The sequence below is a fragment of the Saccostrea cucullata genome, unplaced genomic scaffold, assembly GCF_032062105.1.
Source record: "Saccostrea cucullata isolate Sc308-1 unplaced genomic scaffold, CSIRO_AGI_Scuc_v1 ctg3596, whole genome shotgun sequence".
NCBI lineage: Eukaryota > Metazoa > Mollusca > Bivalvia > Ostreida > Ostreidae > Saccostrea > Saccostrea cuccullata.
Window position 1 is genome coordinate 1 of NW_026933137.1, and position 53,791 is coordinate 53,791.

At 33.6% G+C, this 53,791-nt stretch overlaps 1 protein-coding gene and 1 long non-coding RNA gene across 2 annotated transcripts; both read left to right on the top strand.

Annotated features, from left to right (window-relative positions):
• Nucleotides 1–22,521: 22,521 nt before the first annotated feature.
• LOC134237378 (uncharacterized) lies at nt 22,522–29,486 on the top strand. The gene is made up of 3 exons (XR_009985815.1): nt 22,522–22,553; nt 24,839–24,925; nt 29,295–29,486. It is a non-coding gene; the product is annotated as an uncharacterized LOC134237378 (long non-coding RNA).
• Nucleotides 29,487–33,175: 3,689 nt separating this feature from the next.
• Nucleotides 33,176–38,598, top strand: LOC134237379 (uncharacterized). Its single transcript, XM_062719488.1, has 3 exons — nt 33,176–33,768; nt 36,667–37,017; nt 38,159–38,598. Exons 1-3 carry the CDS (start codon nt 33,408–33,410, stop codon nt 38,596–38,598), a joined length of 1,152 nt encoding a protein of 383 aa, XP_062575472.1. The 5' UTR covers nt 33,176–33,407.
• The last annotated feature ends 15,193 nt before the right edge of the window (nt 38,599–53,791 follow it).

Below are 53,791 nucleotides of genomic sequence, written 5' to 3' on the forward strand. Positions count from 1 at the left end.
GTGATTTAGTTTAATATAAAAGTTAAACCTACGTTTTCGTCTAATTTCTTAAACACTTTAAAAATTAATTTTACGATCATTTTAGTAGGTTGTAACTGCCTGTGTACTGGGCTGCACTGAGGTTATACATGCTGTGTTACAGGAACTCAGGGGACCTCTCTGGTGACGGATTAGATAAACATTAGTTTGTTTCTTCTTTTACATACGGTCATAAGACCTGAATAAGGCAGACGGTTGTAGGGGATAAACAGCTAAGTGTTTCACAGTACACCAAAGCACGTAAGACCTGAAAAAGGCAGTCACTTGGTTGTAGGAGGATAGCATACCACAATTAGAGGTGGAACCGGGAAGTGCCAAAATGCAGCAGTACGGGAGACACCCGTTGACCACAGTTAGTGGTTGTCCAATCAAGAAGAAACCCGTTGATTTATTGTATTTGTATATATATATTTTTGGGGCAACAAAAACCTGAGTTAACAGGTTAAAGAAACCTAAGTGTAACGCCTCGGTGATACAAGACATATCACCAAACACCAAACTCGGCCGCGTTGCAATACAAATATTTGGCTGTACAAAGCTTATAGTGTTACAGTAAGGCTGTTAAGGTATCGAAAGGACAAGGATATCTCCCTTGTCTAAACACATTAGCATGAGTCATTCAATCCCGGCATGACAAACTCTAAAAGGGGTGAAGTGAAGCTAATGGGGTCATTTTGGTGACCGTGGCATTCTTAAAACTGCCATTATGTCTATGTTCCTGTTAGATCTGATAATGACATTGGTTTATAATTTCATAGAATTATGTTATCGTAAATTTGAATTTAAATTATTCTATACTTTGTGTTCTTTTGATTAAGAGACAAAAAAAAAAATGCAGGAATCTGCACGCTCTTTTCTACTCCAGCATGCTAGATGTTCACAGCTAGATTCTTGACTCCGGGGTATATAGGGAACGTAGGGACGTTAACGGAGGCTCTTATTTTGTAGGAATAGCTTCTTTTCCTGTGCTGAAAAAAATCTGTTTAGATGAGGTTTTAAGAGTCATTCTCTGTAAGCATCAAAATGGGCTGGAAATTGAAAATCACGGATTTTGCTGAAACTTGGTGAAATAATTACATTATAAGCCCTATTTACAAAAATATTATTAAAAGTGATCAATTGGTCTTGTTTCCATGGCAACCAGGTTACCTGTTTTTGAACATAGGTGGTAAATACCTAAAATGATATTTCTTCCCATTAATGTACATTTAGTTAAATAAATGTGATTATTTTTTTTTTCCTTTGAAATAAATTGTAATTTGTATTTTCTACACTAAAAACTTCAAAAAAATTTTTTGGACCTGCCGTTAAATGCGAAATAACATAAAAAAAATTGCCCTAAAAAGGGGGGGTTGAACATAACAATGTACACGAAAAACGCAGGCATTAGTGGAATATTCTGATGCTTTGAATTTCACCTTATACATCTGTGAAGAACATATGAAAAAACTGGAGTGGTAATATTTACTTTAAGAAAATAAATTGATTGTAAAGTTTTTAAAAATCTCTAAATTTACACACATTTTTGTCAAGAGTTATTTCCCTTTTCGGAAATCTTTTGCTTTAATCGATGAAAATGAATTCAAAGTAAAAGTACACAGCAGAAAGCAACTTTGAGGAGTAAATACTGTGTGTTTTGGATTTTTTCAAGGGTTTTAATGCAACTTGTAAAGCATTTAACATTATCCATAGTTAATTGATTGTTCAGGCTTTACTGCAGTACTGTGTCTGAGAGATGTACATGTTTGTGTATAGATGTGATAGATAAACTTAAAAATGGATTGCATCCTATGAAATTCCTGCCTATATGACAACAAGTGCAGCATCATTGAAAAAATGTTTTTAAAAAAAGTAGGTATCGTCAGTTAAATGGACTTCAGCACTAAGGTTGGGATAATAAGGTTGTGATGAAGAAATATACACGGCAATAAGAAGCACTGGGCAAGTATCAATGAAATATTTACTAGGTACATTGAAAGTTGCACATATTTTTGTATGAGTTTATTAATAATAGGACATGCCTATTTATTATAAAAAGAACTTTAAAGTACCAAAAGCATAAATAATGACATAATTCTAATTATATCATTAACAGTAATCACTTATCAGTATAGGCATATTATCAATCTTATTAGAATCAGGTGTTGATGAAAACTATATTTATAAACCATCTGTCAGGCCATCCTTTAAAAATTGTTTGTTTGGAATTGCTGCCTGATGGGTTTCAGACACAGGAGGGAGGGAAATCATTTTTTTATTATTATTGAAGGTAAATTTTAAATTTTTGATAATAATCTCAGTAAACAGTCAATACATTTTCTTATTTTTAAAAAAAAAGTACAATCAACTAAAAAAACCTTATTTTACATAGATCTGACACAATATTTCAGTGTTTGGTATGGTGTATGTATGTGATACATGTAATGCCCCCCCCCCCAATAAATGATTTAATAAAAAAAAACTTCCTACTTTTGGTCAATAAAATGTTTTCAGGAGGGGGCATTTCAATGAGACGGGAGTCAATTCCAAACAAACTTTAATTTTATTTTGGTCTCAATAAAAATCATGTGTTATTTTAAAAACTGAATTAAACTAAAGCAATTCTGTATATGATATAAGCTAAATACCTTCCAACAGCTTTTTAATTGTGTGTTTGAAAAAGGAGAGGGAGTTGGGGTTAAAAAGTTATTGCCATGCAAGGTATTTCATCAATTTTTAAAAGAATTAATTTCATTTATTTATCTTTTTTTTATAATTACCGGTATTTTTTTTTTTACATGTTGAGCTTATGAAATCACATCGCTTAACTGAACACGGGACAAATCTGCAATTTTCTTTTAGATTTCAATTTGTGCAGGGCTGAAATTTGTTGATGCAATTTTTTTGGTTGGGGATCAATGATCGTTGGCGTATGTGCCCTTTCATTTGACTTGAAATTATTGCAAAAATTAAATTAATATTAGATTATTTTATTGCATCAAAGAAAAAATAAATTAGATTTTTAGTCATACCAAACACTGTCACTTTTGAATTATGGAAGGGAATTACCGCCAAATGTCTATGTATCTTGCTTTTATTCTTATTCTGCCTACTTCTTGATGCTTTGTTATTATTGTAATTATATGTCACTTTATTGTTTCCATATTCGTCTTTATTACATTTCACTTTGACTTTTATCATTCTTCATTTTGTCCTTACTTCTATTTTGCTTTATTCTTGTAAATTCATTCTACTTTCTTTTAAATTGATACAGTTTCTAAAATGATTATAACTATTACGAACGCTAACTCAATTACGCAAACAATGAAGCATATTCAATGAAGACGAATACAAGTTGTCCGAATTTAGTGCCGCATTATAACGCTAGGTGGCAGGGATGTTCGCTAAGAGTGTTGGTAAAATAAGGTAAGGCAAACCCGTGCCGGGGTTATTCGAGTTTTTTCAATTTTCTGCCTTAATACTTTATTAATCAAACTTAAATTTTTATAAGACTGATGTTTGTTATAAGTCCAGGTATGTACCCGATACATGCCAGTTCCTCGGAAGTCTCGCTAGATGGTAGATTTCTCCTGGAAGACTGACTACATAGTGATGCTTCCTTCGGAAGACTATACAGTGGGACATCCCGCCGGGGAAGTTTCAATATATAGCAAGTCTTCCGTGGGAAATCTCGCTATATATAGCAATTCGCCCCCATTCCTAGCAACCCCTCCCGTAATCGTAAAACAATGTTTATTTATACTAAAGTTTTCAGTTTTTGAAGGAAATTTATCCGTTCTATCCGTTCTATCAGGGACCTATATATACTAGTATATAGGTCCCTGGTTCTATATGAATAAATATTTAAATAATATTATTTTAATAGTGTTTTATAATTAAATCATTTTAACCATTTAGTTTAACATAGATAATCTTCACGAGTACATATGGATAATGACTCTTTCTCCCCCCCTCCCCCCTGGATGCAGTCGCCCGCGTGGCACTGTGGCTACGGCGTCTGCTCTACATAGAGTCACGAAGTACAGTAGTAAGGAGTCGACCAATACGTCGTGGGTTCGAATCCCACTAAAGGATGTGGAGTTCGGTCCTTCGGATGAGATCTAGACCGTATAATCCGAGTTCCCGTGTCGCAGTAGGTGCTGGCACGAAACAAGATCCCTCACTGCTCAATGGATATAAGTGCCGAGTACTGTTAACCAACTTTTATTCGCGACGACTTTATCTCGCGATTTATTAAGGGTTTTCTAGTTCGTAGTCTAATTCCATGCGCGGATCTAGAGGGGGGGGGGGGGAGGACCCCTGGAATTAACAAGGTTACTAAAACAAGGGAAAAAGTTACCCACCCCCACAAAATAGAATTTTGACGTTTGAGCGAGCTTAGGTTTTTAGCTCTACTGGTCAGAGACCAGAAGAGCTTATGCAATAGTAAGGTGTCCGTCGTCCGTCCGTCCGTCTGTCTGTCTGTCTGTCTGTCCGTCTGTCTGTAAACAATTTTTCAAAATGCTACTCCTCCTACAGTTTTAGTCTGATTTCAATATTACTTGGCACACAAGTAGACTACACTAAGATACATAAAATAGTGCATCGGTTTTTGATTTCGATGAACGGTGTTGCCATGGTTACTAAAAATAGAATTTTCTTTGAAATTCCTTTAAAACGCTACTCCTCCTACAGTTTTGGTCTGATTTCAATATTACTTGGCACACAAGTAGACTACACTAAGATACATAAAATAGTGCATCGGTTTTTGATTTCGATGAACGGTGTTGCCATGGTTACTAAAAATAGAATTTTCTTTGAAATTCCTTTAAAACGCTACTCCTCCTACAGTTTTGGTCTGATTTCAGTATTACTTGGCACACAAGTAGACTACACTAAGATACATAATATAGTGCATCGGTTTTTGATGTCGATGAACGGTGTTGCCATGGTTACTAAAAATAGAATTTTCTTTGAAATTCCTTTAAAACGCTACTCCTCCTACAGTTTTGATTTGATTTCAATATTACTTGGCACACGAGTAAACTACACTAAGATACATAAAATAGTGCATCGGTTTTTGATTTCGATAAACAGTGTTGCCATGGTTACTACAAATAGAATTTTCTTTGAAATTCCTTTAAAACGCTGCTCCTCCTACAGTTTTGGTCTGATTTCAATATTACTTGGCACACAGTAGACTACACTAAGATACATAAAATAGTGCATTGGTTTTTGATTTTGATGAACTGTGTTACCATGGTTACTAAAAATAGAATTTTCTGTGAAATTCCTTAAAAATGCTACTCGTTCTACAGTTTTAGTTTGATTTCAAAATAAGTTGACACACAAGTAGTCTACACAAAGATACATGAAATGGAGCAATGGTTTTAGATAAGAACAAACCAGTAGAGCTACAAGTCTCAACAGAGACTTCTGGTTTTTCTTCTTTTTATGCTTGTCAAGAAATTTCTGGGAATGGATTTTTTTTTACTTGGTCCCCCCCCCCCCTGGAAAAAAATTCTGGATCCGCGCCTGCCTACCCATAACGCTCCACACTCCTTTGCAAAGTCCTGTCCCTAGAATCACGCGCATCAGCATATACGTACAGTTATTATCTGTCGTGAAATAAAGTTGAGTTTAATTGAAGGTTCTGAAAAAAAACCCAATTTATAAGGGTTAACTAGTATCAAAATATTTTACATTTTTATAACAATAAAACTGTAATTCAAATATCCAACACATAACTTTAGTAGAGATATATTTTTTCAGGCGAGAGAACAGTGACGTAGCATCGTTTTTAGCTCACCTGAGCCGAAGGCTCAAGTGAGCTTTTCTGATCACATTGTGTCCGTCGTCCGTCCGTCCGTCCGTCCGTCCGTCTGTCCGTCCGTAAACTTTTCACATTTTCGACTTCTTCTCAAGAACCACTGGGCCAATTTTGACCAAACTTGGTACAAAGCATCCTTGGGTGAAGACAAATTCAAATTGTTTAAATGAAGGGACATATCCCCTCGCAAGGGGAGATAATCAAGAAAAGAGAAAAATAGGGTTGGGTCATTAAAAAATCTTCTTCTCAAGAACCACTGGGCCAGTAAAGCTGAAACTTATGTGGAAGCATCCTGGGATAGTGTAGATTTTAAATTGTTCAAATCATGACCCCCGGGGGAAGGGCGGGGCCACACTGAGGAATCAAAGTTTTATATAGAAATATATAGGAAAAATCTTTGAAAATCTTCTTCTCAAGAACCACTGGGCCAGAAAAGCTGAAAAATATGTGGAAGCGTCATGGGGTAGTGTAGATTCCAAATTGTTCAAATCATGATCCCCGGGGAAGGAGCGGGGCCACAATGGGGAATCCAAGTTTTACATAGAAATATATAGGAAAAATCTTTGAAAATCTTCTTCTCAAGAACCACTGGGCCAGAAAAGCTGAAACTTATGTGGAAGTATCCTGGTATAATGTAGATTCTAAATTGTTCAAATCATGACCCCCGGGGGAAGGGTGGGGCCACAATGGGGAATCAAAGTTTTATATAGAAATATATAGGAAAAATCTTTGAAAATCTTCTTCTCAAGAACCACTGTGCCAGAAAAGCTGAAACTTATGTGGAAGCATCCTGGTGTAGTGTAGATTATAAATTGTTCAAATCATGACCCCCGGGGGAAGGACGGGGCCACAATGGGGTATCAAAGTTTTATATAGAAATATATAGGAAAAATCTTTGAAAATCTTCTTCTCAAGAACCACTGGGCCAGAAAAGCTGAAACTTATGTGGAAGCATCCTGGTATAATGTAGATTCTAAATTGTTCAAATAATGACCCCCGGGGGAAGGGCGGGGCCACAATGGGGAATCAAAGTTTTATATAGAAATATATAGGAAAAATCCTTAAAAATCTTCTTCTCAAGAACATCTGGACCAGAAAAGCTGAAACTTATGTGGAAGCATCCTGGAGTAGTGTAGATTTTAAATTGTTAAAATCATGACCCCCGGGGGGTTGGGCGGGACCACAATGGGGAATCAAAGTTTGACATAGAGATATATAGGAAAAATCTTTAAAAATCTTCTACTCAAGAACTCGGCCAGAAAAGCTTAAACTTATGTGGAAGCATCCTGGGGAAGTGGAGATTTTAAATTGTACAAATCATGACCCCGGGGGTAGGGCGGGGCCACAATGGAGAATCCAAGTTTAACATAGAAATATATAGAAAAAACCCTTTAAAAATCTTCTTCTCAAGAACCAACTGGGTCAGAAAAGCTGAAGCTTATGTGGAAGCATCCTGGGGGTAGTGTAGATTCTGAATTGTTCAAATCATTACCGGGGGGGGGGGGGGGGTAGGGCAAGGCCTCAATGGGGAATCAAAGTTTTACATAGAAATATATTGGACAATCTTTGAAATGCTGAAACTTATGTGGAAGCATCCTTGGTCAGAGTTGATTTCAAATTGTCTAAATTGTGATCAGTTGGGTAGGGTGGGGTCACAATATGTACAGTAAAATTTGTCTAATCCGGACTCTGAGTACTCCGGACTTTTGTCCATTCCGTCCGTAAATTTTAGTCCCATGCACTTCTTTAACAAATTCATTGTAAAAAATTCTGTGTAGTCCGGATACTGTCTATTCTGTATTCCGAACGGCCATACTGGTCCCTACTGCTCATAATCAACGGTAATTATTCCCTCCAATCCGGCCACACCTGAGTTACTTCAAAGCAATTAACACCTTTTGTGGGGGATGTCATAATCTGTGTTTACATTAGCATGATTATTAGTGCCATGAGACGAACTCGGTGAAATGCGGCGGTGACACAGTCCACTTGAAAAATATATTATATGATTAAATTACAATTTAAAAAAAAATAACTTTGTTTTAACTCCTTTTACCACATAATAACATAAACACAAAAATATATGTACGCGATTTACAAATCAAAATATAAATCGGGATCGAAAATCGAACGCATTCAAAATGGCGCCCTGACACTGTGGGGGAAGACGTAAATTTTTACATAAAATTAAAAGTTCAATATAATAATTAGCAAATCGTAAATAATTGTGCATTACTGTCAATACATTGAATGAGGTCTTTGACAAGCGAAACCCGGTCCGATTGATACTTAATAGGCCTATATTATGCGTGCCTGTATATTTTGATTGAGGAAACATTTCACCCGACTTTCAAACTTCGTGAACAAATAAGAAAATATAGTCAGTCATGTGAGACTATTTTATAATTTCTAGACTCCAAAATAGTAATTGATTTCATCATTTGATTTTATTTATGATATGTATATGATGTACTTGTAAATAAACAACGAAAATTTTCGAAATTGATATTTTCCTGCATTTTTCCTGCACTCCGGATTCTGTCTAATCCGGCCAAATTTTATGGAACCGGCGGTAGCCGGATTGGACAAATTATACTGTATTACAAGGGTGAAGTCTGGTAAAGAACAGAATGGTTAAAGCTTCTCAGGTGAGCGATGTAGCCCATGGGCCTCTTGTTAAGCGTTGGGAGGGGGCAACAAGAGAATAAATGTTCAAGCTACCCAGCTGAAAACAAAAACGCAAAATAAACCCCAGGAAATTGTTCAAACTTGAAAATACATAGCGTGGAACCGGGGAGGGGGAGGGGGCTTAGCCCCCACTTTTTTTCCAAAGATAGACTTAGTAAAGACATTGAACATTCCTGCGTAGGTTTAGCGCCCCCTCCTCCCCCCACTTTCCATGGATACGATGCAGTAAAGGTTTAAAATTGGGAAAGTGGTGCATGTTTTTAAAAAAAAAACTTTGGCACTGGAGTTCGAACCTCAACCCACCCCCACCCCACCCCTCCTCACGAAATAGGATTTTTGTGTTTGGAAAATGGACATTTTTGTACGGAAGCCCGTTGGTGCCACGTATGAAAAATATTTTATCTGGCGGCCGCCACTTATTAATTGGCGGCCGCCACTTATATATCTGGCGGCCGCCACTTATTATTTGGCGGCCGCCACTTATGTATCTGGCGGCCGCCATTTATTATTTGGCGGCCGCCACTTATATATCTGGCGGCCGCCACATAAATTATTTTGCAAAAGGTGAGTGTTATTGGGTTAAGAAGATGGATGTTGACACAACCGCTGCTTATTGATAAAAAAGTAAATGATAAAAAAACGAATTCTGAAATATTGGAACACCATTCTTGGAAATCCAAAATGCAAAACTTCATTTAATTCTCATCCAATCATAGCTTACAGCAAACACCATGATTTATGTCCGTGACCCCTGATGAGGCTTCTTAATAATCGAAACACTCTACACATACTTGCATAATTCAAATGAAATATTAATCTGCTCTATGCAAAAACATATCTATTAGAAGTGTGGGTTGGAGTGTTGGTTCATAATAAATCTCTTACAAGTTTGGTTGATTGATGTTGCTATTATAATTTTTACACTGTATCCACCTCTTAAACCACACATTAAAACATGCGCGCGATTTCAGGAAGCCAGGCGTTATCTGGCGGCCGCCATATAAATTATGTGGCGGTCGCCAAATATTATGTAGCGGCCGCCAGATATATAAGTGGCGTCCGCCAATTAAATAAGTGGCGGCCGCCAGATAAATCATGTGGCGGCCGCCAGATATTATATAGCGGCCGCCAGAAAAATATGTGGCTGCCGCCATAAAAACTATGTGGCGGCCGCCATAAAAATTATATGGCGGCCGCCATATATTAAGTGGCGGCCGCGAGATATATAAGTGGCGGCCGCCAAATAATAAGTGGCGACCGCCACATAATTATGTGGCGGCCGCCAGATATACAAGTGGCGGCCTCCAGATAAAATATTTTTCGTACGTGGCACTAATGGGCTTCCGTATTTTTGTTTTTGCTTGTTAGGTTTTTTTTTAAGTCTTACACTTACCCCCCCCCCCCCAACTTTCAATTAACTTGCGACGCCAATGAAATCCTATTTCGGGGGCGGGGGGGTGTGAGTTTAGATTCAAATTCTTCTATAGAATCAAATTTAAATTTCCTTTCTACTATACGTACTACATTTACTTATTTGACCCTTACTCTTACAAAAAATTGGTCGACCTTTAAATTAGATAGAATGTTCTATCGTTAAAATGATATTGTCCTACGGACCCGGTTTAACGATAGAATTCGTTCCGTGTATTCGTAATGTAGCAGAAAGAAACACAGGCGATAGTGCATTTACTAGGATTGAACAATCTAGAAAGTTCCAAATGTAAACATTTGAATGGAGAGAAAAACGTAGAGAAAATTAATTGGATTTACGTATTAATATGGATTATTTTAAGGGATAAAGGGCATAAGCAATCTCAAGAAGGTTTGTTTTGATTATTTTTGTAGTTATTCCCAGTGCAAATAATTTTATATTCTTCAAAATCGTTTCGGAGCGGATCCGCTCCGATTTGCTACGTTGCAAGTATGTGGGACGTATTGTAACTGTGGTGAGGGCCTGTACCGAGACACAGTTAAATTATTCTAACTACCTTTAAATGAACATATTCAGTATAGTATAAAGTTATGTCTGAAAAAAGAAGCCGCTATTCCTGTGTGCCCAGAGAAAATAAATATGGACTTTCCATCATTGGATCGGGAGATCGGATCCGGCCTTCTGAAGTTCGATTGATAAAGTATTATGGCGTTTTGAAGAATCTCAAATAACCCCACCCCGGGCCCCAAAACCATAAACTGAGAATAGACTTAAGTCAAAATTTAAATTTTTAATATCTTTAGTTCCATTCGATGTATTAGCTTTAAAGTTTGCAACTGTGTAAAATACTTCAATTCAAACATTTGTTGAAAGTTTTATTTTATTATCGAAATTATTTCCAAAGTTATATCAATATGAAATTTTGACTTAAGTCTGTTCTCAGTTTATGGTTTTGGGGCCGGGTTTGCTTACCTAGTTTTACCAACACTCGTAGCGAACAACACGCCACCTAGCGTTATAATGCGGCACTAAATTTTGACGGTATGACAACTTCCATTCGTCTTCATTGAATATGCTTCATTGTTAGTGTGATTGAATTAACATTCGTAGTAGAGATAATGCTAATAATTTAAAGAAACTGTTTAAGTTTAAAAGAAAGTAGAATGAATTTACAAGAATAAAGCAAAATAGAAGTAAAGACAAAATGAAGAATGATAAAAGTCAAAGTGAAATGTAATAAAGACGAATATGGAAACAATAAAGTGACATATAATTACAATAATAACAAAGAATCAAGAAGTAGGCAGAATAAGAATAAAAGCAAGATACATAGACTTTTGGCGGTAATTCCCTTCCATATTGAATATAGCCAAATTTATAATACAATGTGTACACTTTACTGAAACAATGTATAATGAAGCAATATGTAATGAAGGAATACATTAAGGTTTATAGGGAAATATGGCAATTTTCAGCGGAGAGGAGTTCCATTCACGTACCTGAAGAAATTGGGGATTTGTAAAAAATGGTCATTGTTGAAATCTTAGATTTAAGTGCCCAAATTACCGCTAAAACATATTATATTTGATTTTGTCATATTTTATGAAGACATCTCAGTATTCCTTTTATCACAGACTTTATCTTCTGGAAAATATTTTTTAGAAGCTTACCAAAAACTGAGTAGTTTTAGATAAAAAAAAAGTTGTTTAACTTGAAAAAAATATTAATGCAAATAAATCAAGCCCTCCTTTTTTAAATGTTGGAGGAGGATCTGGTAACATTTTATTGCCCACCCCCCTCACTTAACTCCCCCCCCCTGGGTCCCCCCCTCCAGAAAGCTATTTCAGATAATCATATTTTTCTCAATTTGAGTCAAAATGAGGTTCTCTATTGATTGAATTTCAAAAGCTTATAGGGATTTCACTCCCAGGGGCATGGCCCCTATGGACAGTGTTTTGGACCTAACAAGAGCGGTGGTGGTTTGTAATTATATGGTCTCCATCTGCATAATTGCACATTCCCGAATACTTATTTTAACCCTTTGCCTTTATGAAGAAGAGCAAAATCATAAAATCTTTAAAGTACATTCTGAATTTTGAGTGTCATTCTTAATGTATATGAAAGACACCATCTCTGCTGGGAAAACTTCAACGAATTGTTTTAGTCCCCTACCGGTGAAATCAGAGGGAACTATAGGTTTCCTCTGCGTCTGTCCGTCCTTCTGTCTAGCTGTCCGTCCATCTGTCTGTTCCCGTCTGTCTGCCAGTCTGTCCCACTTGGTTTTCCGCACTTTTTTCTAAACGCTTGCAGATATTGACATAATTGGTGGCAGTTTTATGAGTTTTGTATACTGGTACATCAATCATTATTATGTTCCCCAAACGAAGTTGGGGAACATATTGTTTTTACTCTGTTTCTTATTATTATTATTAGGGTCTTCCGTCTCCAGCGGAAGACCCTTCTATTATTCTTATGTTTCTTTTTCAATTTTCTTATTATTATTATTATTCTTTTTCTCTGCACAAATTTTGTGCAGAAGATTTCTCAGAGATGGCTCGATGGATTTGCTTCAAATTTTCAGGGTTGATGCAAGATCATCTGAAGTTTATACATTTTTTGGATTTTTTAAAAATCACTTCCGGTCTAGAGTTATCGCCCTTTTATTAAAATTCAGCGGACCTTCTTGTCCGTCATTGATCTCAGAAACGACTTGAGCTAGAGCGCTGAAATTTTCAGTGATGATAGAGGACATGTCCCCATGTTACTGGGAGTTATGGATAGTTTCCGGAAGTACCTAGTATGGAAGCTCGGTAGGGGTCAAAATTTAGGACACGAATCTCGAGTGATTTTTGGAGACATTTTGCATCATATCTTTTAAAGTATAAATATTTTGTAAAAACATACTGAACAATATTTGTGCAGAATGACAAGATCTTTCATATGATTTCGTAAAAAAAGTGCTGACTCATCAAATTAAGGGCCAAAAGGGGCTAAAAGTATTTTTTCGATAACTATTTTATAGTCAATATTTTGTTATACATTAATGAAGCAAAAATGTTTATCTCAACAATCTACAACTGTATATTATGATTTTAATATAGTATGGTACATAATTAGGGGTCACACGGGGCCAGAATGATAAATCTTTGACGCTTTATATCTCGAAAGTGAGAAATATTTTGACAAGTAATGTTGAACAAAAGATGCTCAAAATCATGTTCTGAACAATATGCAGCCTTTCATTTTTTGCTTAGCGTCCCCATTCGGGAGTTGAAGGGTTGGCCCCTTAATATTTCTTTTGCAAATAACTCGAAAACAAAAAAGAATCTCTGAATAGTTGTTGAACAAAAAGTGTTTAAAATCCTAAGATCTTTAAAATGAATTCCAAGAAAAGGGGCTGGGTACTCAAATTAGGGGCCAGAAGGGGCTAAAAGTCTTTTTCGATAACTCTTTAACAGTCAAGAAGTTGCTATATATTAATGAAGCAAAAATGTTAATTTTAACAATCTACAACTGTATATTATGATTTTAAAGTCGTACATTACATAATAAGGGGCCACAAGGGGCCAGAAGGCTAAATCTTTGATGCTTTATATCTCGAAAGTGAGAAATATTTTGACAAGTAATGTTGAACAAAAAATATTCAAAATCATGTTCTGAACATTATGCAACCTTTCTTTTTTTGCTAAACGTCCCCATTAGGGAATTGAAGGGTGGCCCCTTAATATTTCTTTTGCGAAAAACTCGAAAACAAAAAAGAATCTCTGAATAGTTGTTGAACAAAAAGTGTTTAAAATCCTAAGATCTTTAATATGAATTCCAAGAAAAGGGGCTAGGTACTCAAATTAGGGGCCAAAAGGGGCTAAAAGTCTTTTTTCGATAACTCTTTAACAGTCAAGAATTTGTTATACATTAATGAAGCAAAAATGTTAATTTTAACTATCTACAACTGTATATTATGATTTTAAAGTCGTACATTACATAATAAGGGGCCACAAGGGGCCAGAAGGCTAAATCTTTGATGCTTTATATTTCGAAAGTGAGAAATATTTTGACAAGTAATGTCGAACAAAAGATGTTCAAAATCATGTTCTGAACAATATGCAATCTTTCATTTTTTGCTAAGCGTCCCCATTAGGGAGTTGAAGGGTTGGCCCCTTAATATTTCTTTTGCAAATAACTCGAAAACAAAAAACAATCTCTGAATAGTTGTTGAACAAAAAGTGTTTAAAATCTTTACATCTTTACAATGAAATCCAAGAAAAGGGGCTGGGTACTCAAATTAGGGGCCAAAAGGGGCTAAAAGTCTTTTTTTCGATAACTCTTTAACAGTCAAGAATTTGTTATACATTAATGAAGCAAAATTGTTTATTTTAACTATCTACAACTGTATATTATGATTTTAAAGTCGTACAATACATAATAAGGGGCCACAAGGGGCCAGAAGGCTAAATCTTTGATGCTTTGTATCTCGAAAGTGATAAATATTTTGACAAGTAATGTTGAACAAAAGATGTTCAAAATCATGTTCTGAACAATATGCAATCTTTCATTTTTTGTTAAACGTCCCCATTAGGGAGTTGAAGGGTTGGCCCCTTAATATTTCTTTTGCAAATAACTCGAAAACAAAAAACAATCTCTGAATAGTTGTTGAACAAAAAGTATTCAAAATCTTAAAAGCTTTAAAACGAAATCCAGGAAAAGGGGCTGGGTACTAAAATTAGGGGCCAAAATGGGCTAAAAGTCTTTTTTTCGAAAACTCTTTAACAGTCAAGAATTTGTTATACATCAATGAGGCAAAAATGTTAATTTTAACTATCTACAACTGTATATTATGATTTTAAAGTCGTACATTACATAATAAGGGGCCACAAGGGGCCAGAAGGCTAAATCTTTGATGCTTTGTATCTCGAAAGTGAGAAATATTTTGACAAGTAATGTTGAACAAAAGATGTTCAAAATCATGTTCTGAACAATATGCAACCTTTCATTTTTTGCTTAGCGTCCCAATTAGGGAGTTGAATGGCTGGTTTCTAAATATTTCTTTTGCGAATAACTCGAAAACGAAAAAGAATATCTGAATAGTTGTTGAACAAAAAGTGTTTAAAATCTTTACATCTTTAAAATGAAATCCAAGAAAAGGGGCTGGGTACTCAAATTAGGGGCCAAAAGGGGCTAAAAGTCTTCAATCGATAACTCTTTAACAATCAAGAATTTGATATATATTAATGAAGCAAAAATGTTTATTTTAACTGTCTACAACTGTATATTATGATTTTAAAGTCGTACAATACATAATAAGGGGCCAAAAGGGGTCAAAAGGCTAAATCTTTGTTGCTTTATATTTCGAAATTGAGAAATATTTTGACAAGTAATGTTGAACAAAAGATGTTCAAAATCATGTTCTGAACAATATGCAACCTTGCATTTTTCCCTAAACGTCCCCATTAGGGAGTTGAAGGGTTGGCCCCTTAATATTTCTTTTGCAAATAACTCGAAAACTAAAAAGGATCTCTGAATAGTTGTTGAACAAAAAGTATTCAAAATCTTAAAAGCTTTAAAACGAAATCCAGGAAAAGGGGCTGGGTACTAAAATTAGGGGCCAAAATGGGCTAAAAGTCTTTTTTTCGAAAACTCTTTAACAGTCAAGAATTTGTTATACATCAATGAGGCAAAAATGTTAATTTTAACTATCTACAACTGTATATTATGATTTTAAAGTCGTACATTACATAATAAGGGGCCACAAGGGGCCAGAAGGCTAAATCTTTGATGCTTTATATCTCGAAAGTGAAAAATATTTTGACAAGTAATGTTGAACAAATGGTGTTCAAAATTATGTTCTGAACAATATGCAACCTTTCATTTTTTGCTAAACGTCACCATTAGGGAGTTGAATGGCTGGTTTCTAAATATTTCTTTTGCGAATAACTCGAAAACGAAAAAGAATATCTGAATAGTTGTTGAACAAAAAGTGTTTATAATCCTGAGACCTTTAAAATGTTATGTAGAAAAAAGGGCTGATCCCTAATATTAGGGGCCGTGAGGGGCCAAAAGTCGATTTTAGAAGTCTTTATTGTTCAATGTCTTTTTACAGATTGTGGAAAATCATTACTTTAGAGTGAAAATCTCATTCAAAATCTTATCTCATCTCATCAAGAATCGAACGGAAGACCCACTCGTTGTTCACAACGAGATCGTATCTAGTTCTTATTATTTTTCTTCCTGGGAAAATTTTGTCCGCGAGTGATCTTGTAAACTACACATCCGACTTAGGTGAAACCTTTTTAGGGTAAGTAGGCATGTTATGTAGATTTGCGGAATCAAGGTCATTTTGCGCGCACGTGCTTGCAAGAGCGCGCACGTGCAAAACTTAAAATGACCAATATAAAATGGATATAACCGTAACTTTTCTATTTTGTGACGAAGTGTTTTGAAACTTATAATGTAAGGATATATTAGTAGTAAGCACAAGATGACATGGTCAAAATAGCAAGATCGCACGCGCATGCACGTGCGCTTCGCTCTGATTGGCTGAAACTAAAGTCTCAATATCTTTTTTGTTTTTTGATAAAATCATTTGAAATTTTGAACATAGTCATATATTAGGGAGATCTACAGCCTGTATTATAAGATTTATCATGAAAGCATGTGCGTGCACATGTGCTTGCAAGAGCTCGCACGTGCAACACGAGAAATGTCAAATATCATTGATACATACGTAATTATTTAAATTATTGATGAAATGCTTTGAAACTCATTTTAAAAGTATATATTAGAAGCATAGACAAAATGACATGGTCAAAAAAGTAAGATCTCATGTGCATGCACGTGCGCTTCGCTCTGATTGGCTGAAACTAAAGTCTCAATATCTTTATTGTTTCTTGAAATAATCCTTTGAAATTTTGAACATAGACCTACATTATGAAGATCTACAGCATGATGTATAAGAATTTTCATGAAAGCATGCGCATGCCCGTGTGCTGCAATCTGATTGGCTGAAACTTTTAAATGGCTGTATCTCCTTTGACGAAATGCTTTGAAATTTAAAATATAGTCATGCATTAGGATATCCTACAATATGATATAGAAAAAAATCATGAAATCACGCGCATGCAGATGCGCTGCAATCTGATTGGCTTAAACTTGAAATGGCTAAAACTCCCTTGTTTTTCAACCAAACAGGATGGGATTTAGAACATAGATAGATATAAGGGACTCCTACAAGAAGGTATGGTCATCATGCACGTGCACGCAGCTGCGTGCATTTGGAACGAGTGAAATAAAAATACATTTGAAAGAGTGATGTTTCATACTTTTGGACCGAATGCTTTAATATATTGTATATTTAGATATGTAGATAGTGTAGACAAGATGATATGATTATAACGCACATGCATTAACATGCGCACGGGTGCAATGCTAAAATTTGAATATAATTGGTATCCTTCTGAGAAAACGTTGTTAAAGTCAAAAATGCACAGAGTTTGTCTTATTTAATTAAGCTTACAGGGAATATGGCACAAAAAAGGAGTTGGGGAGCGTTTGGGGAACATCTGTAACGGTTCCCGTTACAATTAGCACTAGTTTGGATTATTCCTGAATTATTTGGTTACCAAAGCAACTGTTTTTTTAATAAAATTATGAATTTCTATTTTTATGTTAGTGAAATGACATTCAAAGGTTTATACATGGTTTGTAGAATTTATTTCATTGAGGAAGCAATATCGGGCAATAAAGCAGTAGATTTTGTATATTAAACAGATCAATGATAAGGATTTTCCTGAAGTATTGGCTGCCATAGCAACCATTTTTAAAATAAATTATGATTTACTTTCTTGATATTTAGTAAAATACAATTAAATTCAATTTATTTTATTGAAAAAGAGAGAAAAAATCACGAATGAAGCTTTTATAATATTGTTGTATACTTGTCAGTATAACAATATTTGTGATAGCAACCATTATGAGGAAGTATTCAAAAACTATTTGGTTACCATAGCAATGTGATTTGGGATGCCTTAATATTTATTTTTTACTTTTTTTAATGTACCTGAGTGAAATAACAAATATGATAAGTATTATCTATTTATAAAAAAAATTAAATAATGCACTGAGGCCACAGAGTCTGCATAATGAAAACCCCAATAGCTACAGTGATTTTTCCTGACTTTTTGGTTGCTATAGTAACACATTATTTTTGTTTAATTTATGAACTTACATTTTCATCATTTTATTTTGAAATTATGATGTCTAGGAGTGTGATTTGTTTTACCTTTAATATTTTTTAAGCTATAATGTACAAAAAGGAGGCAAATGTTGAATCTACAAATTAATCCAAATTCTCCATAGCAACCGTTTTCATTTTCATTTTATTTTATTTTAAGAAATATTACCAATCTAGAAATTTTATATTTTTTTGTGTAAGGAATGACCTTTTCAGTGATGGTAGTTGTTTGTCATTGATTGCCCGCGTTTTCTTGCTACTACACTTAGAAAATGCCAAAAATTGACATTTTTTCAAATTTGTTAAAATTTAATTATTGAATAATTTCATCAGTTGTGATAGTTACTACAACAAATATTCTATCAGAGTAGGCAACAATTTAATCTGTAAATAAAAGGCAGAAAATAGAAATTTATGATGAAGATTGTATACTTTCAGTAGGTTGTTCTGTATTTTTGGCCTCAAAATGGTGGTTTTGGTTACCATGGCAACCGGGACTCAAAATAAAAAAAATAACCTCAAAAATGTTCTATACATGGTGTTTCTACATTGCATGCAAAAAAATCAGCAAAATCTGTGATGTACCATTTCCAACTTTTTTCTAGATTCTTACAGAGAATGACTCTTAAGTAGACAAATCTGGGATATACTTAAACTATTTGAAGCTATTCTTTGAGTTCCCTGTGATTCTTATAACTTTATCACAGAGAAGAAATCTACTTGCTAACTCTCGAAGCTTCTTTAAAGCTGAACTTTTAAGAATTTTATTTTTCACCAAATGGTCCCAAACAGTCCTCTTTGGATTGGAATGTCGGTTTATGAGATTCCCATTTCTACGACCACTTCAACAAACGGGCATTCTTGAACCAATGAAAGGGAAATAAAAATGAAAGAAAAGGAGTTACTGTTAACCAACTTTTATTCGCGACGACTTTATTTCGCGATTTTGTGAGGGTAAACTAGGTCACGACCACCAAATGTCGTGACGAAGCCTTTTTTAATCTGTTGTTAATACGAAAAGAAACTTAAACGATCAGTTCACGGCAAGAAATATTTGCGATAACGAGGCTGTCGCAAAACTCGTGAATATTTCTCTCAAGCGAATAAAAGTTGGTTAACAGTAAATGTATATTTAGCTGTCTGATATCATTTATGAGGATGGTAAAAACATAAAATATAAGAAAATGTACCTGAAGTGAGCAATGAAATATCGGCGGCGTAAATCGAAGGTTTTTACAACGCATGGATCTGTAGCTCTTTGCTTTATCCGTCCGAATTTTCTCAAACAGGGAGCTACAGATATGCAGCTATGATTTAGCGAAAATGAAGAAACGACCATTGCGTGTTGTTTGTTGTAACCGTACACGCTAAATTAACTCCACACATCTGACCTGTAACACTTTTGGAATCTTTAGTAACTTCAAGTGACCTATATACCAGGACTGGGTTTCGCAAAACTATTGTAAGATTTGTCCTAAGATAGATCTTACGATCATCTTAAGATCTAACTTATGACAATTATAAGATTTGTCACTGCTGTTTCACAAAACTATCTTAAGTACATGTGTAAGAAATCTTAAGACAAGTTCCATTCTTCAATATCACAGGAATTTTTTTCAAAATGTTTTTACGAAATTAAGTTTTTTTTTAATAAAAAAAATAATAGAAGGCTTTTTTCTTCAATACTGCTAAGAAAGTAGATGAAGAAAGTATGCATGTGTACGTTCATGCATATGTACAGCATCAACTGTTTCAGCATATTGAATTTTCATACAGATTCCGGTGGCTTAATGAGGAATACCTCGAGTATTAAAAATATTTGATTTCCATCTAATTTTTAGAACTGGATGAAATGATTAATTTCAAATATCTAAAAAAATAAATCATAATGCTTCAAAAGAAATTTTGGAAAAAAAATCTTTTTTTTTACTTTCATGGACTTATCCGATCCATAAAAATGCATCTGTTTCATATTTTAATTTATTCAGAAATTTGAATAAAGTTGTATATGATATCGGTCCGGATCTCACATGATTTTAAGAAGGGTGTGGGTGCAATTTTAGTTTGGAGGGGGCAAAACCAAGGAAAAATGCCTTGAAATGAATTAAGGGGAAAACATAAAGAAGATACACTTAAGGTTTTCTATCACATACATTGTATTTATTGGCAAATAATTGAGGTGTTCGTTATCTCCATATTTCATTCAAAAGAATTTTAAAATCGTACAAATCCATTGGCTTCATTACTTAGCTGTTCCAGATAATTTCAATATATTTGAGTAAAATTTCTTGTGAGAGAGTGACAGAGAGTGTTCTTTAGTTTTCACAATTAAAATAAATCAATAATAAATATTTCGTACATTAATTTTACTAAAAAAAAACAAATAAAGTTATCCATTATGAACTATAATGAATCTATATTCTAATCCATAGGTCTGTTCGAGTGCATAAATGATAAACTGAAAAAGGGACTCCTTCGAGAATATGACTTACGAAGCGGAAAAAAGGTATATGGAATTCCAGTGATGAAACTCAAGCATGGAATATATTATAAAGAAAAAGCCAGGAAAAAAAGAAAACAAAGAAGAAGGTATGGTTTTAGCTTTGTTGCCCTCTAGAAATGTAATGATATCAAAAATTTTGAAACTTGCTTAAGTATTTCTGACGTATATGACTGTGATAAATCAGGAAAGAATATGACATGAATGTTTACCATTCTGCAAATATGACTTTATAAATGTGATGCATTGCTCTGTTTTCAACAGAAAAAGCCTTAAATGGCCCATTTTAAGAAAGATTTTCCATTAGCCGTCGCCCACGTTATTTTTTTTTACATTTTGTGCAAAAGTCAATAACAATTGACATATCTCAAGATCTTTGAGGGCGATGCCTGTGGACAATTTAATCTGAAAGAAAATTCAATTGAAAAATGGTGTTTTCTGCATTTTTTAAGAAAATACGGGGAAATGCACGTTTATGACGTCAAAATTAGCAATTAAAAACATGAAGAATTTGTATTATTTTTACGCATGGAATTTCAATTATTCAGAAAGCTTGAGTTTTTAACTTTTACACCTGCTTCAATTTTAGAAAATCACATGACTTAGAATCTTTGGAAACCATACCTTGTTCTGTAGTGTCAGAAGAGGAAGAGGTTGAACGTTCTGGTAAATCATTTGTTTTTTATTTACATGTATTTATTTAATATTATTTTGCACATTTCAGAATAACGCGAAACCTGAACAAAAAGTAATTTATATACGTATAAAGCCAATATTATTCATTTGTACCGAATAAATTATTAAGCATTCACTTATCTTTTTGGATACTTTTTGTTTGTTTTTTTATGTGTTGTTTAACGTTCCTCTCGATATAAATTTTTTATACTCATATTGAGACGCTTAATTTGTCTTATTCTTATGGCAATTGCGTGGTACGTGAGGGGTCGATTTCATGCAAACACCTACTCGAAAAATAGGACTTCTGTTTATTTAGTCTTATCCGAAGCACGTACCGGTCTCTGTGTCCCATAGTGGGATTCGAACCCGAAACGTAAGAATCAACTCCTCACTTTGTAACTCTAGAGCAGACGCACAGACCAAAGCGACATAATGGGTGGCTTTACGGAAAGAAAACAAAATGTTCAAGACATTTTGATCAGTTAATAAAAGAGAGTATATATTATAATATGATGCCAAAAACATTGCAACGTTTAGTACGATTCTATTTTTTTTATAATGTGCATTTTCTTTATCATCTCGGACACAAAAACGACAAAGGTCAAGTAGTCCAAGGATTTAATGTTACAATAGCTCCAAACCTCTCTGAGGCATAAATTAAAACGTTTACAATTTATAAATATAAATATTGTTGTTTTTTACTATCAAAATAATAAATTACAAAAATTCTGATTTTTAGCTCACCTGAGCCGAAGGCTCAAGTGAGCTTTTCTGATCACATTTTGTCCGGCGTCCGTCTGTCCGTGTTTACGAGAGTGCATTTATTGGGTATTTTTCATGCCAAGATTGTACTTATTGGGTACTTTTTGCTTATTGGGTATACCCAATAAGAAGTGTCGCTGAATATGCTTAAAACACCCTAATTGGGTATTTGCAGGTTAGTACCCAACAAAACTTGGACACGACGATTTGTCCAAAAAAGTGTCCAAAAATGTTGCTTTCACGGACGCACCGTGTTTTGTGTTTCAGTTTTACATTCGGAACTCTATATTCTCGAGAGTTCCGAAAATCAACTTCCGTTGATCCTGATCATAACAGCGTTTGTTTTCATGGGGAAAAAAAATATGGCGACTAAGAAACACTTAATCTCAACAAGATTGTCTGATTGACAAGAGAAAAGGTAAGTTTATTCGATTAATATTTATCTATTGCTGGGTTCTTGTTTAAGAAAAGTTGATTTTAATGTAGTTTTGAAAACAATTGTGCACAAAATTAAAATAGATATATCGGAACAATTAATCCTAGGTTGCACTTGTAGGTATTTTGAATTTTCTCTGTGTTTTTAACTCTCTTGAGGGCGAGAAGTATTTAGTAAATGATCGTATATTGTTAGATAATCTTTAATAAAACGGAAGTGTTAATTATTTAATTTTATATCATAACCAACTTAGTATGTTCTGACAATGTATATTGGAAAGGGAAATGAAAATTTTAACAAACGTGTGTTCATAAATCAGCTGTAAATTATCGGTTCATGTAGACAGTATTACAATCGCAACGTGAGCTGAGATGATGATAAATGGATAATTGACAACAACTAAATAATTGTATGTAAGTTTATCTCATCTGATATGTAAGAGATTCATTGTATTACTGAAAAACGTCCAGTCAAAACAGTGCTTCTTTCTGTCTTTGATTTTGAGTGTCTGCTTTATTTTGATTTTTTAAAAATTATTGTTTTTGGCATTTGTTTTAATTAATTTAAAACAATACTGATATAGGGCTACTATAACTATTTCACATGATGGGTGTGTAATTAGCATCGCGCTACACCCGGGGCTCCAATTTTTGAGGATGGGGCTAGTGGTTTTCTGCACTGAGGAATCCCCTTGGGCTATTAGGAAATCTAAAATACACATGTAATGGATGAAAAGCACCACCAGTATTTTCACTCCTTTTTGCTATTAAATTCCCTATATGGAAATATTCCAGACAGCATGCTCCTATTATCCATAAATCTCCACAACTGCATCCATTTTGCAGTACTACCAGACTGATTTACTTGAAAACGATCTTTTTTTCCTAATTTGAATCCCCCCTTTCCTTTGTTTAATATAGCAATATTTGCATGTACATGTACATATATGCCTCACAGATATCTCATTATTAAATTATATACATTTACTCAATCAGCTCAATGATAAGTGTCATGCAATTATGTTACGCTTTTTTATTTAAAGCCATATATGGCGTAACTGATCAAAAAATATATTTTTGTAAAATACAAAATATATTTAATACATTTAAATTAAAGCTTTTCATACAATTTGGAGCACGGAGAACACCTCGTTTTATCTAATAATATGATTTTATCTTCTCTGTAATGTGTTATTTAAATCTTTTGTATTTTCTTCCAAGTCGGAGAAAATTTCGAGAATCCAAATTAAATTTTGATATCTTTATAACGCAATTGACTTAGATTTTGTAATTAACGGAAAATTTCTATCTTTATCATTTTTATATAAATTAATGATACAACTTAAAAGTTTTTATAATTTCAGTCTAATAATTTTCATTGTACATACGCCATATATGGCTTTAAATGATTCAAGATGAAAACAAAATGATTTTTGCTTCGTTTTAATTAGACGAACTAGTGAATGACCAGAAAAGGAATATTTAAAATCTTTTTTCATTTTTTTAAATCATTAATTAATATATGATTAAATTTTGATAGCGAAAATTAAATTAAACTTTAATTTTTAAAAGAATCATCTGTAGTTAATACTCTGACTTTTTTAACGATGAACTTTTTTTCAATGTTACTTTTTAACTTTTGCCTCTATATTTGGGCTTGCCACTTTTTACTCGGGGATAGTAACTTTATTGCCACCAAGCTGTGGATTAGTACTTGATTTCCTTTATTGCACAGCGATGACTATGATTTAATAGCACAAAAAGCTAATGAGTTTACGTAACTACACTGTAAAAAAATAACTAGTAAAGTCACTAAGAATACTAGTAAATTTACTGTCCATACAATCACTACCTTAAAAGTAGTTTTACTAGGTATTGGATAGATTTACTAGATAAAATTAGTAAATCTAAGAACTTATAAGTAACTTTCACTAGGTATTTAAGTATCTGTACGACCACTACTCCACTTTTCAGTATCTTAGCTAGTAAACAGAGTGATTACTAATCACGTCGAACGCTTTACTAGGCACACTAGTTAAATCAACTAGCTATTTCTTTCAGTGTATGTGAATTTATATGATTAATGCTTCCTTGTGATTTTAGGATACCTGGAGATAATGATTCCCTTTTCCATTGATATTTCATAAATATTTTCCTAAGTATTATGTTACAATAAATTGGTTTAGATTTTTTTATAAAAGTAATCAATAATTGCAATGGAAATTAAAACCATAATCATGTTCATTGAGGATTTTCAATATGTAACAGGTCAAACAGGAACTTCAATTGTGAACATTGCAGAGAACACACTCATCAGAAGATGACCCTCAGAAATAGGACAATTGTAAGTAATCAGTAAAATTGTCAGGAATACTTCATGACAACCATAAGATTTTTAGAGACATTTTCGCTTCTTAAATTAGAAGAAATAGAGGGGAAATTTGTACATACTACATAACTACTAGGCAACCAACCTTTAACGGCAGGAAAGCTTTTGGTATGTGCAATACAGCTACATAAAACCTCTTTAGTATTCATGTTGAGTTTGAGAAAGTACCTTAGTATTTTTTCTAGTGTTTGCCAACATTTTCATGCACACTGTTTGCTTGTTTGTACTATCATTTTATTTTATATTCTTCAGATGCCCTTTACCTTTGCCAGTTTTGAATCATTTGTTTTAAGGGCATCTGAGGGTTGGTTCCAGAACTTATTAATAATTAATTGTAAAGTAAATACCGTGGTACTATTCGGTCATAGGTTATGTTAATACGTGTATAACATTTTGTTCTGATAGAAGTGGCATACAGGAAAAGAAACAATACTAGATATCACTTATTAAGGATCAATACTTCATGTCTGATTTGGTGAAAGTTATTCATATTCTGCTCGACTGTAATTTTTCATATTTTCAACTTTTATCCAGCTTAGTCAATTTTATTTAAAGGAGTTTTCCACTTAGGTATAGTAGCGTGGTCCCTTTTTTGCCCTTATTTTACGGAATATACATGAAGATGCGGTATTATTTTTAGTTTCATTGTGTAAAACAAAGTATTTCTAATTAACATTTTGTACAATCATTATTTATAACTTGGAATATCAAGAAATACAAGCCGATTGACCTACTGAACACACAAATTCCGGAACGTTTTCTTTCGAACAGAGTACGGTTCCTCTATACATACATATGAGCGGAGACATTTAAATTAGGTATATATATAAAGGAAGAAACCAATGAATTGTAGCGTGAGATAAGAAATAATAAACAATATACGATGGGTAATAATAATCTTCAATACGTTTGAATTTTATTTTGCATCATTCGTATTCTTCTTAACTTGGGGTGGGTAGGAGTCTTTTTTAGTTCTTGTGGTATTTTTGTCGGGGTTTTGAAAATCCCTCTAATCGCAATAATTTTTTAAAAATCTATCATTGTTAAATAAAATGTCAAGATATTTTACCCACTACAATAATTTTCTTTTATATGATTGTTTGAAAAGCACAAGCGATTCCATAATAATCAACAGTAAATACAGACAGACATACACTACCATTCTATTGTAAAGGGGGGGGGGCTGAGAAAAAGAAATCAAGAAACATGAATTTGATAAATTTGATAAAACGATTAATTTAGAATTAGGAGTTAAAAAGATGCTCATTTTTTATTTGAAAAATTAAACTTCAACATTAATGTGTGTTTATTCATATTGGAGCAGCGTAAAGGCGTATGAATTTTTTGGGGGGGTGGGTGGGGTGGGTGGGGTTGGGGGTGAAGAACTCAAGATTTATCCCTGAAAAGAATGGGTCACCTGTCCCCCAGATACTACCTGCCTGACATGTATATATATTTCTTAACTTCGCTGTAAATTCTGCAATGAATATTCCGATTTACTTATCGATTATAAATACATTCGAAGTTTTTCCGTGTTTATATAAAATTTTATATGCATGCAGCTAGCATCCAAAAACGTGACAAGAGTATAAAGTTGCTTTGAATATTGAAGTGGTCAGTATGCGAGTTTATTTGTTTAGACAGTGATTAAATGTGAAGAAATTATTACGTCTTTGGTATTTTCTGCTTATAATATTTTGTTTCTTTTTCGCAAGAAATTGATTAAATGTGTATTTATGTACATCTACGCGTGTGCTTTAATTTCCGCAATGAACAGGAATATTGCGATTTAAAACGTGCATGAGAATCACAAAATGTCCCGGAAAATCGTCAAAGTTTAACATATTAGTGATATTTATCGAAGTCTACAGAGACCTTTTTTTTATTTAAAAAAATGAAAGCTGGTGTATGCACTTTTCAAATACGAGCTACCAGATTGTGTCGCTTTCTATAGTAAACACGCTTTCCAAAGGTATTCACCTGTGGCGGAATGGAATCACGTGACATATTATCTATTCTTAGCAGGTCAACAAGAGGTTAATCCTATGTAAATGTACTCACCGAACAGATTCAAAATCATTATACTTTTAAGTAGAAGACATAGAGCGCAATGTTGTTCAACAAAGATATTTTCACACAATCTGCATAATATAATATACACATATTTTGATGCCGACTTTAAACAAATCTGCGCTCGATGTTTACGAAAGCTCTTAAGTGGGTACCTGAGGAGAGGACGTTGTAAGTATTAAGTACTTGTGTCCAATCCTTTTGTTATAACATCTTAACAATAAAATATGTTCAAACCACCTGTCACAAAGGATCACTTCATTATAAATAGGGATTTGACCTATAGGACCGGGCTTGGTTTTTTTCTCTACAAAAACCTTGTCGATTTCCGTTCTGATAAATTACCTTAGGCTAAATACATCTAACAATTTGTTATTCCTAAATCTTTATTTCAGTGAGTAGAGGTAGGAGGAACCCTTACATTGATTTTCTGAGTTTGTTATATCCAAATGTAATAATTGATATTTCTCTTTACTTGCATTGTACATAATGGTAATGTTTACTGCATTCTTTGTGTCTATGCTATTTTATCCATGAATATAATAAAACATGCCATTAATGTGTGCAAATTATATAGGCCTAAATCAAATCTGAGGGAGTACAGTTACTGACATATGTACCCACTATCAATGTTATTAAATTCTAAGGAATATATACAATTGACATTTATCGCAGCTCAATGCTGCCAAAAATATCTGTATTGAGTAACACAGAGTGCGTTATTCTTGTCCTCAGAGAAAGTGTGCTTAAACTGAGGTTTGTTCCGCCTGACTGACAACTGTACATCGGATTTTTACGATTTTATATCTCTTTTTAATGTCTCTTATATCAAGAATGGGCATGCATAAAGGATAGATAATTGAAGGCAAATACACAAGTCTATAAAAAATATTAAAACAGTCTTTGAAAAGTAGAAAATTAAAAACTTTAAAAGTGTGATACCAGGTGGATTCGAACCCCCGACATTAAAATGTTTGTTTGTACGATGTAAAAGTCAGCGCATATATCAACTGAGCTAGTCTGACTATGAAATATGCAGGTATAAATTTAAAGCAGATTATCAAAATCTTGTTTCCTTATTTTTTTGTAGGTTTTTTGTAAATTTCGACCTTAGGGTAGGGGTGCCCCTAAAAAAATCCCATCTTAAATTATTCCTTACATCCAAACCTATCAACATATCAAAATTTTATTTAGGGGCAGGCTTGCCCTAAAGGACTTCTAGCCCAAAATTCATGCAAAAATCAACGCTTTATCGGACAAAAAGGTGTTTAGTCCAACTTTGGAGGTTTGTTGTAAAGTTGTAAATAATAAATATTAGGTATAAAATACAAATTTGAAAAATTCAGACATATATACGGAGGAAAACAACAAATAAAGATTAATTATTCAATGTCACTTTTTCCGGGAAATTGATCTCTCCTATAGGTCAATTCTTTTGTCAAAGCGAATACATCCTTTCTTTTGATATTCATGAAAATCAAAGGACCCCACCTTCAAAACACAGCTTCACATGTTTGTTTTTTTTTTGCAATTATTTGAAATTTTTAAACATTGGAGCATATACTACAGACATAAGAGAACAATGTAATTTACTTCTAAGCTTTTTAATGAAAGTTTAAAATTTGACGAGAAACCGGGGACCACAGATAATGCTTTAATAATATTGAGACTTCTTCTTTTGTGCAAAGCATACCCCAGGAAGGGGGAATGGAGTGTCAAGTGTGTCTCTGTCCCTGTCAATATAATTTCAAAGCAATTAGTAAGGTTTGGGTCAATTTTAAATCCTCTTTAGCAGAACCATTGGGCTAAACACAATACTAATGTGAAAGCTTTATCATTAAGTGTAGAGATGTTTTTGAAGATTATGTACCCCTAATGTACTGATAGTGTTACATTAGAAGTCTTAAATTTGCAAGGAATAGGTGTAAAATCTTTTTAAAATCTCCTTCTTAACAATCAGAAACTAACAAACTGTCTAATCAATATGCAACATCGTTTTGTGTGTTGAATGATGATTCCATTTTGATAAATTTATGGCAGATGGGGGTAGGATGAAGATGCAGTTAGACATAGAAGAAACAAAAAAGAGTTGATAGAATTTAGTTTTTCTTCCATTTTATTTATCAATACATATTTCTGAATAAGAAATATACTTCTTCTTCTTGGTTGGGTTTGATCAACATAAAGGGTGATCTTACTGTAGTCAAGAAAAACATGTTTTATACGGCAAAGAAATTCCTTTATCTAATTGCAGAATGAATAAAGAGGACAGAGGCAGATTTGAAGGAGATGCATGAAATGAGGAATATTTCAAAGATTGCCTGAGCATAACCACTGCTACTGGATAAACATATGGCAATATAAAAGAGCAGGGTCAATGGAGGTATCATACAGTATAGGCCATGAGAGACCCTGAAGAAGAAAGAATGGAAGAGAAACAAAAATAAAACCATTTTGACATTTATTGAGATATAGGATCAAAACCTTACATGTAAAATTTGGGCATGTAATGACTTTTCTCTTGCTCTAAGACTTAACATCTTTATCCCAATTTGTCGAAAAGATTTGGACATAGTGCATCAATTATTTTAAAGTTTTGATACAACGAATTCATTCATTGTACTTGTAACTGAGTTTTCTGGTGCGACACTGTTTAATCGGCTTCAAAACTAAATTTGTGATTTCCAAACCAGATTAATGAGATACGTGTAATATCTTTTAACATCGGTGACTATTAAATCCATTCTTTTACATCTCAGAAGTATTTTTATTATTACAGGGAAAATATGCATTGACATGTATCTGTAATAAACAGGATTATAGAAATTTCCATATAATACAACACAATCTTAGCAACTGAAGGCAAATATTTTATCAAGGATGTGATCTATTTATCAATATGGTTTTCAGCATCTTGCTCTACCTGTAATGACTTGCTCCAAGTTCCAATATTTAAATTTAAATTTTTCAAACATGGTTATACAATTCTTTAAAAGCCAAATAGTTTAGGCACAAAATGCTTATATATTCCCTATCATTTGTAAAGTGTACACTGAATGAGATGTGGAATGTTAGAATTAAAGTATTAAATATGTTTTGGACTTATGTATGCTTATGCAGATAAATTTGAATTCAACTAGGGAAGGTAAATGTCATACTTATTGGGTTTGCAGTCTAATGCAAGAGTATAAATATCAAAGACAAATTTGACAATTTTAATGAAGGGTATAAGTAACCCAAGAAGAATTGGACAAGTAAACATTACCTGTTGGGTTTTATTCTAATGTTGGGATGTAATATCCAAAAGGAGTTGAACCAATGTCCAATACCTATTGGGTTTTCTTTCTTATGAAAAAAATTTTGAGTAACCCAAGAAGAATGCCCAATACCATTTAATTTATATACTATTGAAGGGATGAAGATATCCAAGAGGAATTGGGCAGGTGTCCATTACATGTTGGGTAGCATTCTTATGAGGAGATTCTCAAGAAACCGAAGAATTAGACAAGTGTCCATTGCCTGTTGGGTGGGATGTGGATATCCAAGAGGAGTTGGACGGATGTCCATTACCTGTTGGGTGGTATTCTGATGAAACAATTCAAGAAACCCAAGAAGAATTGGTCAAGTGTCCGTTACCTTTTGGGTGAGATGTAGATATCCAAGAGGAGTTTGACAGGTGTCCATTACCTGTTGGGTTGTATTTTGATGATGCAATTCAAGAAACCGAAGAATTAGACAAGTTTCCATTGCTTGTTGGGTGGGATGTAGATATCCAAGAGGAGTTGGACAGGTGTCCATTACCTTTTGGGTGGTATTCTGATGAAACAGTTCAAGAAACCCAAGAAGAATTGGACAAGTGTCCATTACCTGTTGGGTGGGATGTAGATATCCAAGAGGAGTTGGACAGGTGTCCATTACCTGTTGGGTTGTATTTTGATGAGGAGATTCAAGAAACCCAAATAGAATTGGACAATGTACACATGTTCAATTGTTCTTGGGTAGTTTAATCCCTTCGTCAAAATACAACCCAACAGGTATTCGACACCTGCCCAATGCCTGTTGGATACCTTCATTCTGCCCAACATGTAATGGGCATTTGCTTATTATTAATTGGTCATGACTCAAAAAGGTTTCTCCTTAAATACTTATTTCTGTTATTCAAGAAAGGTTGCACAGAGTCTGAGATGTGTTGAGTTGTGTTTGCACAATTCATTTTTTTTTCTTTTTTGCACTTAGATATTCATATATTTTAATATTAGATATTTTGAAATATACAGGTGTATATCCTTATTGCTAAGAACAAATTAGTTAGGTGTTACAATAAAAGAGCTATATCACAGAAATTGACAAAAATATGGGTTCAAAACCAAAGGTTTTCAGTCTTGTCTGAATTTACCAGCAAATATCAAATATATAATAATAAATTTGGAAAAAACAATAAGAAAAAACCCAATAAAATACGGACACGAGGATTAATATCCAATAAGATTTAAACAGTAACTACCCAAATAATGCTCTCTCGTGTGTACACTTTTTTTGTATCCAATAAGCAGTATCCAATAGGACTTGGACTTGATGTACCCAATATATAACCAAATGTGTGTCCGTCCGTATGTCTGTCTGTCTGTCTGTAAACTTTTCACATTATCGACTTCTTCTCAAGAACCACTGGGCCAATTTCAACCAAACTTGCCACAAAGCATCCTTGGGTGAAGGGGATTCAAGTTTGTTCAAATGAAGGGCCACACCCTCATTCAAGGGGAGATAATTGGCAATTAATGAAAATTTGGTGGCATGTTTCAAAAATCTTCTTCTCAAGAACCACTGTGCCAAGAAAGATGAAACTTATGGGGAATCATCCTCAGGTAGTGTAGATTCAATTTTGTTCAAATCATGACCCCCGGGGGTAGGGCGGGGCCAAAATGGCCGACCAAAGTTTTACATAGAAATATATAGGAAAATTCTTTAAAAATCTTCTTCTCAAGAATGACCAAGCCATAGTTCATCATATTTATATGGAAACATCCTCAGGTAGTGTAGATTCAATTTTGTTCAAATCATGACCCCCGGGGGTAGGGCGGGGCCAAAATGGCCGACCAAAGTTTTACATAGAAATATATAGGAAAATTCTTTAAAAATCTTCTTCTCAAGAATGACCAAGTCATAGTTCATCATATTTATATGGAAACATCCTCAGGGAGTGTAGATTCAAGTTTGTTCAAATCATGACCCCCCGGGGGTAGGGCGGGGCCAAAATGGCCGACCAAAGTTTTTCATAGAAATATATAGGAAAATTCTTAAAAAATTTTCTTCTCAAGAATGACCAAGCCATAATTCATCATATTTACATGGAAGCATCCTCAGGTAGTGTAGATTCAAGTTTGTTCAAATCATCATGACCCCCGGGGGTAGGGCGGGGCCAAAATGGCCGAACAAAGTTTTACATAGAAATATATAGGAAAATTCTTTAAAAATCTTCTTCTCAAGAATAACCAAGCCATAGTTCATCATATTTATATTGAAGCATCCTCAGGTAGTGTAGATTCAAGTTTGTTCAAATCATCATGACCCCCGGGGGTAGGGCGGGGCCAAAAAGGCCGACCAAAGTTTTACATAGAAATATATAGGAAAATTCTTTAAAAATCTTCTTCTCAAGAATGACCAAGCCATAATTCAACATATTTACATGAAAGCATCCTCAGGTAGTGTAGATTCAAATTGTTCAAATCATGACCCCCGGGGGAAGGGCGGGGCCAAAATGGCCGACCAAAGTTTTTCATAGAAATATATAGGAAAATTCTTTAAAAATCTTCTTCTCAAGAATGACCAAGCCATAATTCATCATATTTACATGGAAGCATCCTCAGGTAGTGTAGATTCAAGTTTGTTCAAATCATCATGACCCCCGGGGGTAGGGCGGGGCCAAAATGGCCGAACAAAGTTTTACATAGAAATATATAGGAAAATTCTTCAAAAATCTTCTTCTCAAAGATAGAAAATCCATGATTGTTCATGGGACTACTTTTGAATTTTACTTTTTCAATAATAAACCAATGTGTACTTTTATCTAGCCACAGTGCTCAGGTGAGCGATGTGGCCCATGGGCCTCTTGTTTACCTTTATTTTCTTTCAGGGACGACCCAAGATAGAGATAAGATTATACAAGATCTTTGTAAAAAACACAGTGACAAAAGTATAAAGTGTGCATATTTTGGTACATCATTGAAAGACACAGACAGATTTAAAGCAGGTGACGAGGTAATAGTATTGATAATTGACGATGACAGGCCTATAGACGACCTGACATACATACACTCTTCGAAAACATTTCATATTATATGTAAACTTTGGAAATACCCCCCACTGGAAGGTGCAAAGATGGCAAGCTATGAGCACAAGTATTTAATTGAGAAAAATACACGTGTAGAGATAGAGGAATGTTTAAGGGAATTCTCGTCGAAACTCTTTGCAAACCACTCAAATTTACAAATTGTCAGTGCTTCTGGATTTCGTTCGAAGCAAGGAGAAATCGAAGAAAACTCCGGACCTTGCATCGTACTGTATACTTCTTGTAAAGGAGTTTTGCCTTATAAAGAAAAAGAATTCCCAAAGTGTATTGATGGGATAAAAACTGATGTACGAGAAGGCTTCTTTTATTTGTTTCCAAGAGAGAAAAGAAACGCTAGCTCAAAAGATATCCTCAATCCGTTGAGGATGGGTGCAAGCATAGGAAGAGAAGGTAAGTGTTTAATACTATCTAAACAATGCTGAAAATATGTTTTTGGATCTTGATAAGATTTTTATCACATGAAGGTGAACATATTGATTTCATTTTTAACGTAGGACACTTGCTAACATTCTGAAGAGAAAGTATTTAAAGATAATGAAATATATTTATGTGTAGAAATCACTATTGTTTACTTACATTCAGTACAGGCATACAGATAATGTTTTAAATTATTTATCACGGTCGGATATAATGGTTATAAATTCTTACATATTTCAAATTGTGTCAATTGATATGAATCGTTGTATTTTCCATCATACGTAAAACACCATATCATCTTAATCGCATACAAGTACGTGTACACGAACCACGGAATTGGAAGTCCTTGGTGAGCAGTGGATAGAGCTTTAATTTTACAATCTCTGAATAGTAAAAGGGTAATAGAAATGTATTCCTTTTAGAGAGAATCTTTAAAAAAGTCAGTATATCATGTAAATAACATTGCAGAAATTGATCGAATTTATTTCATAAGATAATCAAATATGTTCTTCTTGTGAAAAATGTCTGATTTGAAAAAAAAAAAAAAACAACTTTTCATTTCTAAATCAAATCACACTTTTCAGAACAAATCAAGTTTTACATACAGGCTACTGTAATCATTTTACATTTGGCATTGTATTTTTTTTAGCGTTTTTGGCGTGAAGAAACTTCCGTTAATTCAAGTACAATGCTTAATGTCTTTAACATATATACATAAATAAGAACATTAAGAAATGCGCTAAATTATGTCTACGCTAATTTGTTCAAAAATCAATTTCCGGCAAATATTGTACACGCTAAATATAATACATTTACAGTATACAGTACTTCTAATGATTGGAAGATCGCTTTTATATATAAAACATTTTATATTCCAATAATTATATGTTATGAGGTCAACGTGGTAAACGTTACCTGACCCATAAGACCAAATGTGTTAAGGGGGACCGACAGCCTCTATTTTCGATACTCATATACTCACGTTTTAATGTTTTTATGTAAGGCGGTAATTGTCAAGATGATATAATTACTTAGAACAAGAAAGGCTGCATTAAAATAACTTTCTGTAATGCGTCATCATGGTGTTGAAGAATTTCCGCCCATCAGAACTAGATGGTGTTAAAATTAGAAGGAATTGAATACCGTATAACGGGTATTTATCGTGCAACTACCCCTAGCATCCTAATAAGCTTTATTCGGTCACTTCCCTAATAAAGCCTCGTGCATGTATTCCGACGTTCTAAAAGCATTGTGACGTCATGAATATTGCAATGTTTACGCCATGGCGTCATTATTTCAACTGCAGAGATTATTAGTTATGTAAACACTTAAGGGGGTAATACGGAAAATGTAGGGTCCTTGAAAAAATCCATATTGGGCGAGGCGTAAGCCGAGCCCAATATGCATTTTTTCAAGGACCCCACATATTTCCGTATTACCCCTCTAAGTGTCTGTACAACGAATTTATCCTGCCGATTGTTCTCTAAAAGATTTAATATTTATAGTATCAATAAACCGCTTTCACATGATTTTTCGCACAAATTAGGGTCAAATTGTTGTAATAAAAATTACCATTTTTCGAACTGCCGTACAATGACATGAACCTACGTTCTATTACATACATAATGTTCAAGCATAGATGTCTTTTAAAATTATCATATTAAGTTTCCAAAGTGGATGTATTAAGGGGAATTAATATATATACATATGTAAATGGTACGATGTTTCGACTATACGATTTTTCATTACTTTAACATTAGTATAAAACGAGCTTTCCTTGATACCATGCAGGTGAATGTTTTATAATTTTATAGTTTTTAAATTCTTTGTTCATTTATCATACTTTTCTGGGTTTTGTCGAAATGTAGTGCAGAAAAGGGATAACACTGCAAAAGGAAACCTCACTAAAGGGTAGGTTAATTAAGTATTGTTTATTTTTTTGGAATAGTTAATCCCTTCTTTGAAAAGGAAAATTCCTCTGCATTTACGGTTTGTAAGGTTAAAATTTTGCAGTGGGATGAATCTCTCATGAGTCCTGATTTTAAAACTTGACTCTGAAAAATCCAACCTTATTAAGATACAAAACAGTCACACAGATGAAAAATACTATTATCACCTCAAGCTTAAGTGTTAGAATGTACTAAAAATATTAGTTACATTAGCTAAACTGTGCCCCTGTCTACATTTCTGCAAAGAGCTATTGCTTTCAAACGAATTGATAAAATGACCTTGCAATTTGCAATTTGTGCGAAAAACCATGTGAGCGTACAAAGTGCGTTGAGCTGTATTTTAGTCACGGTCTGAAGACAAAACACACGATCAAAAAATCATGTTTTTGTTTGTAGCTATCGGAGCTTCGATGTCAACCGAATTTTCTCGATAACGAAAACACGTCCACGCATGAGTCTGTAGACGCACCACTTATCATACTTGTATGTATAAAATACCTGAAGGCATATTAAAAATATTTTGCGATTGTAATACTTGTGGATTTGTCCTTTCCGGAAAGTTCCGCAAAAATTAGCGAGAAAAATACCCGTTATACCGTATTTTTTCTCATACGTTGTTGGATGACAGGTTATCGACAATTTAGATAAAATGTGCGTAAAGGTGTGTGAGACAGAGGGTGAGGGTGTGTGTGTAAGGGTGTGTGTGTGTGTGTGTGTAGAAGGTCGAGAGAGTTGTGCGTTAAAAGTTGACAATACGAAATGTTAAAAAGATGTAAAAATGTAAAAAAAAAAAAAAAAGAAAAAAAAAGATTAGTCAAAAATTCGTTTAAGGTGTATACCTCTGACATCTATGCAATCTCTCGAATCCTTTGAATTTTTTTCAGTTCAATATTTGAATTCGACTTATCATTATTTTGTAAAGGTGACATCAACAGAGAGGGCACTCTAGGAGGATTTGTAATCGAAGAAGCAGAGAGTACATGCTCGGGAGGAGTTCAACCTCTTTATTTCCTAACCTGTGCACACGTGTTATTTGATACTTCGAAGGGTATCCAGTCATATTTTCCAAAAGAAGAATTCAGTGTTGTACAACCCTGTTGTGGTGTATTGGCCGATAAAAGGAATTACGTTTGTGGTAAACACCTTCAATCGGTCTTTCCTCCCGAACACCAAGAAGGCGTCACAGTTGATGCCTCCCTTGTAGGGATTTCTGCACGATTTCCAAAGGAAGCCTTGTTTTCGGATTTGACACCAATGAGATTATATCAAATGGGTACTTTTTTTTCTTTTTTAATGAAAACGTATTAATTCTTCGAAATTCTTCTTCTCTTCTCCAGATGTTATTTAAAGTATCAAAATGTATGGCTTTGATAAGCAAAGGATATCTCTAAAAAATAATGAAATCCATGGCTCCTGGGTCGGGGTCATGAATTCTAGTGAAATGGGTCTTTTGATTACATAATGTAAACAGACACAACAATTTAAAAAAAATGTATTTTTTGCTAGTTATAAAGTACTTACAAAACTGTAGCTCTCTGCTTTAGAAAATTCAGAAAGATACATTTAATGCAGAAAGCTACAGATGCAAGTGTTGTTAAAACCTTTGATTCCTGCCGCTCCATTTCGTCGCATTCTTCGTGCATTATTTCTTGTATTTAACACTTACGGCCTTTGAGCAGGGAGGGATCTTTATCGTGCCACACATGCTGTGACACGGGGCCTCGGTTTATACGGTCTCATCCGAAGGACAGCCCCATTTAGTCGCCTTTTACGACAAGCAAGGGGGTACTGAGGACCTTTTCTAACCCGGATCCCCACGGAGCTCGTTAATTGTGAGTATCAGTAGAAATACTTCCCAACGTCCATCATGCTGGAGTAATCCTGAAATAAGACATCCGAGTTTTATTTATCTCATTTTATTTCATAAAAACAAAATGTCTTTATTATAGAGAAAAACCATGATATTTGAATCTCGTACATTTTTTTTATTTAATATATTTTCTAAGCAAGTTTATATTCTTTCTTTGCACGACACCCAATAATTGATATTCACAGGGATTGTTTTTAATACCGACGTTCCGAAACCATAAAGGGGTGTTTTGGACCTATTTGGTCAATAAATATCAAGAATAGGAGTAAAATATGTATAATAGAAGTTCCTCTGAACACTCACCATCATCTCCATTTTTGCCTCAAGAATCCTGGAAAGGAGTCATCTGGTCCTTCACATTTCAGTTTGACTGTGTGTGTATTATTACTTTTTTGAAGATTCATTGGTTTGGCGAAGGTTGATTTTATAAAGCTTGTGATCAGGACGTGATTTACCTGATATGACATTATAAACATAAACACACACCCATAATTTATGAGTAATTTCTTTTTGATTTTTTTAAAGAAAACTTATAATTTTGAAGGTTATGGAGAAGAAAAACCATTGTTGTATTCTTCTGGAGCTTACCGGGACTACAGACTCAATAAGGAACACGATGAACGAAATAACACTTGTATAAAGGTCGGCGCCAACACTGGCTTAACAAGAGGCTTGCTAACAGTGAATGGAATTACTGCAAAATATTTACATGGAACTATTATTGGAGAACCAAACACTCCTCCTGGAGAAGATTATTATGCACAGCTTGAAATAACGGGACCAGGAAATATGGTATTTTCGCAAGGCGGGGATTCTGGAGCACTAGTTTTTCAGGTGGATCCACCAAAGGAAAAAGGGGGAAATGATAATTTAGTCTGCATCGGTATGATTGTCGGTGGAACTTCATATCATTCCACTGTTGCTACACCTATTTGCGCTGTACTTGAGAAGCTGAAAGTACAGCTCAAGAAATTTTCTGAATAGCTTCATGAAGGTTATTTTTTGCCTATTTTTCTTGTTAGTAATGGTATAAAACCGTTGATGAAATTTGCATACTTAGCTTATATCTCGTGGTATTATCTTCCTTATTCCAAACAGATAGACAATTTCAAGATGATTTTTAAACCTATAGGATTTTTCAAACTTGTTGTGTGTGTGTGTTTTCTTTTATTTGTTGTTTGTGGGTGGACAATATGTTTATGCTAAACAGAGGATAAAGTTAGAAATTATTAATTTATCTTTTTTTAAATATATTCTATAGACACTGATGCCAATGAAATTAAAACTGGGAAATTTATACACTAAAGGACTAAAATGTTTTCATACATATTTTCGTCGCAGTTTTCTCAGCAACTGCTCGTTGTAGAGACTTGAAATTTAAACACAATATTCTCTGAGGCATGCTACATGGTGGGAGTCAATTTTGTTCAAATGTGATCAACTTCCTGTTTAAACATTTGTGCATTAATTTATAACAATTACATACAAGAGTAATATTTCTTTATGAAAATGTTACTTGAATTATTTTTCAATCAACCAAAATACCAGTGAGATTTCCATTTTTGCAAATTTCTCTAACTAAACAAACTGATCGACATGGACAAAGTGTATCCACGTGTTATGTAGTGATATTTGTATTACTATTGAGTAAGCAGTGGATTACATGACCTCTAAGATGCATATTTTGATAAAAGAAAACTCATATTTCTTCCGACATGTTCACTTCACTGTTACAATAGCAGTATACAAATAAATGTATTTATCACTACATCCCCTGCGTTTTCTCCACCTGCATGCATGCATATCCAAACTGCTATTACTGTACATGTTCATGTTTGTATTCCGTAAACTAGTAAGTATGGGCGGCGAAAAGGGTAAAAAAAGACGTTAATGCAAAACTAACAACTAATTTTATAAACATACTTAAATACAAAACAGACACGGTAGCCTAGTGGTAGAGCGTTCGCTTCGTGATCGGGAGGCCCGGGTTCGATTCTCGTTCGCGGCGCCGCGTCATACCTAAGACGTAAACAAATGTAGTGACTGTTCTTTCGCCAAGCGCTCGGCACTAGAAGTGAAAGTCACGGGTCTTTCGGATATGACCTTAAAAACATAGGTCCCGTGTCACGGTAGGCGCTGGGACGATAAAGAACCCTCACTGCTCAATAGCCCTAAATGCCGAGTATAGGTCTAAATTTGAAGCCATTCACCGGCATTCGGTGACGTCTCCATATGAGTGAAAAATTCTCAGGAGGGACGTTAAACAATATACAATCAATCAATCAAATACAAAACAGACGATCTTAAAAACAAAATCAGCAGACTGTTTGCAAAATCAACAAACTCCGATGCAAAACCAACAAACATTCACCGAATTGACGCTAGATGGCGCGCAAGTTTTTCTTTGTGTACTTTAATTGGAGCGTAAATCTCGCGAAGCTGTTAATCAGCATCCATTTGGAAAAACAGGGATGATAGCATCATGTCGGACTTTTAAAATTCAAAAATATATTAGAGGCAGCAAGACATCTTTAAATGGCTGTAAATTTATTACAAAAAAACAGTAGTAAGTTCATGTTTTGGTATTTTTCCTTGGATATCTCGTTTTCCCTTTTTAAAGAAATGATCTCCTTTCACTCTTAAAAAGTTTATATAATATTTGATTTATTGTGTTCAGGCATTATACAGTTGTTGATACCTGAACATTCAGTGGCAAGTTGTACTAGTACCATTTTTGCTTTTCTATGTACACCTAAGTGACGCCTATCACTGTTATTTAAGAAGACATATTTTAGGAAGTATCATGTCGCATATGGTACCTAGTATGTTAGACAGTAAATAAAACATAATTTTATCGAACTATTGTCAAACAATTACGCAGTTTTCATTAATATAGATATGCGCTGATCTAGAGGGAGGGGTCGGGGGGCGTTTGGGGTCCAGCCCAACAAACCAACAAAGTTTACTTCAAGTGACCTTGGGCGTCTCCTATAGACTCCGACACTTCCTTCAATACGCGAATATGCTGAGTGGCTATGAAAAGTATTAGGTTTCTATATATGAAGCTATAAATTTTACTCCGTCCCCTCCCCAAAATATATTTTTTTCTAAGTTAAGGAAAGGAGTTTACGCTTAACTGTTTGTTTATCTAGGCATGCATGTCAAGAAATTTCTGCGCTGGATTTTTCTTACTGGGATGACACTCCCCGGAACTTTTTTCTTGGTTCCGTGCCTGTATAGATATGTATTATATAATACAAAAAGTAAAATTACATTTTAAAAATGCTTATGTCTGATAAATAACAAATTCATGCATGAACTATTTAGCGCAAAATTCAAACGGTGATTGGCTTATGTGCAATTAGATAATTGAAACTGTATTTGTGCCCCGAACAAGCTGTGTAGGCATCTTTGCCATGGTATGCGTGGTAGACCTAGTCACAAGTGCATTTTGACTAACACAGAAAATGGTTTCGCGTTGCAATTGCATGCATCTAAATGGCCATAAAAATGCTCAAATTCAATTTCAGCCAGATGTCCTCACCTTCAGGCTCCGATTCCCCTTCTGATTTTCCTAACTTTTTCAAAAACAAAAACCACCTCATCAATAAATAAACCCTAGGTAATCGCTGCCCTACTTCCCATCATATTATTTTTAAGCAAAAAAAAAGATATGGGTTAGCATACATCTTACCTTAATTTATTTTACTTATACTTTAAAGTACCCAAGTCATTCCCTAAGAACAGGATTAGTCCGAGAGAAAAAGGATATACATGTATACTATATATAGCATTGGATCCCTATTATATATTTCAATAATGATTCCTATACCGATAATATAATCTATAATTTTTTTTCCGAGGTTTGCCAAATGGATGCCGATAGACAATTTCGCGGGATTTACGTTCGAAAGTATACAAATAATGATGACGTAGAAAAACATGAGAACCATCTAGCGTTAATTCAGGTCATTTATGTTTTTGCTCGCCATCTGGCGTCAATCCAGCGAATGATTGTTGATTTTGTATCGGAGTTAATTGATTTTGCATCGGCGTTTGTTGATTTTGCAAACAAGTCTGTTGATTTTGTTTTTAAGATTGTCTGTTTTGTATTTCAGTATGTTTGTAAAATTAGTTGTTAGTTTTGCATTAACGTCTTTATTACCCTTTCTGCCGCCCATTAGTGAGGGTTTTTTTTCTATACTGTGACAAATGCATTAAAAAATAATTTTCTTAAGAAATAACTGTCTCACTTTTCGATTTCATGAAATGACAACCGATTGGCTTGCTTGATAATTTCATATCAACTATAGCCTTCGGCGAATATGCAAATTATCATGCAAGCCAATCGCTTAATTATCGTCAAGAAATCGAAAAATGTTATCCCTGATACAAGGGTCGCTCGAAAACTTCATGGACTTCTGTCATATCTATGGCAAATCAAACTTTGCAATATTCGATATTTTCCATTTGTATTGTAAACTTTTCCATTAGTATTGTACAATTTTGCATTTGCATAGTATGATTTTGCATTTGTATTGTAAAATTTTCTATTTGTATTGTATAATTTTTATTTGCATTATATAATTTTCCATTTGTTTTGTATAATTTTTCATTTGTATTGCATAATTTTCATATTCATTGCATAATTTTTCATTTGAATTGTATAATTTATCATTTGCATTGTATAATTTTCATTTATATCTTTTAAAAATCATTTGTATTGCATAGTTTTTTATTTGCATTGTATAGTTTTTTTTATATAGTAAAAAATCATTTGTATTGTACAATTTTTATTTGCATTGTATAATTTTCCATCTGTACTCTATAATTTTCTATATATATTGTATATTTTTTTTTGCATCGGCGTCAATCCAGCGAATGATTGTTGATTTTGTATCGGAGTTAATTGATTTTGCATCGGCGTTTGTTGATTTTGCAAACAAGTCTGTTGATTTTGTTTTTAAGATTGTCTGTTTTGTATTTCAGTATGTTTGTAAAATTAGTTGTTAGTTTTGCATTAACGTCTTTATTACCCTTTCTGCCGCCCATTAGTGAGGTTTTTTTTTCTATACTGTGACAAATGCATTAAAAAATAATTTTCTTAAGAAATAACTGTCTCACTTTTCGATTTCATGAAATGACAACCGATTGGCTTGCTTGATAATTTCATATCAACTATAGCCTTCGGCGAATATGCAAATTATCATGCAAGCCAATCGCTTAATTATCGTCAAGAAATCGAAAAATGTTATCCCTGATACAAGGGTCGCTCGAAAACTTCATGGACTTCTGTCATATCTATGGCAAATCAAACTTTGCAATATTCGATATTTTCCATTTGTATTGTAAACTTTTCCATTAGTATTGTACAATTTTGCATTTGCATAGTATGATTTTGCATTTGTATTGTAAAATTTTCTATTTGTATTGTATAATTTTTATTTGCATTATATAATTTTCCATTTGTTTTGTAAAATTTTTCATTTGTATTGCATAATTTTTCATTTGTATTGCATAATTTTCATATTCATTGCATAATTTTTCATTTGAATTGTATAGTTTATCATTTGCATTGTATAATTTTCATTTATATCTTTTAAAAATCATTTGTATTACATAGTTTTTTATTTGCATTGTATATTTTTTTTTTATATAGTAAAAAATCATTTGTATTGTACAATTTTTATTTGCATTGTATAATTTTCCATCTGTATTCTATAATTTTCTATATATATTGTATAATTTTTCATTTGCATTGTATAATTTTCATTTATATTGTAAAAAAACTTTTAAATTGTATAATTTTTATTTGCATTTTATAATTTTTATTTGCATTTTATAATTTTTATTTGCATTTTATAATTTTTATTTGCATTTTATAATTTTTCATTAGCATTGTATCCCAGGGATTGTTTATTTTCCAAGTCAACTTAAATGCAAACTTAAGGTTCGTTCTGAAATTTATCATAATGACTTGCAAAAAATTAACGGTTAAATTTATTGTATTTTTGAAAGTTTAACTGTAACACATTTTTTGCACAGTTACAAATCATCAAATTAATTTTTTCCCAACTTTTTATAGGGTCTCTTCTTTTGAGGATTTCTCCTCTGCCAGAGCATCAATGGATGCAATTGAACCTACTCAGGGCATCCCAACACCTATGGACAATCAGGCCATGGCCTACAGTACGTACAAAATTCGCCATACCGTTAAAGCAGTGACTTACGTGGCTCCAAAGGTTGCACTTACATTTTGCTCCATGCCGTATTCAGGTTCTACTTCTGATGTAGCTATTGTAAGTCACAGCCAAGTTTTACAAAAGTTCAAAGTTGAAGACCTTATTTTGGCCGACAAAGATTTCACCATTCATGACCAGGCAGTTGCCCCACTGCGTCTGTTTAAATATGCAAGCTTTTTTTATTTTTACGAGGCCAGTTTACCAACAACTTGCAGCACCGTGTTACAAGATTGCTAAAGCACGTATTTATGTGGAAATACCCAACGAGATGATAAAGAACTATAAGATTCTCCGTCACATCTCATCTACTTACAGACCAATCTCAACAAAATATTTCAACTATATTCTTGTAAATTTTTAAGCTCCACTTTTGAAAAAAAAATTGCTTAAAGATACATGCACTTATTATAAATTTGCATTGATGTGTGACAGTCTGTTACATTATACATAACTACTTTAAAAAATGTTCATACAAAAGTGCCAGTGATAAGCAGATTTTGATTCGTTACCAAAGTCAATGGTTATATTTGTTAACGTCGTATTGTGTTGTAATACTTCTGAAAATGAAAATCCCTTTTGTTAGCATGAATTCATTACAAGAATGTTCGGCAATTTCATTCTTTATTTGACAATATAATTATACCCCCTGCAAACGAAGATTAGGGGTGTGTATTAGAATCACCATGTCTGTCTGTTTTTAGACAAGATTTTATCCGGATCATTACTCAGAAACTAATGAAAGGATTTGTCTGAAAATTTGTACACATATTCTTCACCATATGAAGGTGTGCACCTGATATGTTCATTTTGATTTGATGATTATTTGGAGATTTACAGATTTGTTTTATTTTTATATTGTGGTTTAGTGCAGACCCTTTCTCAGAAACTATTGCAAGGATTTACCTGGAAATTGGTGCACCTATTATTCACCGTATGAAAGAGTGCCTCTGGATTTTTCAAGTATATTTGTATATTTTTATGCATTTTACAGGTTTTATTTTTTATCTTAATTGACTTGTTAATTTTGGGCTCATGTATAAGTTTTGAGACATAAAATCTGGAAAATTTGCACAAAAATAAGAATACAGCTTAAAACTACTCATTGAATCTAAAAAAAGAAACATAATCAAGTATAATCAAAACAGTTCTTCCATTACACTGAAGATAATGTAAATTCATTTATCTCTTGAGAATAATGACTGAACATGCAAACAGTTAAACATAAATTAATAAGTTGAGAAGTTGTTAAGGCATATCTTATCAAGCAAGTGATACTTCCTGGGAATTTGGCAGACGAATTAAAGAACTCTCTTCTCCAATTCTTTTGTAATTTATTTGTCTGTCAAAGCACTTCATTACTTTATGACCAGCTTTTGATTTTAAAATTAATTTGAGATAAAGAAATCAAGATTAATTTTATTTTGTATAATATGATTTTTCTTCTACAATCAGTTTGTAGAGTGTCATGACACATAATAGTTGCATTATATTTCTTTAAAGCAGAAATAAAAAAAAAATGTTACAATGGAATTACAATGTATTAGTATTGATGCTTTATTTGGTTGCACCTTTCTTTCATTCATTAAAAAATATGAGGGCTGTTCGGAAATTATTGAGACAATAACATTTACTCCATGAAGGACGGAGATAATTTCCTGAAAACTCATCAACATTTTATAAAGAACAAATAGAACACTTATGCAAAATTTCTTATTCCTATGATAATAAGTTTCGGTGAAATAATAAACATGCATATGTTTATCGACCCGGAGCAGCATCACTACATCATTTTAACGTCACGTCAGCCAGGGGTGGTTTCGCATGTAAAACGATCGGGAAGCGTTTAATCTTTTCCTTCTTTGTCATTACATATAACAGTACAAAAACAAACAGTCTCTTTTCTTAAACTATTCCTTAATAATGTATGCTGTTGCTACCCGAGTGTATTTATTTTCATTTGTAGGAAAAGATGACTTAAAATTATGCAGAGCCGATTTATGCAACGCGGGTCAGCGATAATTGATACCGTAACGATATTAATGCCCTATTAAAAAAACTGATGGTCGTCCGGAGCTTATGATTTTACTGTGGATAAATTAATTGTAAAAAAAATGCATACCAATGAAATAACAAACCCTAAGACATGGTTTTGTCTCGTAGTAATTATTTTAGCAGGTCGTTGTGTCTGGAAAATAGTTCTATATTGCGTTACACAAAATTTTAGGTATGCTTGCTGCTTCGCCTTTGACGTCAAATCCATTTTTTTCGTTCTTAGCAGATGTCTCTACCGCGATTCATTTTTTTAATGATCTCCGTATTCCTGATCAAAATTCTATCAAAGTTGCACAACATTTTTAGCTCTTATTATGGGTCCACGAAGAGTTAGAACGTTGGTGTTACATATTTTCAATACCTGATTTCGAGACTGCTCCGGGTACTCCTACTGATGACGCATTTATATATTATTGTACAGAAAATAATTATTATTTGTAAAATATTTTTGCTTTTATTAATTATTTAGGTATGTCAAACGTATATGCAATTTTTTACCGAAAGACGTTCATCAGAAATCAAAATATACACAATGTCTCAATAATTTCCGAACAGCCCTCGTATAATGAGCAATTGTATTTTCACTGCAATTTTTTGTAAGAAAATTGTAAACACCTATAGATTCATAAAGTATTTGTGAATTGGCACCTTTTCTGAAAACCCAGCGGAGAGTATTTGTCCCTATTGGACAGTTCTAGTTTGGAAGAGGGTTTACTTATTGTTTTAAAACTCGAGTTTCAAGTATACTGTATTTACCTTTAAAGCACAACTCAACAAATTCATGTTATTTTCAACAATTCATCTAGCAACAAAGAAAAAAATGTTACATTTTCACATTTAGAATTCAATTCATTAATAAAATGCTTATAAATTTTGTTTTTCCTTTTTTGTAGTACATAGGTTCTAAAAGGAAATTCACAGTGGAAGTAATAATCGGTCAGCCAATATGAGATGATATTTCCTACTTGTATGACACTCAAGATAACCTACAAATAAAAATTTCTTTAAAAGTGTTCAAAACAAATTGTATATACAAAAGGAATAAAAATCTGATTGAAATAATGAAACATCATTCATTGCACTATATAGAAAACATCATTCAAAATAACCATTCTTCTTCATAAAATTAAAATTAAGTATATTATCTCTTCGAAAGTTAAGACTTCTTGTACAGTCTGTGATCATTGCTCTGCTTAAACTGCTATTTGAGACGGATATTTTGTGCAAAATTACGCTTCAAATTGATTTAAAAGATCTTGAGAACGTCTTCCTTAGTTTTATTCATATCCAATATTTAGTGATATGCCTAAATCAACGATGAAGTAGGAATTTAACAGTGATAGGTGATACAAGTAGAATTTGTGTAACAGAACTTTAAATCTGTAAGTCCCTAAAATCCACACCCCTTGGAATTCAGGTACCTAGGGAGGGGGCACCTGCTTACTGGTCACATTCACTGTCAATTCTGTCCTTATTCTTATTATACCGGACGGAACATGTAGATATATCCATGAAAAGGTTATTTTCAAACTTACGTATTCTTGAACTATGGGAAATATTAGTGTCCATCTTTTAACAGGAATACATATACATATACATGTAATCCCGTGTGGATCCGGGTTGGAATAGGTCCTGAGTACCCCTTGCTTGTCGTAAAAGGCGACTTAATGGGGCGGTCTTTCGGATGAGACGGTATAAACCGAGGCCCCTTGTCACAGCAGGTGTGGCACGATAAAGATCCCTCCCTGCTCAAAGGCCGTAAGTGCCGAGCAAAGGCCTAAATTTGCAGCCCTTCACCGGCAATGGTGACGTCTCCATATCAGTGAAATATTCTGGAGAGGGACGTTTAACAGTATACAATCAATCAATCATATACATGTACATCTAGGTAGATAAGCATTTGAGCTCTTACCTCTGATAAGTCAATAAGTATCAAAGTATACGAGTGTTGTCCGGTAAAATCGTGGACAAGTTGTCTAGTTTGAAAAATAACAATCACTGCTTACTTAGTTTCACGACTCTCAATTACATTATTCATCAATATACGTAGCAATTTTCAAATAGATATATCCATAAATGATCAAATTATGGGTTTTACATTATTTGTTGCATCGCTTTATAACGCACAGATACTAACGTTAAAGTGTCTAAATCAGCGTAACGTTTCTACTTTGCCAAAACAAGTTTGATAATTTTATTGATGTACATGTTTGAGTTTCTCTTTATTCCTCCATATACCGTCGGGGAACCAGACTTTCACACACATTACACCTTCTGAAGATTTCTTTCTAAGTTATGCACAGTATATTAACTTTCATTCAACTGAATAGGCAATTTATATCCACAGTCTACAGTAACTGCATCTTCCGCTATATTACCATAGCTGTTTATTCATATGTTTTGTTCTCTCCGCGGAATCGATCAAAAAGATTTCCCAAGAAAGACTCCCCTTTCAGTGTTTTTCTAAAGATCTGGTGATATACATGTGTATATAGGTTTTTACGGCATCGTTACTACCCCTAAATTAAACTAAACTACCGTCCGGGGCACCGTGACGTCATAAAACGTCGCCTTTTTTGTGTTGTGTTTACCTCTTTTCTATTTCGAATGCCCAGTAAACTGCTAAAAATTAAGCTTAATATTATTAATATTTTATACCAGAAATCACAATAAGGAAAAAAGGGAGAATTTTTACATAACACATTTGAACTTTGCTCAGTTTGGAAAATAATGGGTTTCAAAATTGTTCATGTTTTGAATCCAATAAATTTACTTCATTGATATAAACAAACGTCTGTCATGCCATGTTTTGACAGCATTTACTTGTTCAAATGAAATCAAAGAATACGGCTAAAAAACTTACTAAGTAGTGTAAACTCTTTAATAATCCAGAAATCAATTTTGAAATAGAGGTACTATGACCAATGAGTTTTAAAAAATATCAAAAGAAATCTGTTCAATCTGTTCAACGTGTGATATAAATTTTATGTTCAACTACAAAACATGGATATTTTGCTTGAAAAAGAAGTTGATGGTAATCTTGCAACCAATTATATGATAAACTTGACGAATTTAACTTTTCTATCGTCAACTTTCCTTACTTATGCAGTAATTCAGTAATATAACTCCATCACCTGCATTTGGAATTTATATATCTCAGTTGATTCGATACTCAAGAACATACCCTGCATATGAACAATTTTTAAAACGAGGTAAATTATTGACAAACAAGTTGAAAAAACAAAAATATGTGCAATCTCGTTTAAAGGCATCATTTCGTAAGTTCTTCGGTCGATACAATGACCTTGTAGCAAATACAAATTCATCATTGAGTTAAATGCTGACTGACTATTTTCATACTAATTGTTAGTTGATTATTTATACACTGAATTGACGACAGATTTATTGGTTATTTTTCCGATCAAGAAAAAGAGTACAAGGCGGGTGTGACCGGTTGGCAGGGGATAATTACTCTTCCATGGCACCTGATCCCGTCTCTGATGTTTTTGCGGTCCGAGATTGCTCTGTTCCTATTTTGTATTGTTTTATGGACTTTAATTTTGAAAACTGTTCGTTATGTTCCACTCTTTATATTTGTACACAAATTCACTGGAGGTTAATAGAAGAGATCTACTAAAATTGATTTACATGTATATACATCGAAAGGGCATACACGCAATATCCACATGGACCCAAGAGGCATTAAGATATTTGAAAAGTGATGCAGAAGAAAATTTGCAAATGAATTAATTTTATCTATGTACGAGGGTCATTCAAAAAGTTCGTAGACTTTTATCCTAACTTTTTTATTTAACGTCACATTATATCCAAATTTGATATAAATATTTTATCAACAGATTCAAATAATTTGAGTAAAAAAAATGGATTGTATCTTCATATTTATTAAAATTACCAGGGATTTGGATCAGCAAAAATGGGGTCACGGAGCACCGTCAAAATTGAGTAATTTACAAATTTTCACTTTATAGTATTTACAGCCATACCTCTAATAAATGGAGCTGAAACGAAATAAAATTAACATGTTTAAATAAAGTATTGCTGTATTAATTAAATTGAAATCAGGTTATGTAATATGTCTCTCCATTTAAAAGATTTCGGTTTCTAAATACATATGGACTTGATTAAAAAAAGCAAAAAACCATGACGTTGGAGGACGTCACGGAGCAGCAAGTAGCAATAAAATTGTACTTTAGATTCGAGAAACTTCTTCTACAAGCTTAGAAAATCCGTATAAACCAGGATCTGTATGTAAAATAATCTGTGTTTTTGTATTAAAATGAAAATACAATTTTTTGAGTGGTAGCGAGTTTGAATCGGACGATGGATTGTCTGCAAAGAAAGAAGTTAAGTTAAAAATATTGTCGAAAGAGTTAGGAACGTCATTGAACGTGATGTGTGCTGCACTGTTGCAGAATTAATAGAGTTACATGGTTAATTAAAGAATTTGAAAACAATTACATTCTTATTCAAGCTATATTTGTACCATTGTTCGCTAACTAGGTGTTAAGTGTTATGGATATGTTTTTTGAATGGAGAAGACGCTACAAACCGTGTTTGAAATTAAGAAAATAAGTATGATTTTGACAAACTTTCTCAACGTTGTCTTTGACGTTACAATGTTGGTTAACCGTGCTCCGTGTTAACAAAACATGTTGGTTTAAATTTTGGCTAACATGAGTTCTATTTAATCAAATGGAATGAAGCTTCACACTTCGACAAAATAAATGTATATGTTTACGAAAATGTGTTTATCTATAATCTTGTAATAATTATATGACGATGAGAAGCATTGTCTACGTAGTTTTTGAATGACCCTCGTATTGTATGTAGTTAACAGCAGAAATCTTCACATGCGGTGAAGTTATATAATTTTAGCAATTAGTCATAAGAATCTATAAAGTTAAACTAGAGATGAATTTAAAGGTTTCATATTATTTTATCTAGTACTCGTTATGTTTCTCAAACGGTGAATTACTCATTGCTAATTCAAACCGGTAAGGCAAATTTGCCTACTATATTCATTGGAGTAATTTGAATTGTTATAGCTTCATGTCATATCTCTAAAACGGTGAATTATTCATTGGTCGTTTCAAATCTACAAGGCAAACCTTTTCTAATTGAAGGAAGTAACTTGTTTAATTTCCTCGTCCTAAATGTATCTCTCAAACGGTGAATTACTCATTTTTTATTTCAAACAAGCGAAGCAAATCTTTCTGAGATTCAATAAGGCAACACGCAGTATTATTAAATGATTGACACTCTTGATGAGACAACCAATAAGATTTTCTATAGAACCCTTTTATTAAATAATATTTAAGTCTGTGATTTAAATAATGGTTTATCATTGACAAAAAAAAAATTAAATTATTCAATAAGAGTAAATGAATTCAACATAAATAATATGAATGTACATTTCCGCGTTTCTATAATTTGATATCCAAAATTAAAAACTGGTCTCACTTTTCAACATTTTGGGTGTTTCACGGGCACTTTGGAGATCAGTACTTTTAGTGATTCCCGCCTTGTCCTTAAATGTCTTTTTATACATAAGAATTGTCCTTTTATTGCAAACAAAACCCAGAAATATGAACACACCCTGTGATGTGTTTAGAACGGAAATAATGTACGAGAAATAACTTGGCGGCAAAAGCCCGTCTAAGATCTGCAAAAGCCAGACAACCCCTGTTATAGGAAATAAGTGTACACATATTAAAAAATCGTTCCTTTCGGGTTTGTTGCTAGACACTGTTGGAGACAGTTTGATTGCACGTATTGTCTATGAGAAGAAAAAGACATTACTGATGCAGAGTAGACCAACAGGGACTAGAAAAGTACAAATTAGAGACATTTTTCCATCTATGAAACAATCTTGCTTCCCATAACCAACATTCCCTCGAACTGAAACCATGGCAACCAAATACCCAAAAACAATACAAAGTGGCAAGAGAAAGATATAAATGGAATACTTTATAACCAGGAACTTTTCATTCATTATCTGAAGAGGTGTTCTTGTGTGAAAAACCCGATACATATGAAAACAGCAGATGTTCATACTTGTAAAAGACGAAAGCCAGAAGTAATGCAGAAGAATACCGACAGCTGCACATCTGTTGGTGTTTTTGCTTTCCCCGTAACTCACAAGAGATACAATATTAATGATAAACATAGTAAAAACAAGAACCATTATCAATTTCCCTGGGAGGGATCTTAGTTCTCCGAAGAAGGAGTAGGTGAGAAAAGTGATCAACAGACAAACACACGATAATATAGAAAATGCAACAGAGAGAGTGAGTAAAATTCTTCTAAAATTGTTTTCCTTATTGATATTAGACAGCAAGTTATCAACACATACTCTGATCGTCCCATTCGTCGATATATCGGCATCTACAACTGGTAGCCAAACATCGAAGCTCTTGAGAAACACAACGCTTTGAATGCTATCAAATTCATACTCCTCTAAATGGAATTCCACTTGTCTGCACATCAATACATTAGTGATATGTACTGCTCGATATCGTAATATGATATCCCATGCATAACCATCAGTTGAATTTGAACACCGAGCTTTTTCTTGCTCTAGATCTGTTCTGTTGGTGTTATTACTTACTAAAGAAAAATATTTCTTCTTGAAATCAAACAAAATAAAAGTATCATTGCAGATATATTTCAAATTTGTTTTAGTAAATTGTGTTAACATTCTTTCCGTTTTCGATCGATGAACTGATTCATTAATGAATATTGTAGATTGAATCCATCCTTGGAAATTTCCGTACTCCTTTTGAACATATTCTATACGGAGGATGTTGAAAAAAAGATTTTGTGTTAGCTTTATGACTTTCTTCATTTTAGATGGTATCAAATCTGTGACCAGATCTGCAATATTTTCATCTGATATGTTGTATTTAGAAAACCCATTGAAAGTTATATCCAAATTATATCGAAGATTTTTGGTAATTGAAAAAAGCGGAATGCAGCTTTCTCCACGACTTAGATACTTTCCGGGAAAGCATGTTATATTTCTGCAGATTTCCTGAAAAAAGTAAAGACAATATAAGTAATGGATATATGCTGAATACTGTTCTATATGTAAAATTATCAGTCTGTTTGTGGCTCGTTGGGTCCGAAAACTGATAATTTTACTTATAACATTGCTGTGACGTCATGCCTTAGTTCTTGCAGTCTAAAAATTTACCTGTACCTGTCCGAGAATAAAAATTACCAGTCCGATAATATATTATCGGACGGACGGCAGTGATAACAAAATTGGACAGTATTTTAAAAACAAAAAAAGAGTGAAATAAAGGTTAAGTATGTCGGGAAACAAAAAAAATGTTAGGACAAAATTAGGGAAAGCAAACGTTAGAAAACTAAATTGGTACAAATATCAAATCAATGAAAAAAATGAAGTTTAATACTTCTTCAAAATAAATAATTTTCACGTTTTAAAAAAAATGTTAATACAACACTTTGAAAAATCGAATTTAAATCCATTTTTTACGGTAAAATTCGATAATTTTAAGTTTACTTCCCTGTGGCCTTACTTTTAAAATCAGAGAATTTCCATTGTATAAACTAAAACTTCAGGATAAAAATTCGCATATTTTCACTTTCAATGGTGATGGTAATAAAAGTTATCACCCAAAAAAATGTCTGTATCAATGTCAATTTATTCACATAATACCCCTGTCCTGCTTAGCTAAACGACTGCCATTGAATGAATGAAATGACACAAGAGTTAACTCACTGTTTCAAGTACCTCATTCCTTTTATCTGCTTATCAGACGGGTAGGAAACAATAGGTGCCTGATCTCCCACTGTGTTATTATCGGACTCCTCCGGGTAAATTTTGGAAATTTAAATGG

Bases quoted from the DNA above. Each gene is read 5' to 3' on its own strand.
- LOC134237379 (XM_062719488.1), top strand. From the start codon at position 33,408: ATGGCAAGCTATGAGCACAAGTATTTAATTGAGAAAAATACACGTGTA. The intron at 33,769-36,666 runs GTAAGTGTTTAA...TATTTTGTAAAG, and splicing joins TGCAAGCATAGGAAGAGAAG to GTGACATCAACAGAGAGGGC. The intron at 37,018-38,158 runs GTACTTTTTTTT...ATAATTTTGAAG, and splicing joins AATGAGATTATATCAAATGG to GTTATGGAGAAGAAAAACCA.